Source organism: Cibotium barometz, chromosome 24 (genome assembly GCF_041138505.1).
Source record: "Cibotium barometz isolate CiBa-2024 chromosome 24, ASM4113850v1, whole genome shotgun sequence".
Lineage (NCBI taxonomy): Eukaryota > Viridiplantae > Streptophyta > Polypodiopsida > Cyatheales > Cibotiaceae > Cibotium > Cibotium barometz.
This window is the reverse complement of record NC_141069.1, coordinates 53860709-53932797: the sequence shown is the minus strand read 5'-3', so window position 1 is coordinate 53932797 and position 72089 is coordinate 53860709. Positions and strand designations below refer to the sequence as shown.

General features: G+C 40.6%; 1 protein-coding gene across 7 annotated transcripts; it reads right to left on the bottom strand.

Annotated features, from left to right (window-relative positions):
* Positions 1-62781: 62781 nt before the first annotated feature.
* LOC147625450 (uncharacterized) lies at positions 62782-69458 on the bottom strand. Of its 7 annotated transcripts, none has more exons than XR_015268989.1 (3): positions 67849-69458; positions 66755-67775; positions 62782-66660 (listed from the first exon to the last, which is right to left on the bottom strand). XR_015268989.1 is itself a non-coding variant. In XM_086818782.1 (3 exons), exons 1-3 carry the CDS (start codon positions 67090-67092, stop codon positions 66625-66627), a joined length of 273 nt encoding a protein of 90 aa, XP_086674908.1. In that variant the 5' UTR covers positions 67093-69458; the 3' UTR covers positions 62782-66624. The 7 variants fall into 7 exon arrangements, 3 of the variants coding, with proteins under 3 accessions (XP_086674908.1, XP_086674907.1, XP_086674909.1); XR_015268990.1 differs by having other exon boundaries at positions 66755-67762; XR_015268991.1 differs by having other exon boundaries at positions 66755-68178; positions 69259-69458.
* Positions 69459-72089: the final 2631 nt, after the last annotated feature.

Sequence of the window (72089 nt, the reverse complement as noted above, 5' to 3'; positions counted from 1 at the left end):
ACCTAACCAAAAGAATGGCCAATCTAAGAAGTGTAAAGGACCACAAAAGTTTCTAAAGCATGAAGATTTTGAATAAGCTAAACAAAAAAACTTATGTTTTCACTGCATGGAAAAGGGTCATAGTAAACTATAGTGTCCCAAGTTAAAAGAGAATGAGAAGAATTAGAGTGATCAAAATAAAGAAAAGCAAGTGCATACTATTCAAGTGCTCCCTCTAGATATTTCTCGTAAGTTTAAATAGGTTCAAGTTTATCATGCTAATTCTACTCATGTGTGTTGTGTCATGTCATCGATGTTGGTGAACATTGGACCATATGATTTGGTTCGAATGCATGGTCACGTTAAAGGTCATAAAGTACGAGTTATGATTGATAATAGTGCCACGCACAATTTCTTGAACTATACCTTAGTCAAGAAATTAAAGTTGCCGCAAAGTCTAAGTGATCATAAGTATGTGGTTTCTTTGATTAACGGTTATGATAAAGATGTCTGGGATATAGTAGTTCGTGATGTTCCATTAGTCATTCAAGGTCATGAGATGCATTTGGATTTTCAAGTTATGCATATCACTCGAGTGGATGTTATTCTAGGTCTAGAGTGGTTATATAACATTGGTCCATCTTTGTCTAGAAGTTATTTGCATAATTCTTTTGAGTTTGAAGTAAATGGTAAGAAAGTGTGCTTGCAAGGTGAACATGATGTACCCTCATCGCCTTGTACAAAACATCTTTTTGTGCTACATGCTTCTTGATGATATCATTTCTTTTTCCGCATGTGAAAACATAAGTGGTTTAAGTGAGCATAGTGTTTACATGACTTCTTTTCATTCAAAGCATGTTAACAATAACAAAATGCTCGAGAAGGCGATTAAGTTCACCCAAAACTTTGATGACACGGTCGACAAAGGCAAGCGTGCACTTGATGCACAAAAGTCGTCCTATGATGGCATGCGGTCCTATGTTTCAAGGCTCCATGAAATGACAAGGACCTACGTAAAAGAGTAATCAAGCTAAGAAAACTAAGGGACCGATGTGTTTCTTAAGGTAAGAGGACTATGAGAAAACAAAGCAAGAGAATCTAAGTTCTATCGCATGGGCAAGGGACATAATAAATCCCACCGCCTTAGGCTTGGTTTGTTGGACATGGGTGAGGGTTCACAAACCAAAGAAAAGGGAAAGAACAAGCAAGTTTATTTGTGTGTCATACTAGTAAGTTGTTTGTAAATCATTTGATGTTATTTAAAGATGATCCGAAGTGATGGGAAGGCAACATTTTGGTTTTGCATAATCACCATCAAAGTTGTTCTTTTTGTTGTATTCTTACATGGTTTATCATTTCTTTGAGATGAAACTTTACCCTTTGATGTTATGTTTGGATCACCTCACCACAAACAATTTTAGCATGTGGTTATATGTATTTAGGAAACTTTCACTCTTGCAGTTAATGTGGGTTTCTTTCTTTCAGTTATTCAACTTTGATCGTATGTTCCTTTGCAATTCTATCTGTTAGTTTTTCAAGGACAAATCAAATTTAAGGGAAAGGGAGAGTCCCCAATATTACTGTTTCTAGAAGCTTATGATAGCTTTTTTTATAGAATGATCAATCCAAGTTAAACCTTTGTGGTAGAAACGGATATAATTAATGATGGTATAGAAACTATTCTTTGTAATATGGTAAACCTATTATGTAAGAAGTTGGACAAGGTCCAAGAAAAGTATTTATTATGAAAGAGGATTGTATGCTATGGTGCATACGTTAAGGCCATGGTGTCATTGGTATGGTACCTAGTTTGAAATAGCCTTTGGTCTTGTGGGTATCAAATGGCTATCTACATAAAGGAAGTTGAAAGGTTGAAAGGCTTGTCAAACAAAGTTTTCAAGAGTTTGACCTTCAACTTAAAGAAAAGAGTACTAATCACTTAAGGGGTAGTGTGTTGATGATCCGCATGATGTCCATGTGTGGTGTGCCATAGTGATGAGATGATACTCATCCTAAAGGATAGTGGCCCCTTGTTGTCGAGACAGGCACAACCACTAGTGGTAAATCTCAGAAAGAGGGTAGTGTCCGTGACATGATTCCCTAGATTGTAGATATGATGTTGGGATCCCTATTCACGATTCCAATCAAAATTGTTAAGCTTAGGACTACCATAAAAAGAATGTTGAGGATCCGCTATGCAGTATCTTATTAGTGGACTCCACCTGACCATTGGCCTTTGGGTAATAGATCATGGGTTTCTTGTTGGATGATTAGGTGGTGAGTGACTAGCTTCCAGATGACATCATTCATAAAGTGTTTGCCTTGGTCACTTATGAGCTCTATCAGGCTGCTAGACCTATTGTTGATGATCATATCATAGAGAAACTTTGCGGTGGATGTGGTTGTATTATCCCTAAGGGTTATGGCTTCCACCCACTTGGTACTATAGTCTGTTGCCCACCAGAATGTATTTGTTACCTGTGAATCGGTATGGCAGTTTGAATGGGTCCAAAAGTCAAGGTCCCATTTTTTGAATAGTTCTAGCAGGAGGATTGGATTGTGAGGCATCTAGTCTCTATTAGTCGGCTCGCCGACACACATCACGATGTTTGGCCCATTTGTAGGCATCATGAAGTATAGAAGGCCACTAGAGACCAGCCCGAAGGATCTTCCTTCCTGTTACCTCCCCTACAAAAGTGATCGCCCAACCGTATGATCCCCTGATGGGCTTCAAAGGATAGCTTCTTGCCCATGAGGTGGAATGCACCTTCACAAGATCTAATCAATGCCCTTCTTGTATAGTTTTCCCTGGCTATTACTTGGAAATATCGGCTTCAAATAGCTAGCTGCTTTATCTAATCTCAATATAGGTTATCCCCCATTAGATCGGTGGCCATAAGCACCAACATTTCATTGTACCAAGTCTGAGGTATCAACATGACTCCTTCTTGCACTTCTTACATGAGGGCACTACCGATTGCACTTCTTACATGAGGGCACTACCGATTGTAACATCCAAGGCATCCACAAACATGTGAAATGTCATCTTGTATAATGGGCTACTAGAATATGGGTTCAGAAGGTAGATCTTCTTAAAATTCTGGGTTCAGAAGGTAGATCTTCTTAAAATTCTAGAATGCTTCATGACATCCTCCGGACAAGATGTGCTTTGCATCCTTGGTAGGTTAGGAAATACAAAGGCATTGCCTCATTTTCTAGGAGTATCATAAACCTACTCTACCACTTGATTTGGCCCAAGAATCTACCCAATTCTTTGGGATTCTTCGGGGCTTGTTGGCAATCACCTCCACTTTTGTTGGATCTACTAGCAACCCTTTTGCTAACATTAGGTTTCTTAACAAGGATATGTGCTGCTAGTTATTACAATAAATGCACACTTGGCTAGGTTTAGACTTGGTGCTCACCAAAATGAACATACTTCCTTGCATGAGAGAGAGAGAGAGAGAGAAGAGAAGAGAAAAGAGACAATGCAAGGGTTGGTTCAGGGACTAGCACTTAGCCAAACCTTAACTCCTCAATGTGAAGCCATTAGGGGATCACTCCACCACCACTTGTGTCACCCAAGTGGAGGAGCTACGGTGAGATTAACTCATACTCAATGCCTTCATGTGTGTAGTAGTGAAGGAGAGAGAGAGAGATCAAGAAGAAGAGGAAAGCAAAGAGAATATCACCTACATGCACACACAAGCTTACCACAAGCTTACCACCATAGCCACGAGTGTGTGTGTGTGTGTGTGAGAGAGAGAGGGGAACTCAATTGTGACAATGGGATTACCTCTTTTCATATTTTATGTCACTTATATACATGAGCTATATTTTTACAATGGTCGGCTTCCCATTTAATGATTGGGGGCCCAAAATTGGTTCTTATAGCTCTATGTACACCTAGGCTTGTGCCGCTCATGGCCAACATTACACAAGTCAAAAGCTCGTTCATCCCATATTTTACATGAATCACTTAGCGCAGTCTACATAAAAAAGAGTTACATGATTTAAAATAATGTTAACGAGGGTGGTTAGCATACCCCCTCCTTATTTTAGGTCTGTTCTAGTAGCTGGCAAGAAGAATTAATGGTGGTAAAGGGAGTTTGTGTGGACAAAATTGTACCCTGACTTGGGATACTAGGGGATCGATGAGCTCATCTCTAGAACACTATGTCCATCATATCTTCAAAAGGTTTTGAGATGCCAAGCAAGAATCCATTGGATGTGCTCGTAGTAATTGAACATTTTCTTTAAGGTGGGGCCTTTGTTGAGGTCGAAGGCGAGACCTTGAGCACCTTAATGATAGTGGTGCTTTTGGGGGAACTCCACCAAGAGTGTGATGATGAGATTGAATAAGCGTATGGTGGAAACAATGGCGAGATCTAGCACCTGATCATATTTGGGAATGAAAGAATGCATTTTAGCAAGCATGCTCTCCTCCATGCATGGGCTCTGGATGTAGGAGGGGGAACCATGGGAAGTTGAGTTGGATCTTAGAGTTCTTCTTTTGTTCAGTGCATTTTAGCAAGCATGCTTTCCTTCATGCATGGGCTCCGGGATGTAGGAGGGGGAACCATGGGAAGCTGAATTGGAGCTTTTAGGGTTCTCCTTTTGTTCAGTGTGAAACAAGTCCTAGGCCCAGCCATGGGCGGCGGATGGGGAGATAAGTGTGGTTAATGCAAAGGTTTCAGGGGGCTTTATAGTACTCCATCCAAATAGATGGCTTGAGGAGGAATGGTTGCTCTACTACTACTACTGCCAAGTTAACTGCTTGCCCATAAGGTAGAATGTTATGGGTCGAGCAGCATTGGAGTGGAGCCTGATGTAGCCTTTACATTATTTGTGTGCATAATGACTCTTCCAGGTGGCATTCTTGGCATCAACGTAGAGCCAAAGGACATGGATGTCCATGGGGTCCATGATCTTGGGTGAATGACACTTGTTGAAGTTATCGAGAGGAAGAGCAGGATTCATATGGCCTACTCAAATTTTGTGTGGTCCAAGGGGTCATGCCAGTTAAGGGGATTGAGGGGGTTGGGGTGGGATCTCGCCCTCCTCCAAGGGGTGGGTGAAGGGAGGTCGGCTGGGTAAGGTTGTTGAGGTGGAGAGGTTTTGGATGAAGAGGGGGTGGTGCCAAGGGAGGCAACAAGAAAAGGGAGTGGGCGTGTCGATGTAGAGGGAACATCAGCCTACTGCTGGCGGCATGGGCATGCCCAATCCAAGATGGAGGGATAAAGGGGGTAATGGTGGTGTTGATGAAGGAGCTGGTGAGAGGGAACTTGAGGAGGATTTGTGGAAGGGGAGGGAAAGAGGTGTAAGGTGCAGATGAAGAGGTGGAAGGAGGGAAGCTAGTTCCCACTATGATTTTTGCATAGAGGGTGGGGGGTTTGAGGGAATGGTGGTGGGCACTAGTGGGGGTGTGGGACTAGAGGTGGTTGAGAACTAGGGACAAAATGGGAGTGGGAACTTGGTGGGGGTGGAGTTTGAGGAGCAGGAGAGTGGGAACGAGGGGTATATGCTCTTACAGGAGGATTAGTGCCTTCACCTTCACCCTCGCCATTGTCTTATTGTCATCTTTGTTGGGGTCATGGGCTGGGCGTTTGGAGAAGGAGAGGGTTTTTTCCTCATAGGCCTATTTGATGGAGATATCATAGGGGAAGGCCATATGCGAGTTGTCCAACAATTGGATGATGCTAGTGGCAGCAATGATTTCCAGTTGGCACAGTACAGTGGTAGAGAATGACAAGGCCATAGGGGGAGTATAGTGGTAGAGAATGACAAGGCCATAGGGGGAGTATAGTGGGAGGGATCGACATTAGGGAAAAGTTCCTTGTAAGCATTGTAGATGCTTGTCTAGCCAAGCCTCTCTAGGAAGGAAATGATGACAAGGGATTTTGAGAAGTCGTAGAGGTGTACAGGAAGAGGCCATGATCAATAGAGGCATCAATATTAGTGGCGTGCACGTACTCCATAAGTGTGGCCCAGTTGATGAGGTTAGCAGTAATGGGGTGAATGGGAAGGGTGAAAAGGTTGGTGTGGCTATCTAAGGAAACTTGGTTTTGGAAAACGATGGTGATGAGGAGGCTAAGGGAGCGGTGGAGGAATTTGGTGATGAGGTGAGGGGGTCATCTCGTGAGATGAAAATGTTGCGGTGTAGAATATTGAGGTGGAGAGTTTGGTAGTGGAGTTTGAGAAGCTGTGATATAGGGAAGATAAGACCTTTGTACATGTGCTTAATAAGCTTTTTCAGATGAACCAAAAAAGCCTCATTGTGGAAGACTATGCTGCTAAATTAAAGCTTCTCCACAGATTAGACATAGCCAATCGTCCCTCAGAGGAGATCCTCAACTATTATTTCATGAAGGGCCTCAATAAGTAGCTCAAAAGTGCTATAGTAGCTTGTGCTAATCTTGTTGCCATGTCTCTGGAGTAGCTAGTTGAATCAGCTCTGAGGGCAGAGTGTGTGTTCATAGGATCCATCAAGAGCAAGGGCAAGACCAAGAGCACTAGGAAGTCCAAAAGGTCCACTTTCGAGTCTTTGAAAGATGAGGATGATTCTAATCACTCAACTTGAATTGAGGAATCAGAGGAGGAGGAGGAAGATCACAAGGCATGGTCCAAGATCAAGAAGGTAGGAAAAACAACCAAGGAACTAGCTACAACTATGGCTCAGCTGACCGGTGACCCCTCCCATAGTCCAGTCAGGCACTTGGTGTTTGAGGTGTTGGAATCATGGACACGAAGCCAAAGAATGTGGTGTAACATACCCATCTTCACACTAATAAAGAAATGTCCATGTAATAGATAAATTTATGAGTTTTTATAGTATAAAAATCAATGATTTTATTATTTGAGTCATTTCTACTTAGAATCTTCAAATTCTGAGCCCAAATTTGGAATCTGCACGTGATTTTATCCTAATATGGGATTTTACAGCATCCAAAACAGACACCGGATCAAGCTTATACGTAAATTTCAGTCATTTTAGCGACGACCTTTAAAACTTAATAAATGCACGACCGGGCGTACGATTGATGAACGGTCTGAACCCCAAACGACCAAGAGAACCTCCCGGACAAACAAAAAATTCGCCCCCGGGGCGGTCCGGCACGCAAATCAAGGCGGGCGTCCCAAATTTGGGGACCCCGTCCTAAAAATTTAGACCGTACACACTTACCACGGTGCCCGTACGATGGTCGCACAAGAACCAAAGGACGGCCGCCCACTGGGTGGTTCACACGTACCGCTACGTGGACACTCATGCTGCCCCAGACCAGATAAGGTACATGCGTACCACTCCTTCCCTGATAACCGACACCGTACCTTTCCCCTAGACCCATGTAGGTCAGTGATCCATAGCCTTTGACGGTACACCCTCCTTGCTTTGCACAACGCCCGTACCCGTACCCCACAGCTATATAAACCCCTGGGATGCTCCACAGGCAACACACATTTCTGCGCAGCGTATGCCTGTTGTACCACCATCGGTACCGCCATCTGTCCATGTGCGGTGTACTTGCTGTAGCCACCCCTCTCACACCCCCTCATTTGCCTCTTTTCAGATAAGGCAATTTTCCTCCATCCCCTTCTTGCTTAGGAGGCAGTGTCCTTAACTCTTCTCTCTCCCCCCCGTGTGAAGAGACTTACAGCAGCCCTCAGCCCTTCTCCCCTTTAGCAAAACGTTTTTGTCTTAAGGACATCTCACAATCCCTCCCCCCCATTTGCGTAGACTTTATTTAATAAGAGGTTTTTGCCTTAAGAAAGGGTTCATGCGCTATAGTCTTTTGCTCATACGGTGAGCAAACGATCTCAGAATTGAGATCCAACTGAACCGTTTCGACCGTGACAGCGAGCCCTACAAGACAACGTCCAAGATGGCCCCATCACAGAAACGTCAGAATATTGCCTCGAGAGGAGCGCACAAATGAGATTAGAGAAGATGCTCCCGATGCGGCTCCACCCAACCCTCCCTTTTCAAGCTCCTCAAGGAAATGGTGGCCAGGTTAGCTTGGTTATATTTTAAAGAAGAGTTTTTTATATATTAGTGCTAATAAATGTGTATCTTTTCCTTTTAAAATAATGACATAAAATTGTATGAAGTTACGAATTGTGTGATGCTGTATTCAATAAATTGCATTGAAATTGTTATCTTTAAAGAGTGCAAGTTTTTCCTAGCTTCAACGCTAACTCTGTTCTGTGCTTGTGTAGCCGGGCGGCGTCGTTAGCAAAGCCCAAGAATGGCCCAAGGTATCCCTCATATCATTGGGAGAATAAGGTTTGCCGATTGAGGCGAGAGATTATGATGCTGCCTAGTTCTGAGGGCCCAGGCTAGTGCGGTGAATAAGCCCACCCTAGTGTGCAGACATCCCTTTGAGGGGGGCGGGAGGATCGAGCGATAGAGCCTGAGAGGGCGACAGGCCAGCTTGAGTCCTCGCCCTAGCGGGGCCGACGATGAGGTGTATGGTCCCGTAGGGTTTTGCCCAGCATGAGAGACTGGAAGGCCAAATTCTAGATCATCGACAGTATAAAGGAGAAGAATAAGAGAGCCGGTTTGGCTTGTATGGAATTGATTCATGTATAAACTTTTTATATATATATCTTGTCTTTGGCATGATTGTATTGTGTAAAAAGGCTGTTTTAACCTCGGGGGGGTCACTCACAAAAAAATGTAAATATCACGTGCGTTCAACAGAAGCATATTTTTAATTTATGAAACTTACAGAAATATATTTACATAAGGGTATGATTTAAAATTTTTTCAAAAAAATTTATAGATTCATAAAGAAAAGGGGATATTATATGGATAAAAAAATTCACAGATAAAGGATTTAAAATATAGGCCTTGAACGCACGCGATAGGGGTATTCTACATATAGTGACCCCCCGAGGTTTTAACAAACCTTGTAAAAGGGCCTTAATTAAGGAACATGTTTATTTATGTCAAACAGTGTGGTAGGATTAATTAGAAAACAAATTTATGCGTGAGTAGGGTGGAAAGTGGGAGGATGGAATACCCTGATGGCACCATCCTACGAACGGGTGGACCCGATTAGTCGGGTAGCTTTCCAACAGATTAAGTGAAAGCCCTACGCTAGATAAATAGGTTCTTGGGCAACTCTATTCTAGAAAACTAGGTCAGCGGGCTGTGCCTTGTATGGATAAGGAAAAAAGCGTTACCTCTAGAAATCAAGTCTAGTAGTTGCCCAATTTATGATCAATTACCCTATGGGTGATTTGATTTTAGAAGATCACGCTTCCCCTGCGGGATAGGATTAGGTCTTACCTATGGATCGTATCCTTGAATCTCTACATGGTCAAGGTGTCGATAAATAGGAAATTTTCTCCAAGTTGAGACTTAGTGGACTATCTTAAGTGTTTCTCCTATTTTAGAAGGGGGAAACCTTACAATTGGTATCAGAGCCAATCTTAGCTCCTAGGAATTGCCATTTAAGGACTGTTTTGCAATGAATGTTTTACCTATTATAATTCTAATTAATAAAAACATCCTACTAAAACAAACAAGTTGAATTGATGTTTGAATGATTGTAGGAAGAGGAAGATGCCTACTCGAAGTTTCTAGTTTTCTAATGCATCTTCAAGACTGCTAGTCACTCCTCAAATTTTGAGTTTCGGGACACCATGGTGCAGATACTAGAGAAGATGTCCCTCCCTCATTTCTCTCGTATTGAAAGAGGATGGGGTAGAGATTTCTAGAGTCGTGGGCCGAGATATTTCTTCATCCAAGCAGATCGAATTGGGAACCTTACCACCGACCTAAAGTGGATTCGTTGGATTGAAAAGTTGAAGATGATCCGTTTATTTTGGTTCATCGGTACCCCCAGGGCCGACACCTCTGTGACTATAGATGGGATTCGCATACCTTAGGATTGCTAGGTGTATGACCAAGTGATGCAGATCTTACCTGCTGAGATAGAGTAGCTGTGTTGGAACCTACCCCAATCCAGAGTCTACCACCCTTAGAGTCTTAGAGACTACAGCCCATATTTCACCTATGTGGACCACTCTACCCTTATGTCATAGTCAAGCTTAGGAGTTTCCCTGGATGGCAAATAAGACTAATTATATTAGTCTCAGACCTTTGTAATAAAACTCGTCCTTGTAAATATTTGAAAATAAAATGATTTCAATGTTTTACTCTCCAAAAATAAGCATTGTGCGAATATAAATCTTGTAATCTTAAAATTGTTTTTACAATGATGGCCAGGACGATCACCCTCCACTTCCCAATGCGCTTTACACTGATACCCAGGAGAAGAAGCTCCTGCTCAAGCAAATGCAACCTCCCTCCTTTAAAGGAGAAGGTTCAAAGGTTAAGAAGGATGTTGAAGTCTGGATTGAGGCAATGGACGATTATTTCTCCGCCACCGGTACTGGAGTAGCAAATCAGTCTATGCTTGCACGGTTTTGCCTCATCGGAGATGCTAAACTCTAATGGAAACAGTGGTGCCATGATAAGGAAGTCACCAAGCATTCTCAAACGTGGGAAGACATCAAGCAGGCAGTGAAGGAAAGATATCTTCCCCCATCCCATGAATCCATAAAGATGAATGAGTTTTTTAGTCTTAGGCAATGCAGCTTAACTCTTCAGGACTACTATTCCAAATTTATCACTCTTCGGAAGTATGCCCCAGCTATGACTACTTCCCAGCAAGTGGCTCATTTCTGCCAAGGGTTAAATGAACCCTTAGATTCCCGCCTTGAAGTAATGAGGCCAAGCACATTATAGGATGCTCTCATATGAGCAAATCCCCTTGTGAAAGAAATGAGGACTGACAAACCTAAGCATCAAAAGAGATCTTACCTTGAGGCAAATCCCCTTGTGAAAGAAATGAGGACTGACAAACCTAAGCATCAAAAGAGATCTTACCTTGAGGCAAATCCTAAAGATCAACCTTACAAGAAACCTTAACAGAATTTCCCCTACTACAGCAGAGGGCGACAAGGAAACTCTTTTGTCCCCCGCTCGTATGCTGCTTCTTCTAGAGAAGGCCCTCTGTGTTTTGAGTGTAATGAGCCGTGACACTTTAGAGCCAACTGTCCCAAGATGGCAACATCATTTTCCCAAGGTAGCAGAGGAAATCAAGGCCGTGGAACCCCTATCCACCAAGGTGCAAGAGACGGTGGGCGTGGCAGAGGCCACGGAGGAGCAGTTGCTAGGACCGCCTGTATTATAAGTGAAGAACCGACCTTGGAAATGGCTGAAGAAGAGCACGCCACCGTCCATGCGGCAGTAGAACACCAAGGTTTGAATAAACAATTTGGTGTAATCCAAACCCCAGCCACTCATCACGGTAAGCCATTTCAGCTTTTGATTGATTGTGGTAGTACCCATTCATTTCTTTCTCCTAGGTGTTTGCAAAAATTAAAGTTGTCAAAAAACAGCTAGAAGAATGACTATAGAGTTAGCCAGTGGGAAAGAAGTAGTATCTCACCACTCTATAGAAAACCTTATTTTGAGCTGGGTAATGAGCAAACTCATGGCCACTTTAGAGTCTTGCCATTAGGAATTTATGATGGAATCCTTGGGATGGATTGGTTAATTGCAAAAAAAGCTAGCATTCATTGTAACCAGGGGAGTATCACTTTTGAAAATGAGCATGGCCAAGTAATATCTGTTCAGGGGATAACAGGAAAATCTAAATCTAGGGTAGTCAAGGCAAAACATCTTCTCAAGGGAACACGTAAGGGTCAGCAAGTTTTCTTAGTCAAGCTCAACAAAGCCATTGAACCTGGTATGGAGACAGAACCCTCTTGGCTCCAAGAATTCTCTAACATCTTCCCTGACAAGCTTACAGGGCTACCGCCTCCTCGAGAAGTCGATCATGAAATCGAGGTGATCCTTGGAGCTCAACCCATCTCAAAAACGCCCTATAAAATGTCCCTTCCTGAAGCCATTGAACTTAAAGAGCAACTTTCCCAGCTCATTGAGCAAGGATTCGTACGCCTTAGTAGCTCTCCTTGGGAGGCACCTGTTCTTTTCCAAAAAAAGAAGGATGGAATTCTCCACCTCTGCATAGATTATCGAGGGCTAAATCAAGTCACTGTCAAGAATAAGTATCCTATCCCCTCGCATCGACGAACTTCTTGACAGGCTTCATGGGGCCAAAGTCTTCTCAAAAATAGATTTGAGGTCTGGTTACTATCAGATCAAAGTCAAGGAAGCAGACATACCCAAGACAGCCTTCAATACCCATTATGGCCACTATGAGTTTACTGTAATGTCATTCGGGATAACCAATGCTCCTGCAACCTTCAACCACCTACTAATGCAAGATATATTCCGTCCTTACTTGGATGAATTTGTGCTTGTTTTCTTTGATAACATCTTAATCTACTCCAAATCAATGGAAGAGCATGAGGAGCATGTGCGTAGAGTTCTGCAATTGTTGCGCAAACACAAACTCAATGCCAAGAAGAGCAAATGTACCTTCTTTACTCATCAAATTGAGTATCTTGGATTCATCGTCTCCAAAGATGGCATTTCAGTAGACCCTGCCAAGGTCAAGGATATTCTGGAGTGGCCACCCCCTAAATCAGTTCATGAAGTTCGTGGGTTTTTGGGAATCACAGGATGGTATAGGATTTTTATCAAAGATTATGCCTTGGTAGCTGCACCTTTTATTAAGAGACTAAGGTTATGTAGAAGGGGAAGAGAAGGGTGTGAGTGTGAAGGGACTTAAGGTCCACTAGCTCACCTATTTAAAGGTGAGCTGCACCTTTTATTAAGAGACTAAGGTTATGTAGAAGGGGAAGAGAAGGGTGTGAGTGTGAAGGGACTTAAGGTCCACTAGCTCACCTATTTAAAGGTGAGCTACACCTTTTATTAAGAGACTAAGGTTATGTAGAAGGGGAAGAGAAGGGTGTGAGTGTGAAGGGACTTAAGGTCCACTAGCTCACCTATTTAAAGGTGGAGCTAGGAGGCATTTTGTATTGAGCAAGGCCTAGTTGTATTCATAAACAGCTTAATAATAAGCAAGATATCTTTCTTGTATTTTGTGAGTTCTTTTCCTCCACACACTTGATCTAGCATGAGCACCACGTTTTCTCAACATGGTATCTAGAGCCTAGGTTGATTAGGCCCTTGTGGTGTAGATTAGGTCATTTTTTGCTTCATTTTCCCTTATCTTCTACTTGTGGAGCTCAACCCCCTGGCAGTGGAGGAGCTCTACCAGCTTGTAGAGGCCTCATCTTGATGAGATCCCAACATGGGAGATGAAGAGAAGGTCCGGGCGCTTCCATTCGTACGGCAAATTCGCTGATTCAACCTCTCCACGCGGCGGCATTCTCTCTGTTGCAGCTCGGCACCGTTTTTCTGCTGCAGTGCTGGCCGTACAGCCATACGCCGGTTGTAGTCCATCATTAGCCATGGGACTTGAGGGCTTTGGTAGCCCACTCTCTGAGGACTCCACAGCTCAAATTTGAGCTCATTTGATGCACTGACGCGTCGGCTACATATAGAAAACCAGTTGCCTCTTCTCCTTCTCCATGCAAGCTTTCCATTAAAGCTTCAAACTTGGTTTTTTTCTTGCTCTAATCCTTCCCTCCTTGCTCTAATCACCCATGTGAGTTTATGAATGAGTGTTGCTGATTCTTCTCTTGAGTTTGAAGTGGTGCCAACCACATGAGGTATCCATAAGCCTCATTCCCATCAAGTTCCATCATCAACATCAACTTTCAAGCTTTCAAAGTTTTCAAAATGTGCTTATGAGCACTAATAGTGTTGATTAAACACTAATGAAGTTTTTAATTCAGCAAGGGAAGTTATTATAAAGTGTTTTTAAACACTAAGAGTGTTATTAAACACTAATGGTGAACTAATCACCAAAATAAGTATCATTAGATACTAAAAATATACTTTTAAGCACTAATTGTGTTTTTTAAACACTAATGGTGATCTTAATCACCAAACAAAGTGTTGATTGACACTAATGTGGTCTTAACCATCAAAGGAGGAGGTCTTTAACACTAAGGAGGCTCTTCTTCATCAACATTGGAGGCCAGGCACACACCATAAATGCCACATTACAAGTCTTCATCGTCAACCCGTTTCTTCCAAGGAGAAATGGTGCAACCACGAACCATTGTCTTCATCCCATAAGCCAAAGAGGTTGATGATTTCTAGTTTTTCATCATAAAACTCATTATTTTGAGTGGTTTTAAAGTTGGGCACATGTACACTAAGTGTTCATCTTCAATGTTTATATGTATCACCCTTGAGGCTCTTGTTTGTAAGAGGCATAGGCATGTCATAAGCCATATGCTCTCATTTCCCAAGCCTAAGGCATGTTATTCCACTGCATATTCAACATTTTCATCTTCTAAGATAAGTTGTAAAGTTGAGCATAGCATCACTAAGTGCTCTACCTTGTTGTTTGTCATGATTTTAAACATCTCTTGGCATTGTCTTTGTAAGAGGCATTGGCAACATTATGAGCCATGCCCTCTCCTTCTTGAGCCAAGGATGATGTACCTTATTGGTTTGAGAATTTACCTCAACCACTTCTCACTTTCATTAAGCTTGTATCTTCAAACCCTAATGGGTATCATGTAACCAACATGCATAAAAGTTATTGTAAGTGTGGAGTAGACACTGCCCTTGACCAATTCATAAGGCAAGTGGTAAGACCCTCCCTTTCCCTTTCCCATATAAATCTACCTCATTGCCCATGGAGGAGGTATGGTATTAAAGGAAGCATAAAGCATGTTGAAGGAACATCTATAAGCAAACCACTTAAGCAAGGGTGGCAGCCTTGTTTTGATCATTGTGTGAGAATGGTCAAGGTGGAAATCATGTGGAAGCAATGGCATGTATGTCTAAAGCATGTCAACTACAAGAAGTCAAGCAAGCACAAAGAGTGGGGTGCACCATCATTGAGGTGTACATCTTCATCGACATTAAATAAAGACTGAGATGGCCTCATTGTATTAGCCTCTAAGGCTCTAGGAACATATTTGTAAATCCTAGATAACCACACCACCATGACATCATTGTATGCCTAATGTTATAAAGGCAACCTATGTCCAATACCACCTATTCCATTCTTTCATAGTTGGTATTGAGGGGAGGTATTAAGAGACTAAGGTTATGTAGAAGGGGAAGAGAAGGGTGTGAGTGTGAAGGGACTTAAGGTCCACTAGCTCACCTATTTAAAGGTGGAGCTAGGAGGCATTTTGTATTGAGCAAGGCCTAGTTGTATTCATAAACAACTTAATAAGCAAGATATCTTTCTTGTATTTTGTGAGTTCTTTTCCTCCACACACTTGATCTAGCATGAGCACCATGTTTTCTCAACACCTTTGACGGATCTTCTTAAGAAGGATTGCAAAATAGTGTGGCTACCAATCCATCAAAATAGTTTTGATCAGCTCAAGGTCATTATTATTTCTGTCCTAGTCCTGAAACTTCCTGATTTCGCCAAGGAATTTGAAGTGGTTACTAATGCTAGTAGTCTAGCACTTGGTGGTGTCTTAGGCCAAGAAGGAAGACCAGTCGCTTATACTTCTCGCAAGCTAAAGCAATATGAAGCAAAATATGCCACCCATGATTTGGAGCTTTTAGCAGTTGTGTCATTGCCTCAAATTATGGAGACATTGTCTCTTGGGGGGAAAATTCCAGCTTGTAAATGACCATAAAAGTTTAAAGTTGATCTTCGCCCAGCCTAACATCAACATGCAGCAAAGGAGATGGATTGAAATTCTAAAAGAATATGACTTCGACATCAAATTTTACCCTGGGAAAGATAATGTGGTAGCAGATGCACTTAGCCCGCAAATCATTCTTGAGTGCAATTTCAATGCCAAATAATCCCATACTGGTCAAGGTGGAAGAAGTCTCATCTCATGATCCAGATTATCAGAGGATGATGAAGTTAGTAGAAGAAGGGGAAAATTCAGAGAAAGAGAAGAATCTAATCAAGGGATACTCCACTCATGAAGGAAGCCTCTACTTCAATCACAGGCTATGTATCCCTAAGGATCCTGCTTTAAAGAAACTAATCCTCCATGAAGCTCATGATAGTCCTGCTACAGGACACCCAGGCTATGCAAAAACATTAAATGCCCTAAGAAGGAGCTTTCATTGGGCAGGCTTGAAAAATGATGTCCTTCGGTACTTGAAGCAATGTCTCTCATGCCAAAGGATCAAAGCTGAAAGGGTCAAGATGCCTGGAAAACTTCAACCCTTGGATATTCCCCAAATGAAGTGGGAGTGCATTAGTATGGATCTTGTCACAAGTCTCCCCACTGTTCAAGGAGGATATGACTCCATTCTGGTAGTAATGGACTTACTTACTGTTACATATCCGTAACGCCGCTACGGGCATTACCACAAAGTAGCTCACCTTATACCAGCGAAGAAGACCTTCAAAGCTTCTGATGTTGCTCGAATATTCATCAAGGAAGTCCTCAAACTTCATGGTCTCCCAAAAAGGATAGTAAGTGATCGGGGTTCTGACTTCACTTCAAAGTTTTGGAAGTCCTTATTTCAAGCCCTACAAACTCAACTTTGCTTTAGCATAGCTTATCATCCAGAGACTGATTGGCCAGACTGAGAGAGTCAATCAAGTAATTGAAGACATTCTCAGAGCATATTGTGTACGGGAACCAAGAAGGTGGATTCAATACCTTCCTCTGGTAGAATTTGCCTACAATGCATCTTATCATCAGAGCATAAGAATGTCACCATTCAAAGCACTCTATGGGCAAGAATGCTTGTCTCCTCTAAATTTTTGTGATCTGACCATAAGAGTTGAGGCATCCAGGAAAATGCTCAAAGAGATGGAGGAACAAACCAAGGCAATCCAAAAGGATATTAAAGCTACCCAAGATCGATAAAAGCATTATGCTGACACCAATCCAAAAGGATATTAAAGCTACCCAAGATCGATAAAAGCATTATGCTGACACCAAGAGGTTTGAAGGATCTTCAAGGAAGGAGACAGAGTTCTTCTATGAGTGTGACCCAAACGAAGTTCTCTATCACTTGGAAAATATAAGAAACTCAGCCCTAGGTATTGTGGTCCCTATACAATTATCAAGTGTCTAGGTAAAAGTGCCTATAAACTCCAACTCCCAGCCCATATCAAAGTCCACAATGTATTTCATGTAAGTTTGTTAAAACCATATGTACCCAGTCTCGATCATATGTAAGTTTGTTAAAACCATATGTACCCAGTCTCGATCATATTCTTGATGATGAACAAGTTGTAATCCCTACTCAAGGAGTCCTTGAATTACAGCCTAGTAGCATCATAGATTCTAGGGAAAGGCAACTCTGAAATAGAACTCTTGTAGAACATCTAGTACAGTGGAAAGATTACCCTGAAGAGGATGCAACTTGGGAAGATGAAGCTACACTCTTAAAGCATTATCCCCAATTCATGACGAGATGAGGACATCTCAATTTCTTTAAGGGGGGAAGGATGTAACATACCCATCTTCACTAATAAAGAAATGTCCATGTAATAGATAAATTTATGAGTTTTTATGTTATAAAAATCAATGATTTTATTATTTGAGTCATTTCTACTTAGAATCTTCAAATTCTGAGCCCAAATTTGAAATTTGCGCACGATTTTACCCTAATATAGTATTTTACAGCATCCAAAATGGACACCAGACCAAGCTTATACGCAAATTTCAGTCATTTTAGTTAAAAAGCGACGACCCTTAAACCTTAATAAATGCACGACCAGGCGTTCGATTGACGAACGGTCTGAACCCTAACAACCAGGAGAACCTCCCGGACAAAAAAAAAATTGCCCCCGGGGAGGTCCGGCATGCAAATCGAGGCGGGCGCCCCAAATTTGGGGACCTCGTCCCAAAAATTTTAATCGTACACACTTACCATGGTGCCGTAGGATGGCCACACAAGAACCAAAGGACGACCACCCACTATGTGGTCCACACGTACCGCTACGTGGCTACGTGGATACCCATGTTGCCCCAGACTAGATAAGGTACATGCGTACCACTCCTTTCCCTGATAACCGACATTGTACCTTTCCCCTAGACCCATGCAAGCCACTGATCCATAGCCTTTGATGGTACACCATCCTTTCATCCTTGCTTTGCGCAGTGCCCGTACCCGTATCCCATAGCTATATAAACCCCCGAGGTGCTCCACAGGCAACACACATTTCTGCGCAGCGTATGCCCTGTTGTACCGCCGTCTGTCCCTGTGCAATGTACTTGCTGTAGTATAGCTGCCCCTTGCAGCCACCCCTCTCACACCCCCTCATTTGCCTCTTTTTAGATAAGGCAATTTTCCTCCATAGGAGGCAGTGTCCTTAACTCTTCCCCCCCGTGTCCTTAACTCCATAGGAGGCAGTGTCCTTAACTCTTCCCCCCCACCCACCCCCCCCCCCCGGCGGTGTGAAGAGACTTACAGCAGCCCTCAGTCCTTCTCCCCTTTAGCAAAACGTTTTTGTCTTAAGGACATCTCACAATCCCCCCCTAATGCAAGACATTCTCAGAGAATACTTGGATGATTTTGTTCTTATTTTCTTTGATGATATTCTTATTTACTCATCAAAGAATGCAGCTGACCATGAAGCTCATGTCCAAAACGTTCTTGAGATTCTAAGGAAGCACCAACTCTTTGCAAAAAAGAGCAAATGCACTTTCTCTGTCGACCATTTTGAATACTTGGGCTTTCTGGTATATCCAAAGACAGAATTTCTCCACTCCGCAAAAGTCCAAGCAGTCATAGATTGGCTTGAACCAAAGACAGTGAAAGAAGTCAGAGGATTCTTGGGATTAACTGGTTGGTATAGAATTTTGATACCTAAGTATGCTCTCATAGCTTCCCCCCTAAATAATCTTCTCAAAAATAATATTCCGTTTCAATGGTCTGAGAGCGCTTTTGACAAGCTAAAACCACCTTGGTAACCAATCCTGTTCTGAAGTTGCCAGATTTCTCTCTACCCTTTGAGGTAGTAACTGATGCCAGTGGTTTTGCCCTGGGAGGTGCGCTCATGCACAGGAAGGTCATGCAGTGGCCTATGAATCATGAAAGCTTAGAACACACATGAGAGAAATTATGCTATCCACGATCTGGAGCTACTTTCAGTAGTCTATGCCCTGAAGTTGTGGAGATTACCTATTGCGTCAAAGATTCACTTTGATGTGATAGATCATCAGAGTTTAAAGTGAATCTTCACTCAGAAGGATCTCAACATGCGCCAAAGAAGGTGGATGCAGACCCTGCAGGAATTTGATTTTGAAATCAAGTACACAAGACTGCCTAACACCATTAACTTGGTCCGACCCATTGATTAGGGTCGAGATATCCAGACAGATGCTTGACGACATGGAGTAGTAGATGTAGTCAATCTGAGAAGATTTAAGAGCTGCCTAGGATAGACAGAAGCAGTATGCAGATAAGAAGAGATCAGTCAGAAAATTCGAAGAAGTAGATATGGTCTTCATTCGAGTACGCCCCAAAAGAAGTTCTCTATCTCTTGGGAAGTACAAGAAGTTATCCCCCAGATACTGTGGGCCATATTTGATTACAAAGAAAGTAGGTGACTTAGCTTATGAACTTCTTCTACCTCCTCATCTCAAAGTACATAATGTATTTCATGTCAGCTTACTTAAAAAGTATGTACCAAGCCCGAATCATGTGCTTAATGTGATGAACTCTTAACTTCTTCAACCCAAGGACTGATGGAACTCCAACCGGAAGAAATCCTTGATGTTCGAGAGAGGGTTCTCATCAGGAACAGAATTCTAAGAGAATTATTAGTCAAATGGAAGTTATATCCTTTTGAAGATGCCACCTGGGAGAAAGAAACCGAACTGATGTGGGATTACCCCAAGTTTGTGAGATGAGTACATCTCGCATTTTTCAAGTGGGAGAGAATGTAAGATTCCTCCCCAGCCCCTCAAGATGTCCAGTATCTTCTCTTGTAATCAAACCCCTTTTCAGAATAATAAAAGATCTTGTTTCTACCTGTTTTGGCCTAGAGAGAGAAAATATTCTAGAGAGAGGTAATTAAATTTTTAGATATCTTTGGATGGAAAAATATCCTTTCTTATTAAAATAAATTCCCCCGAAATAGAAGTTTAAAAAGAAATTTCTAAGGTGTATTAGAAATAAATTATAATCTGCTCAAAAGACCTTAGCCTAAGGGTCCAGATTTTCTGAAAATTTTGGATTACGGTTTTGAGGGACCAATAAGATTAATCCAATTGTAGGGAGGAGATAAATTGAAGAATAAAAGAAAAACCCCCCAAAAATGAGTAAATGCTCACATAAGATGAAGAGTGGACTAAGGACCAAAGAAAACATTAAAAAACTAAATTTTTGACACCTCAGAGTGGGGATTCCCCCTCATGAAGGAGGTGCCTTTTTTCTCATCATTGCCCCCCAATTTTAAATCAATTAAGTGAGATATTTCATCTCTCCTCTCTCCTATTTCAAGTCTAGTTCCAAAAAGTAAGCTGAACTAACCCAAAAATGGTCAAAAATTGACCAAACTGATCTGAAAAATTCTAGAATCAGTTTGCTTGGTTTGAGACTCACTTTTTCCTATAAATAGAAGCCTCCCCCTTTGTAAAAGCTTAATAGTGTTTATGCACTGTTACTCTACTCCTACCCAGAGCCGATTACATTGAATTCTCTCCAAAGAAATTGGTGGCCACTCTTGATCAAAACAAGAGTAGAGCCCTCAATCCCTCAAGCCAAAGGAAAGCTTACAAAACTCCATGTAAGCTAAAATTTCTACTTTTTAATTTCAAATCTATGGTTTTTTTATTTCCTTATTTTTTTTATATAGTTAATTAAAGTGAATCATGATGTTATGCCTTGATGAAAAGGCTACCCCCTTCTCTTAAGAATTCAGCCTTTCTTTATACTAGAATGAGTAACAAATAAATTGATTAAACTTTTCTTATTGTTTCCTAGAAAGTGAAAATTGAGTAGATTAGAGTACTTTACTTCAAATTGGGGTTAATTTTAAATTGAAAAACAATGTTAAAAATTGAGAAATGGTCAGCCATACAAAGGAGGTTATGGAAAAAATTTCTTGAATTTTGTGGAAAATAAAGTTTATTTTTATGTTATTCTAAAAGAGTAATTCCCACCGTTTGTACATTCTAAAAGAAATATTTTATTTACTCCATGTACATATTCACCTATGAATATGCATGGATATCACTGATATTAATTATAGAGTTTAATTTTCATGCATAGAAAGATGCATAATGGAAATTGTTTATTATAAAAGTGTTATTTTCATTGAATTTAATTTCTATGCAGAGAAAGATGCATAATGGAAATTTTTTTATTATTATAAAAGTGTTATTTTAATTGAATTTAATTTCTATGCATAGAAAGATGCATAATGGAAATTTTTTTATTATAAAAGTGTTGTTTTCACTAAATTTAATTTCTATGCATAGAAAGATGCATAATGGAAATTTTTTATTATAAAAGTGTTATTTCCATTGAATTTAATTTCTATGCATAGAAAGATGCATAATGGAGATTTTTTATTGAATTTAATTTCTATGCATCTTTCTATGCATAGAAAGATGCATAATGGAAATTTTTTATTATAAAAGTGTTATTTTCATTGAATTTAATTTCTATGCATAGAAAGATGCATAATGGAATTTTTTTTATTATAAAAGTGTTATTTTCATTGAATTTAGTTTCTATGCATAGAAAGATGCGAAATTTTGAGTTATGACATCTATAACCAATAATTGTTTGTCATTGGATTGTTTTATAAGATAAATTTTAAAGAGGAGTGTGTGCGTAATTGTATTCAAACGCAAAAGTTAAGAAAGGCATTCAATCATGGGTGGGTGAGTAATTGTCTAGTTCTACCGATTCTAGTGGTTGGGTGGTGCCTAATCCATGGACCGGATGGGATTAGGCTAGAATAAGTGGAGTTTTAATAATGAAATTGAAAAATAAGAATATGCTTAGAACACGAGTAGCTAAATAAAAATCTGAAGACTTCTCAAATAAATAGATCAACGGCTGTGCCTGATTTCAGTTAGGAAAAAAGTGTTGATTTCTTCAAGTTAAGTCTGTACTAGTTTTCCTTCTATCTGGTTTATTCGGGTGAAGGATAGTTTAGTCTCTTGACCCCATTAGAAAATTTGTTAAGAAAATCAAAAAGGTGGAATCGATCCCATTTTTCGGGCAAGGGAAATTTTCCCGATTTCAGTTTCGAAATGACCACCAGATTAGTCTCATGTCCGGACATTCTAGGGCGAGGCCCCGAGTGGGAAACCCTGCCCTGCGTGAGAGGAAGTTACTTCCGCTACTATCAATCGGGATTCCGGTGCGCGAAGGGGGCAGTGGGATCTCACATTTTTAGCCTCACATCTTGTGTGTTCTGTTCTAGGGTTTGTTTGAGTGTGTGTGTGCTTACAAGAGTTCAAGCTCTCTTTCTCCCTGCATCCTTTCAGTACCAACCCTTGTACTTTTTGTACCTGCTACACTAGCCACTCTATCAGCTATACTAGCCTGTTCCTATTTTACCAGCCCTTTTACTTGTTGTACCTACTATACCAGCCATTGTAATGGTTGTAACAGCCACCGTACATGTTGTACCAGCCCTTGTAATCATTGTACCTATTGTACTAGTCATTGTATCAGCTATACCAGCCATTGTACATGTTATACCAACAATTGTATTTGTGGTACCGAATGAATGGAGAGTTGTACTCATTGTACCAGCTCTATTACATGAAGACCCATGGTTTTTAGGAAATAATCGGTACCCACACAGAGGTATATGGTTTAAATTGTTGGCTCAATATTTCTACAGCTATGTGCCACCACGTGGCTGAATTTTATGGTTGCCTTGTGTTGGGCTATGTTATGGCATTTGTATATGGATAATCCAGCATCTCCCATGGGGAGAGTAAGGCCCTCAAATATTGTACATGATATTATTTTGCTTGGGTAAAAAAATACTCCAAGGGGAGGGGGGGTCGGCCCATTCCAGCCTCTATGCGATGTCACATATGCAAGCTCCACTTTTAGCAATTGTGGATGTTTTGTCTAGCTTTTATGTTTTATGCAAAGTGATGATGGATATGTGTTAAGATTCTGGCCAATTTTAGTGTTTAATTGCATTAATGTTCAAGTGTTTTGCGAAACCCCGGGGATCCCTTGAAGTTACAACGGCAGCCTTCTTTGCTCATTCGACATCGACTCGGGATGACAACCCTCTCTACACTTCACCACCCCTCAGGTATTGCACCCTCATCACCAGAGCCTGCACTAGTTAGGATGGTAGTGTTCTCTGCTCATCACCATCATTATGCATATATGGCTAAAGTTGTGCAAGATGTTGAACCCACATGTTTTGAAGAAGCTGTTGGGAATTTAGATTGGGAGAAATCCATGGATGAAGAAATGATTGCATTGGATGTTACTTGAGGACAAGAAGGTTATTGGATGCAAGTGGGTGTACAAAATAAAGCACAACTCAGATGGAAGTATTAGCAGGTATAAAGCAACTTAGATTGGTTGCCAAAGGTTATGCTCAAACCTATGGCATTGATTATGAGGAGATGTTCAGCCCCGTTGCCAAGATGGCAACCATGAGAGCTATTATTGTGGTGGCTTCATCAAAAGGATGGGTTTTATAGTAAATGGATGTGAAGAATCTGTTCTTACATGGTGATTTGCAAGAAGAAGTGTATATGGATCAGCCACCAGGTTATGAAGATGTGGGTCACCCTGAGTTTGTATGCAAGCTGCGTAAATATTTATATGGCTTGAAATAGAAACCGAGAGCATGGCATGATAAGTTAGCACAATATCTTATCACCATTGGCCTTCATGTGTTAAATGTTCTCTATGTGCGAAAGAGTGATAGGGGCCTTGTGGTCATCACAATCTATGTGGATGACTTGATTGTTGGGGGTGACAATGGAGAGGAAGTTGAGAGTCTGAAATGTCTCCTCAAGAAAAAATTTGACATGAAGGGTTTGGGTGAGCTGAGGTACTTCCTTGGCATTGTGGTTATTAGGAAGGCCAATGGTGAAATATAGTAGGTTTTTTTTATTTGTGTAATTTTCAATAAGCATTTTAAAATTTACAAGTATACTACAACCAAAATACTAAAAAATTGGCATACTATGAATGCTTATCTAGCTCATTCTTAATAGATGCTCAAAGCACTCTCTCTCACACACACATACACATCACTATGGATGTCACTCTTGGGTTAGATTAAATAACCTTAGTGTAGATTATGATTTTGAACTTTTATTGTCTTGATGTTGATTAAGCTTTTCATTATTTTAATATTTTTTTCCAAATTTTTGGACTCAACATATGCAAGCCACCAAAATGTTTCCTCTCAACAATATCTAAAAATCAACCACTTCACAACTAGAAAAACAATATCACAAATAAGAATAAAAATAATTTACAAATGCATGTAAAGTGATCAAAGCATGATGCAGGTGACTTGTCTTAGGCAAGCTACTACTTCACTTTGCTCTGGCAAGCCACCTAAATTTGTCGGTCAAGATTTGTACACATTTCAATGTGCATGTGAGGGTTCAAGCTTTTCTTCTATCCCATGCATGGGATGCGGCATATAACAGAATCAAGTCTCTGTGTGTGTAAAGATGCCAATTTGTAAAGAAGTTCTCACAATGGGACATAGCAAGCATAATGGCTCTCTCTCTCTCTCTCTCTCTCTCTCTCTCTCTCTCTCTCTCTCTCTCTCTCTCTCTCTCTCTCTCTCTCTCTCTCTCTTTCTCTCTCTCTCTCTCTCTGTGGAAGAGAGGGGATCCCATTAGAGCATCAATGGGCACAAGATAGAAGGAAGCCTGCTTCTACACAGTCAAGGTTCTATGAAAGCTTGCATAAGCACTCTAGGAAAGTGTATTAGTGCCCAATAATTATCATATATATTATGTAAAGTTCTTTCACACCATAGATGAGAGAGATAACGTTTCAACCCCCTTAGGGTATTTGTGAGCTACAGACAAATACCACTCTTCTTGTCCTATTGGTAAAATGAAACCCATGCAAGTAATTTCAAAGAATTTAAATCACTACGTGTGAGCACCCACTTTTTCACCATAGACGGACTTAGGTTTTAAACCACAAAATAGAAACTTATCAAGTTGCAGTGTTGTCACCTCTCCTTTAACAACTCAGAGGAGATGTCACATCTCTAGTGATGTTGCTTCTCTGTCTCACATCTCTAGTGATGTTGCTTCTCTGTCTCATACCATGTCGAAATTCATGGATCTAATGCCAAGCTATGGTGGATCAAATCACTTACCTAACTTCATGATGGTAGTATTAAGATAATTAAACATTTAATTAAATGAAGCTAAGCAAGATGGTAATGCACCATAATATTCTCATAAAGACTCCCATTGATCAAGCTCTAAAATGAGCCAAGGATAACATGATTTTATAGCTCTCAAGAAGCCCTCATCCACAAGGTACATACACCCTAGTGCCATCCATGTGTCAATGAATTCTCACACTCCACGTACCTCCTTTTTTTCTTTCCATATGTTACCTTTTTGACCATTGACGTTACCTTTTACAAGTAATCAGATAAATCAATCTTTGTGTTAACACCCTTAGTGTTTCTTCCTTTCTAATGAGCATGCGCTCTCCCTTTCTTATGGGCATGCTCTCTCCCTTTCTCCACTCATATTGTACCCTCACACATTAATATTTTAACATTATTAACTATACACGTCCAAAAGAATTACATGGAGCTACAAAATCCAAACAACAACCAAGTACACTGTATTTCTTGCTTGCTAATGGGCATGCCCTCTTTCTTGCTCTACTTATATTGCACCCTCACACATTAATATTTTAATGTTATAAACTATGCAATTGCAAAAGAACTGCATGGAGCTACAAAATCCAAACAACAACCAAGTACACTGTTAGAATGGAAGTAGAAAAAGGGTTGTGAAAGCAAAATAAGAACGTAGTTTGATCCACCTAAAAATAAACAAGGTATTTCCACATCTTCCTCCTAAATCTTATTTATCTCTAAATACTATCGCAACACCACCATAATTCATTAATTTGACATGGGCAAGATATCAATTTCTAAGGAGAATAGTGGCCAAAAATAGATCAAGTAAAAGAGAAAATACGCAATATGATTTAGCCTTATCACATTGCCTAGAATATATGATAAACTTGCTACGACCACACTAAGGTTTATGAAAAGGGAAAGCACCAACTTGAGCCCAACCAAAATAAAGCACAAGGAGTGAGAGATTTAATAAGATATCAACATTAAATGGATAGATCCTAAATTTTCATGGCACAAATTGACGGACCCAAGTATTGGGTTGGTCTTTAGAAGTCACTCATATTGGGTTGGTCTTTAGAAGTCACTCATCTTATCTACTATCTAGTAGATAATCTAGTTATCTATTATCTAGTAGGTAAAGTGAGATGACCTAGCTTATGAATCCGTGGGATTCTTGTTTAGTAGTAGAAATTGCTAATGATGGATTAACAATACAATAATGTGAAAGATGATATGGAGAAGCTGACAAAACAATGGACCAAAACCAAGACTGGAGGCTATTCGAAGGAGGAGTTGTGAGATCCCTGCCCTCTCTGCGCATCGAACTCTGGGGTGCTGGTAGCGGAAGTAGCAACCTCTTGCACAGGGCAGAGCTTCCCACTCGGGGCCTCCCCCACGAATGTCCGAACAAGAGACTAATCCCTCGGTTCTTCCAAAACCAAACCCGGAAAAAACTTCCCTCGCCATAGGCAATTCCTCCAGGAAAAATCTTCTAACGTAGTCAAGGGCCTTAACTAACCTTTGTATTTTGACCGAACCTGCAGGTCACATGGCCGAATCAAAGGAGGAACTTGCACTTGATTCATAGAGACCAACGCTTTTTTCCCCATTACAAGAGGCACAGTCGTTCATTCTTTTCCATAGAACAAGGATTATCCTGTGACTTACAACTATCGTAACTTGAACAGAATTGAATTTTATTATAGGAATCCATCAGTCTAGCCTAACCCCATCCAATCCCATGGGTTATCCAACCGCCCAACTGTTGTATTGATAGGATCCATTATAAAAATTTGGTTATGTTTTGTCCCGAGTACCAGGGAAAAGAGTTCCCAGGCCCCCTAGCCAGCTCTCATGCAAAACTTAAATAGACACACCACTTACGCACCCAATATGAAATTGCCTTTTCTTAGACTCAACTATCTTCAAAACAGCATTGCAATAAAACCATAGTGTTTCCATGATAACCCTCAGTATTCCAGTTCGAAGTCCAATTTCCAATCATTCCTTCCTTGGCGTACCTATGGCATCATTGGCAACATGAACGCTCACCACCTGCTCACTCAAGGGCATTTTCAATAGCTCCTAGCCCATAGTACCCAGGAATATAATCAAGTATTCCATTCTTTCCTTCCTTAGCATACCTATGGCATCATTGGCAACCAAAACGCTTACCACCTGCTCACTCAGGGGCCTTTTCAATAGTTCCTAGCCCATAGTACCTAGGAATATAATCACACAAAATTCATATGGACTCTCCGTTGTTGAAGATCAACTAGATCAACCAACAAGATCCATGTAAAAGAGCCATGAACTCATCCGTTGAAGACCAGCAAGGCTAATCAACCAGATCCATGTCGGTGCTCACAAAACAACTCCAACTCATTTTCTTCCTCCACGCACACGTGGGTATCTTGGGCAACCCAGAGCCCGAGCACCGTAGGTTAGCACCCTGTAGGTTCCTTCGCAGGTGACCTAGCGCTTCACTCATAGGCCGCTTCCTTGGTTCCTCATCCACTGTATCGGGAAGCTCACCATTTTAACCGAACCGAGGCTGGTTAAGACCTCACTCGATATGCCATGCAAGACGTCCTTCTTTGACTCTCCGTCAACTGTTGCAACATTTCCACTTAAGTCCCCACGACCTCATTCCATAAGATAGTCAAAATGCTTCCCCCAGCATACTTGACGTAAAACAATCTTTAAAAAATAGGTTTCACATACAAAATACAGTTCCAAACATAATTCTCATCTTTCCTAATTCATGACACATCCTTTCACATCATTCCTCTTCATTTCTTACCATTCCACTTCATTTCTCATCATTCCACGTCGTTTCTTATTATCCCACATTTTTCTATATCATTTCACATCAATTCACATCCACTCACATCATCCTACATCATTTCACATCAATTCACATCCACTCACATCATCCCACATCAATTCACATCCACTCACATCATCCTACATCATTCCCTTATTCATTCACATCATCCCACATCAATTCACATCCATTCACATCATCCCCACATCATTCCCTCATTCATTCACATCCATTCACATCATCCCACATCATTCCACATTCATTCACATCATTCTCACTTTCGTTCACATCATCCCACATCATCGACACATCAATCCACATTCATTCACATCATCTCACACCATTCCCACATTCATGCACATCTTCTCACATCATTCACATCATCCCACATCATTTCCACATCATCCACACATCAATCCACATTCATTCACATCATCCCACAACATTGCCACATTTATTCACATCATCCCACATCAATTCACATCCATTCACATCATCCCACATCAATCCACATTCATTCACATCATCTCACATCATTCCCACATTCATTCATATCTTCTCACACCATTCCCACATTCATTCACATCATTTTCACATCATCCACATAGGCCTCCTAGCCGGCTCTCATGCAAAACTTAAATAGACACATCACGTACGTACCCAATATGAAATCACCTTTTCTTAGACTCAACTATCTTCAAAACAGCAATGCAATATGAAATTACCTTTTCTTAGACTCAACTATCTTCAAAATAGCATTGCAATATGAAATTGCCTTTTCTTAGACTCAACTATCTTCAAAATAGCATTGCAATAACACCACAGTGTTTCCATCATAACCCTTAGTATTCCAGTTCCAAGTCCAATTTCCAATCAGTCCTTCCTCGGCATACCTATGGCATCATTGGCAACTAGAACGCTCACCACCTGCTCACTCAGGGGCCTTTTCAATAGTTCCTAGCCCTTAGACCCAGAAATATAATCAAGTATTCCATTCTTTTCTTCCTTAGCGTACCTATGGCATCATTGGCAACTAGAACGCTCACCACCTGCTCACTTAGGGACCTTTTCAATAGTTCCTAGCCCATAGTACCTAGGAATATAATCACACAAAATCCATATGGGCTCTCTGTTGAAGATCAGCTAGATCAACCAACAAGATCCATGAACTCATCCATTGAAGACCAGCACGGCTAATCAACCAAATCCATGCCCGTGTTTAGAAAACAACTCTAACTCATTTTCTTCCTCCCCACGAATGCGTGGGTATCCTGGGCATCCTAGAGCCCGAGCACCGTATGGTCAGCACCCTCTAGGTTCCTTCACAAGTGACCTAGTGCTTCACTCATAGGCCGCTTCCTTGGTCCCTCATCCACCGTACTACCGGAAGCTCACCATTTTAACCGAACCGAGGCTAGTTAAGACCTCAGCCGATCTGCCACGCGAGACGTCCTTCTTTGACTCTCTGTCAGCTATAATTGCAACATTTCCACTTAGGTCCCCCCACGACCTCATTTCATAAGATAGTCAAAATGCTTCTCCCAGCATACTTGACATAAAACAATCTTTAACAAACAGGTTTCACATACAAAATACTGTTCCAAACATAATTCTCATCTTTCCTCATCATTACACATCATTCCTCTTCATTTCTTACCATTCCACTTCATTTCTCATCATTCCATATCATTCCACGTCGTATCTCATTATCCCACATTTTTCTATATCAATTCACCTCACATCATTTCACATCATTTCACATCAATTCACATACACTCACATCATCCCACATCAATTCACATCCACTCACATTATCCTACATCATTTCCACATTCATTCACATCATCCCACATCATTCCCTCATTCATTCACATCATCCACACATCGATTCACATCCATTCACATTATCCCACATCATTTCACATTTATTCACATCATCTCACATCATTCTCACATTCGTTCACATCATCCCACATCATCCACACATCAATCCACATTCATTCACATCATCCCATATCATTCTCACATTCATTCACATCATCTCACAGCATTCCCACATTTATTCACATTATCCCACATCAATTCACATCCATTCACATCATCCCACATCAATCCACATTCATTCACATCATCTCACATCATTCCCACATTAATTCAAATCTTCTCATATCATTCCTCATTCATTCACATCATCCCACATCATCCACACATGAATCCACATTCATTCACATCATCCCACATCATTCCCACATTCATTCACATCATCTCACAGTATTCCCACATTCATTCATATCATCCCACATCAATTCACATCCATTCACATCATCCCACATCATTCCCACATTGATTCACATCATCCACACATCAATTCATATCCATCCCACATCATTCCACATCCATTCACATCATTCCACATTTATTCACATCATCCACACATTAATCCACATGCATTTCTTAATTTCTCCAAAATAAAATATGCTCAATATTCTTCTTTTAGAATAAAAGACGAGTTCATGGGATTTACAAAATTAGTTACACCCATATTTCCTCTTTCAGCATAAATCATTTATGAACCCAACTAATTCATTTTTCTCTAAATGAATCATTTCTTAATCATTTCCATAATTCTCATAATTTGAATGAATCTAGAAATTTCGTGCATAACCTTCTTTATTTTTCTGACAAATGGATAATACTCAAAACTCCACTTTTAACATAAAATTTATTTTGCATAAATTCATTCTCTAATGATATAAATTTTTCCATAGCTTACCCATATTTTCTATGAAATAATAATGCTTGAAATTCCACTTTTAGCATAAAACTTATTGTGCATAAATTCATTTTCTAAGGCTATAAATTTTGCCATAGCTTTCCCACATTTTCTATAAATTGAGAAGGCTTAAAACTCCACTTTTAGTATAAAAATTAACTATGCATAAAATTTATTTTTTAAATGATAAAAATTCTACCATAGTTTCCCCGTATTTTCTATGAAATACGAATGCTCAAAAGTTCACTTTTAATATAAAAATTAGTCTATGCAAATCCTTCATTTTCTAATGATAAAATTTTGCCATAGTTTTCCCGCATTTTCTATGAAATGATAATACTCAAAGTTCCTCTTTTAGAATAAAATTATTTATGCATAAACCTTCATTTTCTAATTAGAAACTTTTGCCATAACTTCCCCACATTTTCTATGAATTGAGAATGGTGAAAATCACACTTTTAACCTAAGAATTAGTTTATGTATAAACCTAAGCTTAAACATAAACATTAATTCATCATATTCACAAAAAAACATGGTTTTTAAGAGGAAACCCATAAAATAAAATGCTTCCCAAGCATGAGGGAGGTTGGGAAGAAGAATAACATTAAATAGAGAGCATAAACAACATTGTTTAGGATTACCCTTGGTTTGCTTGATTCTTTACCTTGCAAAAATTGTGTAGCCTTCATGGAAGAGGCTTGGCCACCAACTGGGAAGGGTAATCTTCAAGAGAAGAAGAGGTTTAGTGAAGCCCCAAAGCTTCACAATGGAGGCCCAATGAAGAGGGATGATAGAAATACACTAAACTGAAAATGATACTAGCATAAATTTACTCCAATATGAAAATACAAAGGATTGGGGGTCTATTTATAGGAGAGGGAGGCCACCAACCAAGTCCAGCCAGAATCTAGAGCCTTCCAGCTTCACTTTGATCCATTTTGAACAAGTTTTAGTCTAGTTTTGCCCACTTTTTGATCTAGTTTGGAAGAGGTGAGAGGAGAGATGAAGTACCTAGCCACTTTATGATATTTTTGAATTAAAAATTACCTCCTTGATGTGATTTCTAGGCGCCTCCTTCATGAGCCCTTCTCCCCATTCTGAGGTGTCAAAAATTTCTTTTTTTACTAAAAAATATCATTTTTTACATAAAACCTAGTACTAGTCAACTCTTCATTTTTTACTAATAAACCTAGTACTAGTAAAAAAATATCATTTTTTAACTAATTAATAAACCCAGTACTAGTCAACTCTTCATCTTATGTGAGAATTTACTCATTTTTTGGGAGATTTTCTTTTATTCTTTGCCTTTTTCTCATCCCAACACTTGGATTAACCTTATTGGCTCTTCTTGACACTCTCTGGACCTTAATAAGAATTTTTCTGAAATTATATACAACTAGGCCAAGATGTCCAATTCACATATTCAATTAATTTCTAATGCACATTGGAAGACTTTTTTTAAGATTTTGTTTCAGGGGATCTCTTCCTATTGATTAGGAGAAAATTCTTATCCAAAAATATTTCAAAAATGTATTATCTCTCTCTAGAATATTTTCTCTCTCTAGATTAAAAAAACAAGGAAAAACAATGTTTTCTTGCATTATGAAATACAGCATGATTACAGAGACTGAAAGGAAGGTTCATACACCTTTACATCTCAAAAGCTAGAGGGCAGAATCTTACATCCTACCCCACTTAAAAAACGCGAGATGTCCTCATCTCGCAAACAGAGGATAATCTCGATAAAATCATTTTCTTACTCCCAGGGCCATACTTAATTCCAAAAATCAAATTCCTGACGGGGAACTAAAGATTTCAAACTTGATCATCAATCTATCCGTCCTCTTTTTTCCTTCACTATATCAGCTATTGTGGTGGCTCTCCCTATACGGCTATCTGGGATGGGACTTTTTTCTCTTCTTAGTCAAGTCCATTTTCCCAACTTAACAAGACGCTCAAGGAATCTTAGGTGAAAAGACCACTTTATTTATAATTCAAATCCAACTTTAGATCCAATTGATTCCGGGGTTCCTTAAAGTTTGGTCAATCCTCTCATAATCCTGGGATAAAGATCCCTTCTACAAGAAGAAACATATAGAACTCATCATCAAAAAATAGTTCATTCATATCCTCAACACAAAAATGGTCCATTAGACCAGTAATTTCATCTAAACATTCCCCAAGGGAATTTCAGTTATACAGGTTCTTAATTTGTCATTCCACAATTGGGTCCACTGGGCCAAAGGTCAACAGCAAACAATCTGTCAGCACGATCCACTAATCTCATAGTGATCTGCTGAAAGTCTTGATCGTCTTCCAAGTTACTAACATCATTACTGGAATTCTCTCCATTCATCAACATCATGGCTTAATTCAACTTATCTTCTTTCAACTAGAATTTAGAATCATGATCTTTCAATCAGAATCCAAATCAATTCACCAATTCTCAACCAGAATTCTAAAATCATATCAACCAGCATTCGAAAAATTCATCATCTAGGATAGCATTTTTGCTCATAACTTCAAGGTCTTAGGTTCACTCGTATATATTATCAGTAAAGAGCTGTAGCATACCCGCAGTATATACGGGTAGTCAAGGCCCTTGGTGTTATAAGGCAAATGCCATCATATCTAGGCCTCAAGCAAGTCATGGATTCCACACAATTGCGGTACTTCCATCTAAAAACCCAATTTTCAACTTATGAATTTCCATTCTGAATATCAATTTGTTACGAGTTTCAACACTCAATTACAGTCTTTCACTGGTAATTCATAACTTTTTGCCATTTCTTGCTTCTTGGTTGATCAATTTGAACCAATTCGCTCTAGTACCAATTTGATCAATTTGAACCAATTCGCTCTGATACCAGCTATAAGATCCCTGCCCTCTCAGCGCATCAAACTCCGGGGTGCTAGCAACGGAAGTAGCAACCTCTTGCGCAGGGCAAAGCTTCCCACTTCGGGCCTCGCCAATGAATGTCCGGACAAGAGACTAATCCCTCGGTTCTTCCAAAACCAAACCCAGAAAAAGCTTCGCTCGCCCAGAAAGCATAGGCGATTCCTCCAGGAAAAATCTTCTAACGTAGTCAAGGGCCTTAACTAACCTTTGTATTTCGACCGAACCCACAGGTCACATGGCCGAATCAAAGGAGGAACTTGCACTTGGTTCATAGAGACCAACGTTGGTTCATAGAGACCAACATTTTTTTCCCCATCGAAAGAGGCATAACCGTTCATTCTTTTCCATTAAACAAGGATTATCATGTGACTTACTTCAACTATCATAACTTAAACATAATTGAATTTTATTATAGGAATCCATCAGTCCAACCTAACTCCATCCAATTCCATGGGTTATCCAACCGCCCAACCACTATATTGATAGGATTGTAAAAATTTGGTTATGTTTTGTCCCGGGTACCAGGGAAAAGAGTTCCCAGGCCCCCTAGCCGGCTCTCATGCAAAACTTAAATAGACACACCACTTACGCACCCAATATGAAATTGCCTTTTCTTAGACTCAACTATCTTCAAAACATCATTGCAATAAAACCACAGTGTTTCCATCATAACCCTGAGTATTCCAGTTCCAAGTCCAATTTCCAATCATTCCTTCCTCGGCGTACCCATGGCATCATTGGCAACCAGAACGCTCACCACCTGCTCAAGGCCTCTTCAATAGTTCCTAGCCCATAGTACCCAGGAATATAATCAAGTATTCCATTCTTTCCTTCCTCAACATACATATGGCATCATTGGCAACCAGAACGCTCATCACCTGCTTACTCAGGGGCCTTTTCAATAGTTTCTAGCTCATAGTACCTAGGAATATAATCACACAAAATCCATATGGACTCTCTGTTGAAGATCAGCTAGATCAACCAACAAGATCCATGCAAAAGAGCCATGAACTCATCCGTTGAAGACCAGCAAGGCCAATCAACCAGATCCATGCTCGTGCTCAGAAAACAACTCCAACTCATTTTCTTCCTCGACGCATGTGTGGGTATTCTGGGCAACCCAGATCCCGAGCACCATATGGTTAGCACCCTCTAGGTTCCTTCGCAGGTGACCTAGCGCTTCCCTCATAGGCCGCTTCCTTGGTCCCTCATCCACCGTACCACAAGCTCACCATTTTAACTAAATCGAGGCTGTTCAAGACCTCGGCCGGTCTGCCACGCGAGACGTCCTTCTTTGACTCTCCGTCAGCTGTTGTAACATTTCCACTTAGGTCCCCCCACGACCTCATTCCATAAGATAATCAAAATGCTTCCCCCAACATACTTGACGTAAAAAATTCTTTAAAAAACAGGTTTCACATACAAAATACTGTTCCAAACATAATTCTCATCTTTCCTCATCATTACACATCCTTTCACATCATTCCTCTTCATTTCTTACCATTCCACTTCATTTCTCATCATTCCATATCATTCCATGTTGTTTCTCATTATCCCACATTTTTGTATTTCAATTCACCTCACATCATTTCCAATCAATTCACATCCACTCACATCATCCCACATCAATTCACATCCACTCACATCATCCTACATCATTCCCACATTCATTCACATCATCCCACATCAATTCACATCCATTCACATCATCCCACATCAATTCACATCCATTCACATCATTCCCTCATTCACTCACATCATCCACACATCAATTCACATCCATTCACATCATCCCACATCATTCCACATTCATTCACATCATCTCATATAATTCTCACATTCGTTCACATCATCCCACATCATTTCCACATCATCCACACATCAATCCACATTCATTCGCATCATCTCACATCATTCCCACATTCATGCATATCTTCTCACATCATTCCCACATTCATTCACATTACCACATCATCCACACATCAATCCACATTCATTCACATCATTGCACATCAATCCCACATTCATTCACATCATCTCATATCATTCCCACATTCATTCACACCATCCCACATCAATTCACATCCATTCACATCATCCCACATCAATCCACATTCATTCACATCATCTCACATCGTTCCCACATTCATTCACATCTTCTCACATCGTTCCCACATTCATTCACACATCAATCCCACATTCATTCACATCATCTCATATCATTCCCACATTCATTCACATCATCCCACATCAATTCACATCCATTCACATCATCCCACATCAATCCACATTCATTCACATCATCTCACATCGTTCCCACATTCATTCACATCTTCTCACATCGTTCCCACATTCATCCACACATCAATCCACATTCATTCACATCATCCCACATCATTCCCACATTCATTCACATAATCTCACAGCATTCCCACATTCATTCACATCATCCCACATCAATTCACATCCATTCACATCATCCCACATCATTCCCATCATTCCCACATCCATTCACATCATCCCACATCATTCCCACATTGATTCACATCAATTCATATCCATTCACATCATCCCACATCGTTCCACATTCATTCACATCATCCACACATTAATCCACATTCATTTCTTAATTTTTCCAAAATAATATATGCTCAATATTCTTCTTTTAGAATAAAAGACGAGTTCATGGGATTTACAAAATCAATTACACCCATATTTCCTCTTTCAGCATAAATCATTTATGAACCCAACTAATTCATTTTTCTCTAAATGAATCATTTCTTAATCATTTCCATAATTCTCATAATTTGAATGAATCTAGAAATTTTTTGCATAACCTTCTTTATTTTTCTGACAAATGGATAATGCTCAAAACTCCACTTTTAACATAAAATTTATTTTGCATAAATTCATTCTCTAATGATATAAATTTTTCCATAGCTTCTCCATATTTTCTATGAAATAATAATGCTTAAAATTCCACTTTTAGCATAAAACTTATTATGCATAAATTCATTTTCTAAGGCTATAAATTTTGCCATAGCTTCCCCACATTTTCTATAAATTGAGAATGCTTAAAACTCCACTTTTAGTATAAAAATTAATTATGCATAAAATTTATTTTTTAAATGATAAAAATTCTACCATAGTTTCCCCGCATTTTCTATGAAATACGAATGCTCAAAGTTCACTTTTAATATAAAAATTAGTCTATGCAAATCCTTCATTTTCTAAGGCTATAAATTTTTCCATAGCTTCCCCACATTTTCTATAAATTGAGAATGCTTAAAACTCCACTTTTAGTATAAAAATTAATTATGCATAAAATTTATTTTTTAAATGATAAAAATTTTACCATAGTTTCTCGCATTTTCTATGAAATACGAATGCTCAAAAGTTCACTTTTAATATAAAAATTAGTCTATGCAAATCCTTCATTTTCTAATGATAAAATTTTGCCATAGTTTCCCCGCATTGAAATGATAATACTCAAAGTTCCTCTTTTAGAATAAAATTATTTATGCATAAACCTTTATTTTCTAATTAGAAACTTTTGCCATAACTTCCCCACATTTTCTATGAATTGAGAATGGTTAAAATCACACTTTTAACCTAAGAACTATTTTATGTATAAACCTAAGCTTAAACATAAACATTAATTCATCATAATCACAAAAAACATGGTTTTTAAGAGGAAACCCATAAAATAAAATGCTTCCCAAGCATGAGGGAGGTTGGGAAGAAGAATAACATTAAAAAGAGAGCATAAACAACATTGTTTAGGATTACCCTTGGTTTGCTTGATTCTTTACCTTGCAAAAATTGTGTAGCCTTCATGGAAGAGGCTTGGCCACCAACTGGGAAGGGTAATCTTCAAGAGAAGAAGAGGTTTAGTGAAGCCCCAAAGCTTCACAATGGAGGCCCAATGAAGAGGGATGATAGAAATACACTAAACTGAAAATTATACTAGCATAAAGTTACTCCAATATGAAAATACAAAGGATTGGGGGTCTATTTATAGGAGAGGGAGGCCACCAACCAAGTCCAACCAGAATCTAGAGGCTTCCAGCTTCACTTTGATCCATTTTGGACAAGTTTTAGTCTAGTTTTATGATATTTTTGAATTAAAAATTACCTCCTTGATGTGATTTCTAGGCGCCTCCTTCATGAGCATTTCTCCCCATTCTAAGGTGTCAAAATTTTCTTTTTTTTACTAAAAAATATCATTTTTTTACTAATAAACCCAGTACTAGTAGTCAACTCTTTATCTTATGTGAGAATTTAATCATTCTGGGGGATTTTCTTTTATTCTTTTCCTGGATTAACCTTATTGGCTCTTCTTGACACTCTTTAGACCTTAATAAGATTTTTTCTGAAATTATATACCCCTAGGCCAAGATGTCCAATTCACATATTCAATTAATTTCTAAATGCAAATTGGAAGACTCTTTTTAAGATTCTGTTTCAGGGGATCTCTTCCTATTGACTGGGAGAAAATTCTTATCCAAAAATATTTCAAAAATGTATTACCTCTCTCTAGAATATTTTCTCTCTCTAGACCAAAAATAAGAAAAAATAATGTTTTCTTGCATTCTGAAATAGGGGATGATAACAGAGACTGAAGGGAAGGTTCATACACCTTTACATCTTAAAAGCTAGAGGGAGGAATCTTAGAGTAGTCCTCCCAGACAAGCAGGAAAAGGAACATGAGTTGGAAACTTATATTGTAGAATAAAACAAGGAAGATATTCAAAGTGTTAAGAAACACCATAAACCATAGCAATAAAGCAAGGGAGAGAACTGTGGTAAGAAGTATGACAAGGGAGAGTAGAGCATATCAAAGCCAATTCCCACCAAGTCCATATGTGTATCCTTTGTTGCCCTAACAGGCGTTTGAACAGCAGCTCTAGATAAGGAAATAAAATAGAAATTGAATTTAGAGAAAGCAAAAGTGGAAGAGAAAACATAACAAGGAATCACTATGTTAGAGCAGAGTAGTTAGCGGGAAGCACCCAGCAACACACATGAAACAATAGATTTGATGGTGATATGATGCTTAGAAAAAGAGGCACAAAGCCAACTATAGGCATGGAGTGGAGGAAATAAGCCAGAAAGACAAGGACAAATGCCACTACCATAGGTCAAGAACCCCATCCCAAACCGCCTAGCCACAGATTAAGTATGTCTAAACACTTATGGCCATGTATATAAAGGCAATTTCTCTCATAATGCAAGGGCAATCCCCCTTTGTGCCGATTTAGTGTGTGCTTATCTCCTTGCTCTCTTGGTTGTGTCTATGGTGTGTAAGAGAGTTGAGAGGAGAGAGTGCTCTATTCTTGGTGCATGTTCCTCTTATGCGTGTGCCTAAGAGTGTAGTAAGAGTAGAGAGGAGAGTGAGTCCTTGTGAGGAGAAAGGAAACCTATTGGTGATAGCTTGAGGGAGGAAATGAAGAAGTGGGGTTAGCAAACACTAGTGCATCTTGGAGTCTTCAAGAGATATGAGCTCAGAGTCGACAAGTTCCCGCAACACATTAAGGTAAGCATTCTCCATTACACACAAGGAGGGGTAGTGTATCCATTAACATTTTTGACGCCATTGCCGAGGGAGCAATGGGTCTCTTTCTACTCTCTTTTTACTCACGTCATCTTCTTCTTAGAGTCACTTCTCCCCTAGATATGGCTTCTTGAAGCTGTGTGGCTAGTTGTGAAAAACATGTGGATAAGATTGTGAGAAAGGATAAGAAAAGAGAAAAGGAATGGTTGTTTTTTGTTGTTTTTGCATTTTGAATTATTGTTTGTATTAATAGAGTTAAAAAATATTTAAAAACAAGTCATTTGTATCTGCATTTGCATGGTGGGAGCTCATTAAGCAATAAACACTCTTTTTTGTATTTTTCTTAATCATGAAATTTTTTTAAAAAAAAAAGGAGCCATTGGCTCTTTTGCTAATTATCACATTAATATTCACGTTACAAAGGACCAAACTGGAAATTTTAGACTAGAAAATTTGAGATTTGTACCCCCAACCATTGATTTTTCATCAAAACTTGCTACAAAATCACATCGACATCATTCTACAGACTACAAAATCATGCCCGTGATTATCTAACATTCTAGCCATCACCATTGACCCTAAGACTTCCCATTAATTGTGTACATTAGTTCTAACAACCAATCAAATTTGATCTTATCTTATGTTATCAAACCATGATCACGGTTCTTCACAACTACGAAATCACACATGATTGATTGGCTAATGTCACAGTGACACATCAACAATCACAATGTGATCTTATGTTATCGAACCATGATCATGGTTTACAACTGTAACTAGAATCACACATGATTGATTGTTGCTATCACGGTTCTTCACAACTACGAAATCACACATGATTGATTGGCTAATGTCACAGTGACACATCAACAATCACAATGTGATCTTATGTTATCGAACCATGATCATGGTTTACAACTGTAACTGGAATCACACATGATTGATTGTTGCTGTCATCAATCGCAGTGACACATCATCAATCATGATGATCCAACTTGGCAATTTGATTGGAATTCCAACTGAAACAATTACTAAGAACCTCAAGGAACTTAGATGTACCACCACTGAACTTGTTAGGGTAAAAATCATCACCATGATTTTGCAAAGGAATCAAGGTCGTGATTCTTAACCTGCAAAAGCACATCAACTACTATCATAAAATTGAGTACTCACGGGTATACCTAAGGACACCCTGACACTAGGGGTAGCTTCAAATAGCTGAAAGTGTAAGGAAATATTTTCGTGATTCCTAACGTGATCACGCCTGTGATTCTGTAGAAATCTAGTAATTGCAAATCTGAGTGATTTGAACTATGTGAAAATTGAATTTTTGCTAGTTAAAACCTTTTCATGCACTTAAGGTCGAGAAGGCTTGTTGGTGATGACATCGTCCCTAATGATAGTGCATCAAACCAATTGGAATCCTCCTACCAAAGAAGCCTAGGGTCAGCTCTTGAATATCAAGGAATTGAGATTCAAATGGACATTGGGATTAATAGAGGTGTTGAAGTGAGGAGCATGGATTAACTTTCAATGTGTATTAATTTGAAATTTTCCATGTTAGTGAAGTGCTTTCATCTCAAGCCTTCATCTTAATCCATTGCTCTTGTTAGGGCCTAGCATAGAGAATGTGGGTTTCATTTAGCTATAGAAGAAGTTACATTTTGGGTAGAAAGTGAAATGGTAGGATAGTTAGCAACTAGATTAGGAGGAAAAGAAAATATTAAGATAGTTAGCAACTAGATTAGGAGGAAAAGAAAATATTAGGATAGTTAGCAACTAGATTAGGAGGAAAAGAAAATATTAAGATAGTTAGCAACTAGATTAGGAGGAAAAGAAAATATTAAGATAGTTAGCAACTAGATTAGGAGGAAAAGAAAATATTAAGATAGTGTTAATCTTCATTAATTTTACATAATCCTTGTGCTCAAGTTATTTGATTAGGTAGGGTGATTATACAGGGATTAAACTCTTTCTCTCTCCTCTTTTACCCTCTCTCCTCTCCTCCTTCTCCCTTCTCCATTCTCTCTCATCGTCGTGTTCACATTGAAATAACCTATAGCTAATGTCCGCACAATTGGCCAGCTAGACACGGCGATTATTGTCCACACACACACTGCTAGACTGGTGTCCACACGCTATCGCTATCCACCAGATCTTGATGATCTTGCATTCTCAACACTCCACCTCAAGCTCACCATTCATGTACTCCACGCCTGTCTCTGAAGTAGTCAAACTTCTCTTTACCAAGTGGTTTGGTAAAGATATATGTAACCTACTCTTTAATCTTCACATATGTTAACTCTATCTGTCCATCCAACACTGTTTCCCTAATGAAATGATAGTAGATCTCTATGTGTTTGGTCCTCGCATGATAGACCGGATTTCTTGCCAATTGTATGCTGCTCATGTTGCCACAATGTATGATAACTTTCCCATCATAGTGTTGTTCCAAATCTTCAAGTAGTTTTTTCAGCCATACCACTTCACATGCAACCATATCTGCTCCTCTATTATCTACTTATGTACTAGATAAAACAACTATGAGTTACTTTTTCTACTCCAACTCACCACTACACTTCCCAATGTGAAAGCATAACTACTAGTAGTTCTATTGTTCATTAGAATTACCTGCCCAATCAGCATCTGTATATCCATGAACATCCATAGCTTTTCCATACTCATAAAAGAGTCCATAATGTGTTGTAGCTTTTCCATACTCATAAAAGAGTCCATAATGTGTTGTAGCTTTCACATATCTCAACATTCTTCGCACTGCATCCCAATGTGGTTTCCTTGGGTTTGCATAAACTGACTCACACAAGCCCCCAACCGCATAGCATAAATCCGGTCTAGTGATAGTCATGTATATCAAACTACCAACCATATTTCTATACATTGTCACATCCTCAATATCTTCACCACAATTAACCCTTAACTTCACCACATTCATCCCTTAACTCGATTAAGCCAAAGCTTGCAACCACAAGATGATAAAAGATGTAGGCCTCACAATCAACCTTGTACAACAAGAATCGAATGTATCTCGTGTGCCTACAAACTTACTAAAGTTATGTGTATAAAATTGAACCCCATTTCCATCCATGGAATCCTTGTTATGAGAGAGTTCTCTTTGGCATAGAGCATCCCAACAAATAGTAGTCTACGTGCTCCTCATTGCCATTGGGGAAAATGACAGCAAAGACATCATCCATGGTGAATAAGTCTGTAAGCTCGTCATAGTCCAAACATGGCATCACCATCATGTGGCATAGGTATAACATGCATTGGATGCTCATGTGTTATCACTCTCTAGATCCAAGGATTTGCCCATCATGCGAACATGACATGCTCACCCTAGTCACCCTCCATGCAAGCATGCAAACTGTCGTGTGAAGGTAGTTGGCTTCTCCAAATAGGGTGGAAGCCATATTAGGGAGTTTGGGAAAATTCCATTACTTTGGAAATTTGGATTTCAATATACTTTTTAGTGTAGCTTCAACATACCAAATCCAAAGTTATCGGAGAATGTGGATTTAAAACCTACTCTTCAAGAGCTATCCAATGATATTTAGATAAAGTAGTTTTAACAAAAGCTTAGAAAGGTTCACCTGTGCCCCCAGTTTTTTAATCTTTCAAAATGGAAATTGGGATTTCTCCCAAACTCCCTAATTTGGTCTTCTAAGTGTCTAGAACTGTCTGATAGTTTAATGCCATTGAGCGATCTCGACAATGCTGCTATCCACACACCAAAAAGTCTCCTGACCATCCTGCATTATGTGAGGGATAAGAAGAGGCTGTGCTACCACTCGAGTGTCATGTACACCACTCCACCACCTACTCCATATCTCTAAACCTCTCTGCATTGTGTCGAAGCTCATGCTTCCCCTTCCCATGGCCAGTCTCAAAAAGCTCCAAATGACCTGTGTGCTCTGCCATTCTCTAAGTGCCACCTATGAATTAACCACCACCACATACGCTAGACTAAATCCATTTCTCTTGCCATGTGACTCCATGGTCCATCTCATAAATGCATCATGAAGGGAGAAAAAATGCTATACAAAATGTGTGTCATGTGTGCGATCATCACTAATGAAAAAATGGTACTCTTTGATAATGATATGAGAGCCAACCCCCCACACGTCTCCTTGACACACGAAAGGTGATGGTAAAAGGCATCTAGCTTGCATGGACACAAGAGAGAGTGTATGAAATCACATAAGCTAGTAGGCCTCCCATTATTCCCATATGGGAACAGAAACACATCATAGTAGAGATGCGACTCCACGAAAGGTGATGGTAAAAGGCATCTAGCTTGCATGGACACAAAAGAGAGTGTATGAAATCACATAAGCTAGTAGGCCTCCCATTATTCCCATATGGGAACAGAAACACATCATAGTAGAGATGAGACTCCACATGGTATTGACAACAACACATGTCGCACTAATGAGAGTAGCGCATTAACCATGGCTTGTATCGCTCAAAAGAGAGTGTATGAAATCACATAAGCTAGTAGGCCTCCCATTATTCCCATATGGGAATAGAAACACATCATAGTAGAGATGAGACTCCACATGGTATTGACAACAACACATGTCGCACTAATGAGAGTAGCGCATTAACCATGGCTTGTATCGCTCAAAAGATCTTTGGTGAATCTTGAGGTGAGGGCGTGCCTCCACAAACTAAGTATATAATCAGTTTGACTCACCTCAAGAAAGTAAGCCCCATGCTCGATGAACATACCCTTTGAGACTCTCTGAGACTCTTTTTCGTAACACTTTCTTGAAAACTAGCGAAGCTCTACAATTCTCCTCCCAAAAATTCTCTAGTAGTGCCTTGGTGCTATCGTTAATCAAAAAATTACACATGACCATTAGAAGTCTATAATACCCCAGCATCATTCATATTTAGACTTTTTCTCCTCAACGAACCACCTCTAAGGGTGCATGGTGATATGTGAAGAATGCAAGAGGTAGCTCTGCCATGTGGGGTCTACATATGGCTCTACAATAGCACAACGAGCAGGAATGCATCCAAATCATTGCTATTCTTAATGCATGTGGTCATCCAAATGGACTTTAACTATGTGGCATGAAATTTGAAAACAATGAGAGGATTATGAGGAGTTCTAGAGTTCGCTTAGTTATTTACACATGGGAAGACTTTAGTCTAATATATAATTGGAAGCCTCTTGCTCAATTAAGTTATCTTTTCTTTAAAATCCACCTCGAGAATTGGGAATGATTAATGTCTCTTTTAATATTATTCCTTGAGCATTTAGAGGAACTTATCAAAGTAGAAATAGATGTCAAATTTTGTTTCTTTTTAGACATTGACATATATAATTTGATGTCAAATTTTATTGTTTTTTAGACATAATTAACATATATAACTTGATGTTCTCTTTTCTAATGATATGCAATGGTGGATTCATATGGCTATGGCTATAGCAGCTCCAAAGAATAATAATAAAAAGAAGAATGTGAGCCTTTTTCTTCTTCTTCTCTTCTTCTCTTCTTCTTCTCATATGTGTTGAGATATCGAGCTCATCTAGTGAGGCGGTGGACACTGATGACCCGCTTGGGGGATAGGCCCACACTTACACCACTGGCATGCTTGGTGAGATCATGGGTGATATGCGGCCAGTGGGATGACAGGCTGTGTGACAGCCATTCTAGAGACTGGCATAGTTATAGCGCCAGCTCATTTAGTTGTGTTCACTATAGAGAGAACCCTAGTATGTATTTGGTTGAGTACCTTTTCATATGTGTGTACTCTTATCTTTGTATATGGTGTATTGAGTGTTGTGTGAAGAAGAAGAAGATTTTCAGCCTCTCACCTTGTGTGTTCTCTTTTAGGGTTTTGTAAGTGTGTTTGTGCTTGCAAGAGCTCAAGCTCTCTTCTCCTCTGCATCTTTTCATGGTATCAAAGCCTAGTTCATGCTAAGGGCGGCTGAGCTACAAGCAAGAGAAGCACAGGAAGCGGTACGAGGGTAAGAGCTTCATCTACTCTTCCCTATTTGTGTTGGCGACTACACCCTTGTCGGGAGCTATACAGGAGGCACCGACAAACTATCTCTGATTGAGGAGCTTTCTTTGCGGGAGTAAAGCTGAAGGGCAACTATATTGTCCTATTGGACATTGGACGTCATTTTCTGGGTCGAAAACGCATTTCGGGCGCGTTAGGACCTCCGTTTTTCGGAAAGTAGGCAATTTCGAGCACTGCGGGTAAGTCATTGATTCCTTGCAGAACTCTGTTTTAAGAACTACAAGAAGACAGATTGGTTGTGCAGACATTGTGTCTGTTGCAAGGAGGTCAAACAATTGCCATTGGTTGTATGTATGCACATTGAGGCCACTGGTTTGTGACATTTGAGTGTAGTACAGTACCGCTACAGAAAATACAGCAGTTTGTGCAGGACAAACCAGAGTGCTGTTTCTGGTAAATTTGTGTGTCTGGCAAGATGTCAAATGATGGCATAAATCAGATTGTTGTTGAGAAGCTTGATAAGAACAACTTCCATGCTTGGAGGTTCAGGTTGACAAATTTCTTGATGGGAAAGGGTTACTGGGACTACATAGAAGGTGAGCATGAAGAGGCACTGGAGATATCGGAGATCAATCCGATTGCTGCAGATGTGAAAGACTTCAAGGATTGGAACCAAGGAGCCAGAAAAGTTATATATTGGCTCTCTATCAGTATACAAGACACCATGATTGGGCACATAAAGGATGCCAAGTCCCCCAAGGAGGCATGGGACACCTTGGTAAAACTCTATGAAACGAATACCAAGGCACGAAAGGTACAGTTGAAGAATGAATTTCATATTGTGGAGAAAAAGAGTATGTCTGTGAATGACTATGCATTGAAGATCAAGGGTATTGTGGAATCCCTTGCATCTATTGGCGTTTCAGTAGATGATGATGATGATAAGGTGGAAGTCTGTCTACGTGGTCTCAGGCCACAATACAAGGCGTTCAAGACATCTATTCAGACTCAGAAAAACATTCCCAATTTCACAGATTTGGTGTCTATGTTGATTATAGAAGAGAAGAGCTTGGGTGAAGACTAACAGCCTTCACAAAACAAAAACAGTTCAGAGCAACAGGCCTTCTACACAAGTTCAGGAAGAGGACGAGGTAGAGGAGTCCGTGGACACGGTCAAGGAGGTGTCCGAACAGGTAATCAGAATTATGGCCAGTAGTAGCAGCAACAACAACAATCCCAGAATTCACAACAACAACAACACGCAGGTGGAAGAGGCCAATTCAGAGGCAAGGGGAGTCAAAGAGGTCATGGAAATTGGCAAAGGCAGTATAATGATACATGTGGATGCTTTTATTGTGGTAAGCCTGGACATGTGCACGCAGATTGTTATAAGAAGCAAGCTGACATGCAAAATGGAAAATTGCAGCAAAACAACTATGCATCCTCTAGCAGAAACAATGAGGATAATGAAAGATTGTTTGTTATGCAGCATGTCGTTAATGCCATGTCTGAAAATATTGAAGCAGGACATAAAGATGATGTATGGTATGCTGATTCAGGTGCTTTGTGTTGTTAACAATCCTAAAATGGGATTGATCATGGTGAAGGACAATGATTAAGCAACATAATTAAGGTGGATTAAACCATACTAAGAACTCCATGAGAGAGAGAGAGATTGCACACTCAATTCTATTCTCTTCCATATCACAATGAACCATACAATGATATAGTCCCTCTAGCCTTATCCCACTTTACACATCATCATCCATGTGGCACTCCCTTTTCCACTCTTTTAGTCAACACTCACACACCATTCAATATTACATGTGGCATTCCTATCTCACCACAATATCTTGCACCTCTAGGGTGTTGAGATATCGAGCTCGTCTAGTGAGGCGGTGGCCACTGATGACCCGCCTGGGGGATAGGCCCCACACTTACACCACTGGCATGGTTGGTGAGATTTTGGGTGATATGCGGCCAGTGGGATGACAGGCTGTGTGACAGCCATTCTAGAGACTGGCATAGTTATAGCGCCAGCTCATTTAGTCGGGTTCACATTATAGAGAACCCGTGTATGTATTTGGTTGAGTACCTTGTGTACTCTTATTCTTGTATATGGTGTGTTGAGTGTTGAGTAGAGAAGAAGAAGATTTTCAGCCTCTCACCTTGTGTGTTCTCTATTAGGGTTTTGTGATTGTGTGTGTGTGCTTGCAAGAGCTCAAGCTCTCTTCCCCCCTGCATCTTTTCATGGTATCAGAGCCTAGTTCGTGCTAAGGGCTGAGTTGCAAGCAAGAGAACCACAGGAAGCGGTACGAGGGTAAGAGCTTCAACTACTCTTCCCTATTGTGTTGGTGACTACACCCTTGTCGGGAGCTCTACGGGAGGCACCGGCAAACGGTCTCTGATTGAGGAGCTTTCTTCGCAGGAGTAAAGCTATAGGGCAACTATATAGTCCTATCGGACTGAAATTTACGGGCCGAAAACGCGTTTCGGGCACGTCTGGACCTCCGTTTTTCAGAAAGCAGGCGATTTCGAGCACTGCGGGTAAGTCATCGATACTCTGCAGAACTCTGTTTTAAGAACTGTAGGAAGCCAGATTTACTGTGCAGACACTGTGGGTGCTGCAAAGAGGTCTACAGTTGCCATTGGGTGTATGTATGCACATTGAAGTCACTGGTTGTGACATTTGAGAGTACAGTACCGCTGTGCAGAAAATACTGCAGGTTGTGCAGAAAAACCAGAGTGCAGTTTCTGGTAAAATTGTGTGTTTGGCAAGATGTCTAATGATGGCATAACACAGATTGTGGCTGAGAAGCTGGATAAGAATAACTTCCATGCTTGGAGGTTCAGGTTGACAAATTTCCTAATGGGAAAAGGCTATTGGGACTACATAGAAGGTGAGCATGAAGAGGCACCGGAGATACCGGATATAAATCCGACTGCTGCAGATGTGAAAGAGTTTAAAGACTGGAACCAAGGAGCCAGGAAGGTTATGTATTGGCTATCCATTAGTATACAGGACACCATGATTGGGCACATTCAGGATGCCAAGTCCCCCAAGGAGGCGTGGGACACCTTGGTAAAGCTCTATGAAACAAATACCAAGGCACGTAAGATACAGTTGAAGAATGAACTTCATACTGTGGAGAAAAAGAGCATGTCTGTGAATGATTATGCGTTGAAGATAAAGGGTATTGTGGAATCCCTTGCATCTATTGGTGTGTCAGTAGTAGATGATGATGACAAGGTGGAAGTCTGTTTACGTGGTCTCGGGCCACAATACAAGGCATTCAAGACGTCTATTCAGACTCGGGAAAACATTCCCAACTTTACAGATTTGGTGTCTATGCTGATTATCGAAAAGAAGAACTTGGGTGAAGACCAACAGTCTTCACAAAGCAAAAACAGTTCAGAGCAACAGGCCTTCTACACGAGTTCAGGAAGAGGACGAGGTAGAGGAGGCTGTGGACGCGGTCAAGGAGGTGGCCGAACAGGTAATCAGAATTATGGCCAGTAGCAGCAGCAGCAACAAAAACAGTCCCAGAATCAACAACAACAACAACACGTAGGTGGAAGAGCCAAATTCAGAGGCAGGGGGAGTCAAAGAGGCCATGGAAATTGGCAAAGGCAATATAATGATGCACGTGAATGCTATTATTGTGGTAAGCCTGGACATGTGCAGGCAGAATGTTATAAGAAGCAGGCTGACATGCAAAATGGGAAAGTGCAGCAAAACAACTATGCATCCTCCTCAAGTAGAAATAATGAGGACAATGAAAGGTTGTTTGTTATGCAGCATGTCGTGAATGTCATGTCTGAAAATGTTGATGTAGCACAAAAAGATAATGTATGGTATGTGGATTCAGGCGCTTCGAACCACATGACGAGTCATGGGGAGTGGTTCAAGGAGATGAAAAACCTGGAAAGACCAGGTTTTGTGGAAACAGGGGATAACACTGCTCATCCAATTGCCCACGTTGGAGATGTGCCATTGTCTATGCAGGATGGCAAAGTGAAGTACCTTGTAGATGTACTTCATGTACCAAACATAACAAAGAATCTGGTTTCAGTTGGCCAGATGATTGAGCAGGGTTTGCAGGTTCGGTTTAACCCTGATGGGTGTTATGTTGAAGATTTCAAAGACAAGTGCAGGTTGGTTGCAAAAGGCAACAAAGTCGGCAGAATGTTTACGTTGAATGTAGACATGCCTGAAATGAGTGCTGTAATGTTTGCAAATGGTTCAAGAATTGTTGCAGACACAGACATATGGCATAAAAGAATTGGACATGTGAATGTGCAGAGATTGAAGTCTATGCAAACAAAAGGAATCGTGACAGGGCTGCCAAAATTTAAAGTGGAAGGTATGCAAAAAATCTGTGAAGCATGCCAATTTGGGAAGCAAACAAAGCATGCATTTCCACGTAACAGATATGTGAGCAGAAATGCACTAGATGTTGTGCATTCAGATGTATGGGGTCCTACGAAGACCATATCTATGGGAGGCTGCAGGTATTATGTGACTTTCATTGATGACCACACAAGGAAAGTGTGGGTATATTTCATGAAAGAGAAGAGTGAGGTGTTCACTCACTTTCAGAATTTCAGAGTTTTGGTTTAAAAGCAAACAGGGAAATATGTCAAGTGCCTAAGGTCAGATGGTGGAGGGGGAGAATACTTCTCCAATGAGTTCTCTGAATTTTGAAGAAGAATGGTATTCGGAGACAGTTCACATGCAGATACACTCCGCAGCAAAATGGAGTTGCTGAGCGAAAAAACAGGCACATTGCTGAGATTGCGCGAGCATTGATGGAAGAGAAGAATATGCCGCATTGCTATTGGGCTGAGGCTGTTTCTACAGCAGTATACATCATGAACAGGACTCCAACTTCAGCCATACATGATGTAACTCCAGAGGAGAGGTTTACTGGCAGAAAACCAGATTTGTCTCATCTGAAAGTCTTTGGATGCATTGCATATGTGCATGTGCCAGATGAGCTGAGAACTAAGCTGGACCCGAAAGCTGAAAAATGTGTGTTTATTGGATACTCCCTTGAGCAAAAGGGATACAGGTGTTATAACCCTACTACACGTGAGTTGAGGGTAAGCAGGGATGTTGTCTTTGATGAGATGAGCAGCTGGTATGCTGCTGAAAAAGAAGCTGTTGGGGCTTATGTGAGTGGAAGTGTGGTTGCACAGAATGCAGGTCAGCAATCACAGTCTTTCAGTGGGCCAGGAGAGTCCTCATCTAGTGGGTCTATTGATAGACCATGGAGTGGCAGGCTGCGTCATAATACCAGCCCTGCAAATGTGATTAGTACATCACGTAAAGGAAAAGAGAAAGTGGTTGAGCCCCTTGGTATGCCTGACATTTCTGCAGGGCATTCTCATGTTGATGGAGAGTCTAGTGGCTCAAATATGAGCCTTGATGAGAAGCTTGGGATCCCAGCTATGAGAACACCTGGTGTAAAGAAGGCTATGGAAACCATGAATGAAAAGCTGCGAAGATCAGGGAGAGTGAAGAACCCTGTGCAGAGATTTACATATGATGGTTATGTGGCACATCACTATGCATATATGGCAAAGGTTGTGCAGGTTGTAGAGCCCACATGCATTGATGAGGCTGTTGGAAATGTGTGTTGGGAGAAAGCTATGGATGAGGAGATGGATGCACTATAAGGAAATGAAACTTGGGACTTAGTGCAATTGCCTGAAGGCAAGAAAGCCATTGGATGCAAGTGGGTGTACAAAGTTAAACATAACAGTGATGGAAGCATAAACAGGTACAAGGCTAGATTGGTAGCCAAAGGATATGTGCAGACATATGGGATTGATTATGAGGAAACTTTCAGCCCAGTTGCCAAGATGGCAACGGTGAGAGTTGTGATAGCAGTGGCTGCGTCAAAGCAATGGTCTTTACATCAGATGGATGTAAAGAATGCATTCTTGCATGGGGATTTGCAAGAAGAGGTGTATATGTTGCAGCCACCTGGTTATGAGGATGAGGGTCAACCCGAGCATGTTTTGCAGGTTGAAGAAAGCCTTGTATGGCTTAAAGCAAGCACCAAGAGCATGGTCTGACAAGATTTCTGAATATCTTGTCACTATTGGCTTTCACGTAGCCAATGCAGATTTCTCATTGTATGTGAGACATGGTGATAGAGGAGTTGTGCTTGTTGTCATCTATGTAGATGACTTGATCATTACGGGGGACCATGATGTAGAGATCTTTGATGTAAAGATCCTGCTTAGATAGAAGTTCGAGATGAAGGATCTGGGGGAGCTCAGATATTTCTTGGGCATCGAGGTGATTAGGTCACCACATGGTATTGGATTACTGCAGAGACAGTATGGCTTGGACATGTTGTCCAAGTATGGTATGACAGGCTGTAAGCCTATTTCTGTGCCATTGGATCAGAATGGCAAGTTGAGTGCAGATTCAGGAGAGATCTTGGAGGATCCTACTATGTACAGACGCATAGTAGGAAGTTTGATCTACATGACGATCACCAGACCAGATTTGAGCTATGCTGTTGGGTTGGTGAGTCAGTTTATGCAGGTTCCACGGAAACCGCATTTGGATGCAGTGAGACGCATACTGAGGTATGTGAAGTCTACTTTGCATTGTGGACTATTCTATGAGACTGGGACAGAGATATGTGTACATGGGTACACAGATGCTGATTGGGCTGGTAGTATCTCAGATAGAAGATCTACCAGTGGATTCATGTTTTCTTTGGGGAGTGCTGCTGTGACTTGGAGCAGTAAGAAGCAGCCTACGGTTGCTCTATCGAGTACAGAGGCCGAGTACAGAGGAGCTGCTATGGCAGCATGTGAGGTAGCTTGGTTGAGAAAGCTACTTGCAGATTTGGGTCTATCAGTGGATAGACAAGTTGTCATTTTTTGTGACAACATTAGGAACCCAGTCTTTCATGCTCGTACGAAGCACATAGAGGTCCACTACCACTTCGTCAGAGAGAAGGTCTTGGCAGGAGACCTTGACCTTGTTTATGTCAGCACAGAGGATCAGGTAGCTGACATCTTCACCAAAGCATTGGGTACAGAGAAGCTCCGCAGATTCAGGGCTTCGCTTGGTGTACATGAGATGGAGTTGAGCTCGAGGGGGAGTGTTGAGATATCGAGCTCGTCTAGTGAGGCGGTGGCCACTGATGACTCGCCTGGGGGATAGGCCCCACACTTACACCACTGGCATGGTTGGTGAGATCTTGGGTGATATGCGGCCAGTGGGATGACAGGCTGTGTGACAGCCATTCTAGAGACTGGCATAGTTATAGCGCCAGCTCATTTAGTCGGCTTCACATTATAGAAAACCCGTGTATGTATTTGGTTGAGTACCTTTCATATTGTGTGTACTCTTATTCTTGTATATGGTGTGTTGAGTGTTGAGTAGAGAAGAAGAAGATTTTCAGCCTCTCACCTTGTGTGTTCTCTATTAGGGTTTTGTGATTGTGTGTGTGTGCTTGCAAGAGCTCAAGCTCTCTTCCCCCCTGCATCTTTTTATAGGGTGCTTTCCCACATACACAACACCGCGATTACATCTCTCAACACCCCCTCTTAATCGAGGTGTTCCACAACTCACCCATCATCTATCACCCATATCAATGTAGCATTGCACAAATGCAATCGCTACCTCTCAACACTCCCCCTCAATGATACATTGGAGTGTCCATCAACCAAACATGTGTGCACGTGTCTACCATCTTAGACACCTAGTCCATTTTGAGCCCTCGCTCACAACGGAACCACTGAGTCCGATTTGAATGTAGAAGTTCGGGTGTGGGAACCAACCCCTACGCATGCACCTCACACGTGCATCGCTCATGCACACATCACAACCACCATTTTGAGCTTCTCGGTGAGCTCGGGCATGGTTACCCTCATACCATGGATGATTACAAAATTTTTGTTTTGAGCACGCATGCTCATGGACGTTTGTCCATCATCATTTTTGGGTGAAACAAATAAAAAATTACAAAGCCTTTTTGGCCAAAGCCAGGCAGCGGACCCTTATGCGGATGAGTGATCTCCATACATGTATGCATAAATTTTTTTAAACCATGTTAACACCACCTAGTGGGGAACATATAAGGTGTGTGTGAATCAAAATCTAGGGGTTAAGGAACCTTAGAAAAGAAATCCGCTCTACAGGTGTTAAGGGAATATACCCTTATTGCCAATAAGGGTTATATATTAAAAAAACTTCTGAACGCGCGTTGAATGCACCTGCTGTAGACGCCTGCTCTGAACGCCGACGAGCCGAAATTGAATGCGCCTGCTGTGAACGCCGATGATTTTGCTGCAGTCGTCAGGTTCCCTGACACAGAGAGAGTCGTCTTCTTCTCCTTCCTCTCGACTGATTTAGCACAGCATCCAGCTATGGCGGTCTTCCCAGCATTGATGTTTGATGCTTCTTCCTACGCTGGCCACCACTTTTCTTCTCTAGTCTTTGCCTTCACTTGACATCCTTTTCTGTTTGCTGCTGCGCTTTCTAATTTGTAGCTTTCCTTGCTCCTGCGCTACTATCGTCGTTGCACAGCTTTTCTACGCCATAGCCAAAGCTTGCCACCTTTATGTAGCTGTGATTCTCTCGTATACTCTGAGAGATTCCATGCAGCACCCTCTTATGGCGGCTACACCCATGGGTCTGTGCCTCTAGAAAAACTGTATGATGAGCTCTGCTTGCGCTCACACTTTGCTGCAGCTGCTTACATTCACTTTTGCTTCGCTTTGTAGCCTGGCTCTACACGGGGACTGTTAACTTTGCTTTTACTTTGGTTGTGAGCAAGGTTCGCATGACCTGCTCAACTGTTGATGATGGCTTGCTTCATGAGCCTAACGCACTTTTGATGTGCTCCTTCTTCTCCAAATGCATTTACTTCTCGTTCAATCTGTTCTGAGCTTGCTTGCTCTTGTTGCCATTCATTTTCCTCTTCACACCTCCAAGTTGAGGTTTACAAGTGTGGCCATAAATATGGCTATTGTGAGCTCCTTGAGCTCTAAATTGCATGTCTTTTACCATAGCATGCTTCATGAATGCATCCTTCTTGATGCACAAATCTTTACCTCTTCAATCTTTTTCATAAGATTTCATCATAGCCATTTACATGGCCATGTTGAGCTCACGAATGAGCTCCATAACTGCTTGCCTCTTCCATCTTTGTCAAGCAAGCTTTCCATGCGGCTTCTCTCACAAGGAAACCACTCCAAGGGTGCCTTCAACTAGATTTCTCACAAGAAATCTCTAGGTGCCAAACATGTGAAAGCTATTAAGTGCTTCCACCATTGTTGCCCATCTTCCATGAGCAACTTTGTGAGCCATGCCCTTATAACATGCTCTAACATGAGCTACAAATCAGCCCATCATAGCTTGCCCACCAAGTTGACAAGCTTGCACCTCTTACACTCTTTGCCCAAATACAAAGAACCATGGGATCTTCTCATCCCACAAATCAACAACCCTTCTTCCATGTTCAATAACAAAAACTTGAGGCAAAATCACACTTTTACCTTCACAAAACTTTGTTGGCAGCTTCTTGATGATGACAGAAATCTTCGTCTCCAACTCCATTTGCATCTTCCCTTGATGCAAATCTTCTCTTTGTTGCAAAACTCCATTTGCAACTCTCTTGGTTAGCTTCGTTGATTTTTGATGAAGACTCCATAGTCTTCATAATGCTGAAATCTTGATTTTCAGCTTCATAGGCAGCTTTGAACTCCTCTCAAATGCAAATAGAGAACAATAATACAGTGTGCATATTTTTTTTTTTAAATGAACCATAATAACATGCTTAATCAAACAAACACACAAACAAGCTAATATACATAATAATCACCATAACCAAGAGCCCACCCAAGCTCTGATACCATGTTAACAATCCTAAAATGAGATTGATCATGGTGAAGGACAATGATTAAGTAACATAATTAAGGTGGATTAAACCATACTAAGAACTCCATGAGAGAGAGATATTGCACACTCAATTCTATTCTCTTTCATATCACAATGAACCATACAATGATATAGGCCCTCTAGCCTTATCCCACTTTACACATCATCATCCATGTGGCACTCCCTTTTCCACTCTTTTAGTCAACACTCACACACCATTCAATGTTACATGTGGCATTCCTATCTCACCACAATATCTTGCACCTCTAGGGTGCTTTCCCACATACACAACACCGCGATTACATCTCTCAACACTTCGAACCACATGACAAGTCATGGGGAGGGGTTCAAGGAGATGAAAAACCTTGAAAGACCAGGTTTTGTGGAAACAAGGGTTGGCACTGCTCATCCAATCCCCCATGTTGGAGATGTGCCATTGTCTATGCAGGATGGCAAAGTGAAGTACCTTGCAGATGTACTTCATGTTCCGAACATAACAAAGAATCTGGTTTCAGTTGGCCAGATGATTGAGCAGGGTTTGCAGGTTCGGTTTAACCCTGATGGTTGTTATGTTGAAGACTTTAAAAAAGTGCAGGTTGGTTGCAAAAGGCAACAGAGTGGACAGAATGTTTACATTGAATGTAAACATGCCTGAAGTGAGTGCTGCGATGTTTGCAAATGGTTCAGGAATTGTTACTACAGACACAAACATTTGGCATAAAAGAATTGGACATGTGAATGTGCAGAGAATGAAGTCTATGCAGACTAAAGGAATTGTGACAGGGCTGCCAAAGTTTAAAGTTGAAGGTATGCAGAAAATATGTGAAGCATGCCAATTTGGAAAGCAAACAAATCATGTATTTCCACGTGACAGAAATGTGAGCATATGCTGCGCATTCAGATGTATGGGGTCCTACAAAGACCATGTCTATGAGAGGCTGCAAGTATTATGTGACATTTATTGATGACCACACAAGGAAAGTGTGGGTATACTTCATGAAAGAGAAGAGTGAGATGTTCACTCATTTTCAAAATTTTAGAGTTATGGTTGAAAAGCAAACACGAAAATATGTAAAGTGCCTAAGGTCAGATGGAGGGGGAGAGTACTTCTCCAATGAGTTCTCTGAATTTTTGAAGAAGAATGGTATTCAGAGATAGTTTACATGCAGATACACTCCGCAGCAAAATGGAGTTGCTGAGCAAAAAAACAAGCACATTGCTAAGATTGCGCGAATATGCCGCATAGCTTTTGGGCTGAGGCAGTTTCTATAGCAGTTTACATCATGAACAGGACACTGATGAGGTCATCTAGTGAGGCGGTGGACACTGATGACCCACCTGGGGGATAGGCCCACACTTACACCACTGGCATGGTTGGTGAGATCATGGGTGATATGCGGCCAATGGGATGACAGGTTGTGTGACAACCATTCTAGAGACTGGCATAGTTATAGCACCAGCTCATTTAGTTGGGTTCACACTATAGAGAACCCTAGTATGTATTTGGTTGAGTACCTTTTCATATGTGTGTACTCTTATCTTTGTATATGGTGTGTTGAGTGTTGTGTGAAGAAGAAGAAGATTTTCAGCCTCTCACCTTGTGTGTTCTCTTTTAGGGTTTTGTGAGTGTGTTTGTGCTTACAAGAGCTCAAGCTCTCTTCTCCCCTGCATCTTTTCAATATGGAGGAGGAGGAAGAAAAACATGAGGCTTCTTCTTCTCAAATGGAGGAGGAAGAAGAAGAATTTGATGCTTCTTCTTCCTCCTCTTCTCATATTCTTCTCAGATAGAAGAAGAAAAGGAAGGAAAATATGATGTTTTTTCCATACACATAAGAAGAAGAGTAATACCTTGTTTCGTATTTTTCTTCTTCTTCTTCTCCTTCTTCTTAGTACACAATATACAAGATTATCTAAATTCTATAATGTTAATGCCTTTTTGTTTTGATTTTCAATTGTACTCTCTAAAGTTGTAACCTTTTATTCATGGAATTTTAGACATAAAAAGGGGCTCATAAGAGCACGAATAAGAGATATATCACTAAAATTAGAGACATTAAACAAGTGGAAATATGGGGTCCATAGTGGACCTACTCAAATCAAGCCCACCTTTTAAAAAAGTGCCTTTTGGGTCCCTTTGGGACCCTAATTCGCTTGGTCCTCTTACTTTATGGCTATTTGCCACTCACTCAAAGGAAGGCTCGCACATCTCCATTACCCTCTACCTTGGTAGCATTACTCCTACCATGTCCTACCAAATGCCATATGGACTAGGGAGGCTAGCATAACTCTATTGACTACCTTGATAGCCTAACTCTTCCCATGTCCTACCAAATGCCACATGGATAACTTGTGGTTGAAGACACTTCAAATTATTTTAATCTTCCTCAAAATGACACTCTAACGCTACTATGTCCCATTATGTTTCATAATCTTTTGAAACTCTATTATTATGTCATTAATACATGTGGTCAGTGCTATTGTCTACTGCTACACTTATTTTAATTTCTGGTCTCATAAATTTACTTATTGAATCCTACAATCTTACAATTTTTAATGGCTCCCTTGGGAGGTATGATTAATGCTACTACCAAAAGGACATGTGACTTGAAAAAATGTATTCAAAAGAAATATGCAACCCTCAGAAAGCCCAACTGTACTTGTGGCAATTAATTTATCTACTCTTTAAAGGCTAGTTTAAGCTTATGGTTCATTTATTTTATGGATCCCATCTCACAATGATTTAATAACATTATAAGATTTATGGTATTCTATGGATCCTATCTCACAATGATTTAATAATATAGCAAATAATGCCTTCATTATTGCCAAAGACTAATGATTCAATAATGTCATAATCTTTATGCCTTTTATTGTAGATGCCAAAAAATAATGCCTTCATTATTTCTAAAGGCTAACGATATTTGGAGGCACACAAGCATGGGAAACACAACAACAAAGGCAAGGCATGTGTCATCAACTATTACAAGGTCAGTAAGAAGTTATAGGCTTGGTAACAAACAAGCTGAAATATTATGAAGTGCATTTGCTGAAAGAGTTAGGTCAAGGTTTAATCATGTTTATGATAATCTAGAAATTTATTAAAAAAACTTAAAGATAGAGTCAATGCAACTTACAGATACAAAAGAGCATTTAAAATTATTCCCAAAAGGCAGACAAAGGAAGCATGAAAAGGAAGAGAAGATTACATGCCATCGGGTCTTTTTTGCTAAGAGTAGTGGTGCCCTTAAGAAGAGACTATAAGAAACAAGGTGATTTGAAGTGCATTTCTACTCAGATACTTCTCAAATTTACTATTCAACTTGAGTTATTATCTTTTTATTGCTATGCTTATAGTGGCCAATCAATGTCCATCTCTAAAAACTTTATGTAAGATGTTCTTGATGATGTTGAAGTCTCCTAAGCATTGGTCAATGTTACCTTGAATATTAGTGTAGAAATGATTTTTGCATGAGATAGAAGCCCATGAGAATAAATAATTTCATTGAGACACCCCATCAAGAAAACACTAGGTTGATTGGTGAATGAGATTTTAATTTTCTGTAGTAAGACTAGATATTATGATATTAACAGTTACACATGTAGTTTATCTTAAAGTAGTTCTATAGGGAACTAAAAGTGTACACCCTTAGATTGCAACCACCTTAAGAAGAGACTATAAGAAACAAGGTGATTTGAAGTGCATTTCTACTCAGATACTTCTCAAATTTACTATCCAACTTGAGTTATTATCTTTTTATTGCTATGCTTATAGTGGCCAATCAATGTCCGTCTCTAAAAACTTCATGTAAGATGTTCTTGATGATGTTGAAGTCTCCTAAGCATTGGTCAATGTTACCTTGAATATTAGTGTAGAAATGAATTTTGCATGAGATAGAAGCCCATGAGAATAAATGATTTCATTGAGACACCCCATCAAGAAAACACTAGGTTGATTGGTGAATGAGATTTTAATTTTCTGTAAGACTAGATATTATGATATTAACAACACATGTAGTTTATCTTAAAGTAGTTCTATAGGGAACTAAAAGTGTACACCCTTAGATTGCAACCACCCTAAGAAGAGACTATAAGAAACAAGGTGATTTGAAGTGCATTTCTACTCAGATACTTCTCAAATTTACTATCCAACTTGAGTTATTATCTTTTTATTGCTATGCTTATAGTGGCCAATCAATGTTCGTCTCTAAAAACTTTATGTAAGATGTTCTTGATGATGTTGAAGTCTCCTAAGCATTGGTCAATGTTACCTTGAATATTAGTGTAGAAATGAATTTTGCATGAGATAGAAGCCCATGAGAATAAATGATTTCATTGAGACACCCCATCAAGAAAACACTAGGTTTATTGGTGAATGAGATTTTAATTTTCTGTAAGACTAGATATTATGATATTAACAACACATGTAGTTTATCTTAAAGTAGTTCTATAGGGAACTAAAAGTGTACTCCCTTAGATTGCAACCACCCTAAGAAGAGACTATAAGAAACAAGGTGATTTGAAGTGCATTTCTACTCAGATACTTCTCAAATTTACTATCCAACTTGAGTTATTATCTTTTTATTGCTATGCTGATAGTGGGGCCAATCAATGTCCGTCTCTAAAAACTTTATGTAAGATGTTCTTGATGATGTTGAAGTCTCCTAACATTGGTCAATGTTACCTTGAATATTAGTGTAGAAATTAATTTTGCATGAGATAGAAGCCCATGAGAATAAATGATTTCATTGAGACACCCCATCAAGAAAACACTAGGTTGATTGGTGAATGAGATTTTAATTTTCTGTAAGACTAGATATTATGATATTAACAACACATGTAGTTTATCTTAAAGTAGTTCTGTAGGGAACTAAAAGTGTACACCCTTAGATTGCATCCACCTTACGTTTTAAATAAGGATTTTGGTTCAAAATATGGTTGGAAAAATGACTTTCATCCTTAAGGATCTTGATTGTTTGATAAACAAGCGTTCTAGTGGAATAACATCTTGCATTCAAGGGCCCATGTGATTGGAGAGTGAGGACCACATTTCTTCAAAGGTGCTAAGAGGGTAAGGAAATATCTATGAAAAAGAAGGAATAACTTATGTGGCTATAAAAGTTTGAGATAAGCAAGGATGTCAAATCAAATATTCAAAGTGACTAAGAGGTTATCCTTTGTGGATTTTAGATAAGTATGAGTGTCAAAATTTCCTTTGTAAATTGCAATGGTTTTCAAGTGAAAAAAACAAAATGGGATAAGCCCCCCAAATGTTCTATTTTGGGGTCTAATTACGTGTGAATACATATTCTAAAAAATCTCTTTTGGAACGTTGCCCTACATTCTTAATGAAGCAAAGGATTTCAAGAATTGCTACAAAATAAGTATGCTTGTATTTCCAATTTAACATTCTTTGAACACGTTTGCCTCTCCATGCATGGGTTTATTCTCTCTCAAAGAGCGCAAGTGCACGCTCTCTCTCTCTCTATGTGTGTGTGTGTGTGTGTGTGTGTGTGTTCTAAAACAAAAAGATTTTTTATTTTATTTTATTTTTTTTGGGGGGGGGGGCATGTGGAGGTGAAGGTATCTCTTTCTCTCTCTGTCTCTCAGTTGAGATCATGCAATGTGTTGCATCTATAAAGGGTTCATATCGTTGGTTCTCTCTCTCTCTCTCTCTCAAGGAGAGGGGTGAAGTCAAAGAAGGTGCAAGATTGATGACACACGTGGTTGGGGACTACATGCAGGAGGAACCCGCATGCTAGTGATTGTGCGATGAAATATGCTCGTGATTGTGGGTTGAAATCAAAGAAATGGGGGAGGGCACAACTTACAAGATTGATGGGGCATAGGTGATTGGGGGCCTCATGCACTTCAGCAAATAACCAAGCACGTGGGAGTTCCCAAAATAGTGTGCATAAGGTCTGGATTTTTGGCAAATTTTTTATTCTCCTAAGTACACGTTTATGCAAGGCGTGATATGGTGTAGCCTTAGGGCGACGTCACGTCGAGAGAGAGCAAAGGAAAGGTACCTCTCTTTTGAAGTTGGTAAAAGAAGGGCTGCTATAAAGTAGGGAATGGCACCTCCTTTTCCCTGTAAAGTAAAGTAGGGAATGGGCCCTTCCAGAAGGGCCGAAGCTTAGGGTTTTCCGGAAAGAAGCAGAAGGTTCCTGGTAGGTAGGCCCGTGAGCACTCATAAAACCGCGAGCACCACCTTCTGACTTGGTTTGTGTTTCCCTTAGATTGATAAGGCTTTTCGTTTTGCAGTCAGCCGTGCGAGATCTGCAATCAGGCCGTGTCGTTGCATCGCTATTGGGGGAGAAAAAACAGTTTTAGGCCTTGAACAAGCATGTGCCTGTTCTTCGTGTGCGACGAGCAGCGAGAGGTGATGAATGCACAGGCCATGGCGGGCTCGTGCCCCGTGTGTGGCGGACCGGTCACGGGGTTGCACGTGCGAAGCTTCTGGCGCTTCTGCTTCGTCCCAGTCTGCTTCCGCTCCCACAGGGACCTCGTCTGTAACAGGTGTGGCACTCATTTGAAGCAGACTTAAAAAAGAGGGCACACACAGCTACTGTAAATCCATGTGTATGTAATGTCAAAATTGCTAAATAATATTATTTGAGGTTGTATATTATATTTAGACAATTTTGTAGTGGCATTTAATTAATACAACCTTACTTACTATATGAGTTTCCCTACCCCTTTCCTCTCCCCCTCTCTCTCTCGCTCTCCCTCTCTAGTCTACAACAAGTGTGGCACTCACTTGAAGTAGACTTAAAAAAGAGGGTAGACACATCTACTGAAAATCCATGTGTATGTAGTGTCAAAATTGCTAAATATTATTGTGAGGCTGTAGAATATTTGGTACGCTTTTATTTGCAGTTCCATATGGCATAGACGAAAAATCGTCATGGAATGCCTACAGGCTTGATTTTTGAGGAGGACCCTTGCCCTTCAAAATTGACGTATTTGGTGAAATATACAAGTTTTTTTATTTTAGTGTAATTTTCAACAAGCATTTTAAAATTTTGCAAGTATACTACAAAACCGTGCTCTCTCTCTCACACATATGCATCACTAAGAATGTGACTTTTGGATTTGATTAAATAACCTCAGTGTAGATTTTGATTTTGAACTTTTATTATCTTGATGGTGATTGAGCTTTAAGCTGACGTTAGACCTATGAGAGACGGTATAGGCCAGAAGGAAAGGTAAGTTCAAACCTTGTACCTCTCTTTTTTGAAGTTGGTAAGAGCCCTGACGCACACTGCTGCCAAATTTGTAGAGGAGAGTTTTTTAACCCCCGACTTGCAAATCTGTAAAAGCAGGTAATGATAACCTTAAAAAAAAACCCAAAAAAAAAACTAGCGCCAAACGTTCTCAACACCAAAAATATGAAAGAAGATAGGTGCTACTCTACTTGCGTGGGTTGCAGATTCTTTATGTACTGTAAGGGCATAACTTCATCACTCTCTTGAGTAGCGTGCAGAGTACCATTACCATGCCCAAGAATCCTTTTGAACGCAAATAGGTGGCAAATGCAACAAACATTTCTTTGCTACTCACGGCCCGTATCATACCAGAGAGTGTAAGGCAATTGCAGGATTCACGTAGTACTCTTCACTCAAATTCTCTTATGGTTAGACAAATTGCCACTAATTTCTATCGCCAACTTGTTAGTGCTGAGCTGCACTTTGATTTGAGACAGGGAACAGAGAAAGGTTTGGAATGCATTGCCACATTTAATCACTGAGGAAATGCGCGTCGTTCTAGAGTTCCCCTTTTTCTCTGCAGGAGTTTAGTCATGCTCTTCATGCCTTACCTCATGATAAGTGTCCAAGGGAGGATGGCCTCTCCCCTGTTTTTTTCTTTACTTTTTGGGATGATATTGGAGTTGAGATCACATCAACTCTCTAGGAGATGTGGGACACAGGTTCTATGCCTTCTTCTCTCACTGAGGGGCTTATCTATCTTATCCCTCTAAGAGTGGGGATAAGACATTGATTGGCCAATGGAGACCTATCACCTTACTTGGGACTACATATAAGATTCTTGCTAAGGCAGTGAGCATCAAATTGCAGCCAATTTTGCAGGATGTCACTCATGATACTTAGAATGGATTCTTACAGGGAAGGAGCATCTTTGATAACATTTTCTCGTTTTGTAGGCTATGGAATGGGCCAAAGCGAGCAATCAGTCCTTATAGCCATTCTACTCTTGGATTTGAGAAGGCCTATGATAAGAGTGGATTGGGATTTCCTTGAGGATACTCTTAGCCATATGGGTTTGTCCTAGCGATGCATCAAGGGAGTTTCATGCATGTATCGTGATGCCCACAATAGTGTTCTCGCTTGCGGTGATAGAGGAGAGCGGTTTCAGACTTCTTGCTCAGTACGACAAGGTTTGCCCTTTAGCCCCATTATTATATGTCATAGTTGCAGAGGCCATGTATCAAATCCTCATGAATCTCCTCGTAGAGCAATCCTAAAACGAGACTCAAAACTTCCAAAACAAAGCCATAAAACGTGAAGGGGGTGCAAGTCTTACTCACCACCCCACCATGACAGCCATGGGCAAAACCCACAAGACTTGGTTGTCCCCATCGAGTCACGAGCTAAGCTAACTAGCAAGACGTGCCGACCAATCTCTACTCCATGACGTCCCATACCGCCACGGAGCTACCCTCGTGGGCCTCAAGATTGCTACCGACCTCGGCTGCATGAAGCATGTGCACGTCTACACTAGATCCAGGCTCCTGACCACAGAGCTCTCGCAAAGACTCGCAAGACTCTTACTCACTGACTGACCTTGGCCACCCTTTTGTAGGCTCTTGCACGGTCATCGGGCATCCACACTTGGACGCCCGCCCGCAAGGCGTCCCCACTTGGGCGCTCGTCCTTCAGTCCACCATCCCTAGCCCAACTCGCCAATCAATCTACCTATCTCCAAGCTACCCCAACCCTCGAAGCTAGTCTTGTGTGTGTGTTGCACACGGTAGATACACTATGTATTGATCTAGTGCCTGGTGCTCAACCGGTTAGCATTCTGCCTTATAGGATAAGCCGGGATGAGGAAGATGAGTTGGCTAAACAACTCGCGCGAATTATTTGAGGATGGGCTAGATCCGTCCAAGTAAATCACCTTGGGGTGCGCCTGTGTTACTTAGGAGAGAAAGAAGGACAACACCTGGCGAATGTGTGCAAGCCTGGAGGGAGATTGAGGAAATGTAGCATGGAGGGGATTATCCCAAATACTAGGCTTAGTCCAATGAGGATTATTTGTCGTTCGGGGAAGCATTGGTTCCTTGACCCTTCTCCTCAAATAGTGACTCATGGCTCCTGGTGTTTGTGGCTATATAGTGGCAATCCTATCCGATATCTTCAATGGGATCCAGGAGAGTGGAAGTGGATAAGCCTTCCCTTTTTCAATTTCATGGTTTGGAATGCCAAGCTTCTCCTTACTTGATAGATGCATAGGATCCTTACTCTTAGGCCTCATTGGGAGAGTTATGATATCTCTCCAGCCATACAACATAGATATTGGCATAGGCTTTGGCATTCATATAGGAGGAGTCGGATCTCTCATTTCTTTTGGTTATTTTTACATGGTGGTCTTCCCACCAATCAATGGAGATTAGTCTTTGGTGTAGCACTTACCTGCCCGAGATGTGTGGCAGATTCTGAGACTGTACAACATTGTTTATGGGGAAGTGCACAGCAAATTTGAGGTTCTATAGCCCAACTTATGGGCAAATTGAGTGGCCATGCTATGCATGCGACTTTGGGGGAAGGTGCTTGGCTCTTCCAGTCCGATTTGCAGCTTTTTTACGAGGACAGTGGTATAAACTCTGCTATTTTCATTCGTAGAGGTATTGCCCGGCATGGTTTGTTGTAGAATGTCCCTCACTCTGATTATACACCCCCTAGATAGAGGATTGACACTAGTTGGGAGATTGTTGCTAGTATTATAGCATGGTAGATCTGGAGAGCTAGATGCACGGAGGCTATTGAGGGTGTCCAACTATATGGGGTGATATCATCCAAAATCTCATGGCTACTTGGGCTCGTATTCAAGCGTCCTCTCGTTCCACGCAAGCAAAGCATATTATATTTATGCGAGAGTGGGACCATGGCATTTTTTTTCCTCTAGTCCCACCTCAATGATTGAAATCACTTTACATATTGGGGTGATTCTATTCTATTCCGGCTTATAGTTGTGATTGTTGTATGCCTTTTTCATACTTAATAGAAGTCTCCTCCTTGAAAAAAAATAAAAATACAGGGTGGCCTGGTTCAAGTAATGTTAGAAACAGCGGCTTCTACAGGAAATGTCAAGGTGGGGAGTACTTGCGTGGTGCCCCATTCAGCTACGTTAGCCTCGCCATTCGTCGCAAATATATTGTTGGTGATGTGGGGTACACATTGCTTCCATGGTTGATGATACCTTTTCAAAGACAACACAGCTAACTAGTAATGTGCCACAACTTCTTGCAGTCTTCCACAAGAATCGTTTCAGAGAGAGCATTTGGCCACTTGAAGGAGATGTGGAAATATCTGGGTGGCACCATAAAGTGCCCGCACTTGCAAAACTTGTCATCCGTCCTATATGCATGTTGCATTTTGCACAACATCCTCTTGGACGTTGGAGAAGAGAGCCTGGAAGTCCAGGCCGATGGCGAGGCAAATGATCCTACAACTGACCCAATCAATGCTAGAGAAGCCGAATTGGATGGGGAAAATCAACCTGAGGGGGAGCTAGTGTGCTCCACCCTCATGGAGTACCTGGTCATGCAGGGGGTTGATGACTAGGCTATGCGACTACTTGTGTGCTATGTCCCCTCGTGCAGTTTGTGCATGTGCCGACATGCAAGTATTATAACTAGGATTCTAGATCGTTCTCACCATTCGTGGCATTTGCTGGCACAAGTGTGCATCCGTATGTACCAAAAGCCAAATCAGATTGCTGTAATAGTGCCCAGTTTGAGTTTCAGTAATGATTAGTACCTGTTTCTTTGCTTACATTCAATGTTGTGAATTGTATACAGTTCAAGTACACTTGCTGCAGGCTGCTGTGAAATAAAGTACAGTTGAAACAAGTGAAAGATACCATAAAAAGAACACACCTTCAAAGGGTGAATTACAATTTGAGTACACTCGTTGTTGCAGGCCTCTATGAAATAAAGTATAGTTCTAACAAGTGAAAGATACCATAAAAAGAATACACACCTTCAAAGAACCCTAACCGCATATGTTGTATGAACCCAAATGACACATGAAACGGTTTCCACACACACACACTCCACATGTTGTATGCACCGATCACACACACAGGTTTAGGGTACAGGCGGTGAAGAGGCATTCCATGTATTGCATTCAATCTCTCACCAGGGGATTTCACAGGTGGTTGGTCATCAGTATCCAATGCTTTCCCTAAAGGCAGCACGTGAGATCAAATCAGTAGCCACATTTGCCCAAGCAGCACAGATTCACACAGCTTCAACACAAGCTCGTGGAAGGTCCTAACCTTTGTACTGCAATTGGCCCTCATCATGACAGCTTTGATATAATTTCGTTGTGAACTCTTTGCAGCATCACAGTCTTCTGGATTGCGTGGATCTGCACAAATATAATTGGCCCTCCTCATGACAGCTTCGATATAATTGGGCTGCGAAGTCTGTGCAGCACTAAAATTGCACCCTCGAACCTACACAACCGTAATGTTTCAATTACTACTGCTTGATGAAAAAGTCTCATTAAATGGCTTGAGTTGTTGAAATGTTCAAGTCACAAGACCAGATAAATTACTTCCAACCAACTTCCAAACAAAGGTGGCCACGAATCGACAATCATGCCAAATACCATTGCATAGCCAACAAGACCTCAGATCTGTCTGTCAAACACAAAGGCTAAAAACAAAAACCATCCAGCACACAATGCTTGCTCAGCAAAATATTCATTCATCTCGGAGGAATAAAATTGTAATTTTGTACACCGACAACAATCGAACAAATGTAGACAAACACAGAGAAGAAGCATCAAACTTAGGCTTGGTATTGGAAAGTAGACCCAAGAAGAAGTTATATTCAAGGTAATGTCGTAACAAACTACAACCGCAAATATTTCTTCACATCTCTCAATTGCCATCAAAGCAACTGAAAGCCCTCGATTCCGACTTCGAACCGTTCACCAACCATAATTTTCCGGCTCTCGAGTAGCATTTGGTCTTCTGTGTGTCTTGTGGACTTCCCTTCCTATATGTCCTTGTGCCTCACGGCTTTGGACGACTCAGCTGCTTCGAGGGCCCTAGACGTGTCCTTTGTTGCCTCCTTCATATCCATGTCGAATGTGTGGGTGCGCTTCCTCGTCTTCCTGGGAACACCTCCAGTGGAATTTGTTTGCTCAAACAGTGGGCCATCGTCCTCAACAGCTATGGTGGTAGAAGTTGAACGAGATCTACTTCCTTGAGTGGACGGGGATGATGTTGCCTTGCGTGCGGTCGGACTTGCAGTTGACCGATTCCTCATGTTTATACCTATTCAATGTACCTAATTATATCAAATGCATCAATATTCCATAAAGTTATTTGTTCAAGTAATTGAAAGAGGGCGACTCACATACCATTGCTTGTATCCAGATCTGGCGCGGAGGGGTCTATTGCACGATTATGGCAAAAAAAAAAACCCTCCCATCATATCGTATCTCTCTCCCTCAAAGTTGTTGTGGCTGAATTTTTCTTTAGCATGTCGCTCGCGAAAAGAGATTGCCCAGTAACTCACTCTTCTTGATGGAATGTTTCTCTCCCTATCGGAAATCTCTGTGGATCTTCGAGAGGCGTTGCCACTTTTATCATGTGAAGTCCTCCAGTCCACCACAAGGCCCCTTTGGTGGCACAAGTTGCAACAATGTCTGACCATTGTTGCTCCAAGGTCTTTGTTCGTCCAGCCGTACCTGCCACCAACCTGTCGTCACTATTGTGTGTCCACTTGGCCTCTAGCAAAATGATTGTGTTTTTAGAGTCCCAGTGAAAGCGTCCAGTTTGTTGCTTTGGAGTCCCATGTTGGTCAACACTTTGTCTGGATCGGCGTTTGTTTCCAGCTATGCTAGTTTTGTCAGCTGGTTGATTTGTTCCATAAGCATGTGAGTTTTGGCCCGAAAAAGGCTCACTCTGAGTCTCAAGGGTGGTATCGTGGTACAACAAATAGTGGAGACTGAGATTCTAGGACAATCTCCTCAACTTTTGTGAGAAATTCATGTCTAGATGCGATGGGTCTGGAAAATGTGGGGATGGACTACGTGTTGGCATAAAGCTTGATTGCTCCATGCCTTCATTGAAAGATGAAGGCTCTACAACATTGAGAGGCTGGAACATATCGCCGGAGCGGTTGTCTTGGTGATTGTTTTGAGAATAGGAAACACCTATTCATGATGAATCAATCATCGTGTGCCGTATTGGGGTCGGCCTGATTGGGACTCTCGGAAAAGCAAAAGTATTTAAAAATGACATATTGCACACTGTGTTTGTCAAGAAAAACAAAAGGCAACACTAATCATATTTACATGATAAAATATCGATCAAGGAACGAGCAATTTGCTGATTATTAAAATGCATGGAGAAGAAAAAAAATCATTGTAATGATTTTATGGTTTCGTTTGCAAGGTAGCAGAACACATGAATAGAGGGTTGTTGATTCTATCCTACTGCTGCAAGCAAAACACAGTGCAGATCTAATGGCATGCAGGACAACATTCCATGACCATAGTGTTCCAATACAAGGTAGGAGAGCAGAGAACATTTGCAATACAAGGCAAGAAAGAAAGAACATTCAAAGCTGTGTAATTTGCTGATTATTAAAAGCAACAATGCATGTAGAAGAAAAACAATCTGATTCATTGTAATGATATTATGAGAATAGAAGAACAGAGGACTGTTGATTCATCTCGTATGGGAATTAGGCCATAGATCATGAAGGCGTACCTGATGGCACAATTGAGAAGGACGAACAGAGGAGATTGTGGGATGAAACTAACCTCCTGCGCCATTTGTAATGGCGGGAGCCTTGAATGATGCGCAAATCTTGATGGAAGTGGAGATCATGGCGCAACAGGCTGCAACGGAGCTCGCGATAGCGCTGAGAACGGTAGCTGAGGTTGCATGCAGAACCTTCTTCCATCGTCTATGCCAACAATCTCGCATGATGCATGCAGTGGCCGCTGTAGTCGGTATTCATCTCAAAATGGCCGTAAATGGACGACTGGAGGTCAAGTGTCTATTTATTTGAACCCTTACTATTTGTGTGTGTGGGACTACCACTCCCTACCTGATTAGTGGGACTTCAATGCCGCGTGGGACTTCAATGCCGCCACTACTGCTCCTTATCTCTATGAAGTAGGGAATGAGACTATTAAGATAAATTAGGGAAGTAGGGAGGGAATGTCACCTCCTTATCTCTATAAAGTAGGGAATGAGACTATTCCTGATTGCTTGAAAGTTACGAATGGGGCCCTCTGTGTGGACTCTGCAGAGTTGGGAGTCGGGACTCCCTCTAGAAGGGCTGCGTGTTTTCCAGAGTAGGGAAAGGCCATCGGGAGGCCTTTCTCGGGAGGAAGGGAGCCGACCGAGCCGCTTTTCGACTGGTAAGGCCTCCCGACGGCCTTTCCTAGCCGTCATGGTCAAAGGAACTTAGAGGTCGTCCAGTCAGTGCAGCAGTGCAACAAGTGCGTCAGTGCAGTTGGAGTTGCATCATCTTCTACATTCCACAGCAATGCAGCAGTTTGCAGTGGACATCACACTTCCGTGTGTTGACGTGGTGAGCTATGGTGCCATTCCGGCTACTAATTTGGAGAAGAATGATTGGCGCATTCCCAACGACATTCCAGGTGCTGATGTGGCGTCCTCTGGTGCCATTGTGGTTTGGAGGAGAATGATTGGCGCATTCTTGGTGATATTCCAGGTGCTGGCGTGTGTGCATCTGCTACAATACAGGAGATGATTACATATTTTAATGCAGCCCGATTCAACGGCTCAGATCTCTCCTTTGACCACCCCGGACCATGAGGGAAAGAAGCAGAAGCTTCCTGGTAGGCCTACGAGCACCACATTCTCTCTCTCTCACATACACACATCACTAAGGATACACACACATACACATCACTACGGATGTCACTCTTGGGTTTGATTAAACAACCTTAGTGTAGATTTTGATTTTGAACATTGAGCTTTTCATTATTTTAATATTTTTTTCCAATTTTTTTGACTCAACATATGCAAGCCACCAAAACGTTTCCTCATGACAATATCTAAAAATCAACCACTTCACAATTAGAAAAAAAATATATCACAAATAAGAATAAAAATCATTTACAAATGCAAGTAAAGTGATCAAAGCATGATGCAGGTGACTTGTCTTAGTAGGCAAGCTACTACTTCACTTTGCTCTGGCAAGCCACCTAAATTTGTTGATCAAGCGTTGTACACACTTCCATGTGCATGTGAGGGTTCAGTTTTTTCTTCTATTCCACACATGGGATGCGGCATATAACAGAATCGAGTCTCTATGTGTAAAGATGCAAATTCAGAAAGAGGTGCTCACAATGGGATGTAGCAAGCATAAGGGCTCTCTCTCTCTCTCTCTCTCTCTCTCTCTCTCTCTCTCTCTCTCTCTCTCTCTCTCTCTCTCTCTCTCTCTCTCTCTCTCTCTTTGCGCGCGCGCGTATGCGCAAGAGAGGGGATCCCATTGGAGCATAAATGGGCACAAGATAGAAGGAAGCATGCTTCTACACAATCAAGGTTCTATGAAAGCTTGCATTAGCACTCCAAGAAAGTGTATTAGTGCTCGATAATTATCTTATATATTATGTAAGGTACTTTTTCACCATAGATGAGAGAGAGAAGGTTTCAACCCTTAGGGTATTTGTGAACCACAAACAAATACCGTTCTTCTTGTCATGTTGGTAAAATGAAACCCACGCAAGTAATTTCAAAGAATTTAAATCACTACATGTGAGCACCCTCTTTTTCACCATAGAAAGACGTAGGTTTTAAACCAAAAAATAGAACCTTACTAAGTCGCAGTGATGATACCTCTCCCTTAACAACTCAGAGGAGATGTCAACGGGAGATGTCAACGCTCTAGTGATGTTGCTTCTCTGTCTCCTTTGTTTACTACCCTTCATATACATCCACTATCCAATACAAATAATTTACATCCGTTTGTTCATATACATCCACTATCCAATACAAATAATCTACTATAACTTGCAATGATGCACAATACCAAGCTCATTAATGTGCCAAATCACTAGGAAATGATCCAATCAAGTGTATACCATATGTCGTTGCATCCATACATGCTCCATGTCGCATATAAACATCATTTGAGGTCACCAAATGTTCATTACATGCTAAAAATAGCTCTCTATTTTGGTTGAGACCTATAAACTGTCAAATACCCACACTAATCCACGTCTAATTCATTAAAATCGCATCCAAATCTTAGGCCTAGGAATTCATTGGTTTTGTATCAAGTTTCTCTAGCCATTTATAGGCTTAATTACACTAATTTTGGCCAAATGAGTGATTAATGGTGAAACTAAGTGCCTCTATTTTGCTAATCTCAATTAATAGTCATGTTAATCTTACTTAATCCATCTTGTTTTGCATCAATACATCCAAATGAGTGCTTGTAGGTTTCATCCAAAGGTGTTTACATGTTTGGGGGTCAATTTCTAAGCTTCTTGAGCATTGTATGCATTCATTTGAACATTCTTTGAATTTTCTACCTCCTAGTGGATTGGATTTCTGAGCTGATTTTCAGCTTGCCTCCAAGTGATTTAATTACTTTGATGATGATTGGTTTACC

What these genes read in the sequence shown, in the direction of transcription:
- LOC147625450 (XM_086818781.1), bottom strand. Translation starts at nt 67,092, where the DNA reads ATGGTATTTGGCATGATTGTCGATTCGTGGCCACCTTTGTTTGGAAGT. An exon ending in TGTTTGGAAGTTGGTTGGAA is followed by an intron (nt 66,935 to 67,035) that starts GTAATTTATCTG and finishes ACGGTTGTGTAG; the next exon opens with GTTCGAGGGTGCAATTTTAG.